The sequence below is a fragment of the Narcine bancroftii genome, chromosome 4 (assembly GCF_036971445.1).
Source record: "Narcine bancroftii isolate sNarBan1 chromosome 4, sNarBan1.hap1, whole genome shotgun sequence".
Lineage (NCBI taxonomy): Eukaryota > Metazoa > Chordata > Chondrichthyes > Torpediniformes > Narcinidae > Narcine > Narcine bancroftii.
In genome coordinates this window covers 268,766,351-268,838,439 of record NC_091472.1, presented here as the reverse complement: position 1 = coordinate 268,838,439, position 72,089 = coordinate 268,766,351, and the positions used below count along the sequence as shown (strand labels likewise).

General features: G+C 42.1%; 1 protein-coding gene across 1 annotated transcript; it reads left to right on the top strand.

Moving 5' to 3' along the window:
• Nucleotides 1-53,675: 53,675 nt before the first annotated feature.
• Nucleotides 53,676-67,565, top strand: lypd6b (LY6/PLAUR domain containing 6B). Its single transcript, XM_069930515.1, has 5 exons — nt 53,676-53,741; nt 54,395-54,538; nt 56,980-57,078; nt 61,051-61,181; nt 64,847-67,565. The coding sequence occupies exons 2-5, from the start codon at nt 54,424-54,426 to the stop codon at nt 65,015-65,017; spliced, it is 516 nt and encodes a 171-aa protein (XP_069786616.1). The 5' UTR covers nt 53,676-53,741; nt 54,395-54,423; the 3' UTR covers nt 65,018-67,565.
• Nucleotides 67,566-72,089: the final 4,524 nt, after the last annotated feature.

The following is a 72,089-nucleotide window of genomic DNA, read 5'->3' as shown; positions in this document are numbered from 1 at the left end:
TTCTTGACCATGAAGCCAACACCAGTTAGGCGTCGTTCAGCCTGAGGCTTGCCAGACCAGTAGAGTGTGTAGCCCGCGCCGTGTTCTTGGAGGCTGCCTACATCTGCAAGGTGGACTTCGCTGAGAGCGGCTATGTCGATTGTCGAGTCTGAGGAGTTCATGTGTGATGAGTGCAGACTGACGTTCAGGTCGGTGGCTGTCAGCCTTGTCTAGCTTGTTTCTGATGTTCCAGCAAGCTAGCTTGAGTTTGTGAGCATCTTTTGAGGTGGAGGACGTGGACATGTCCTCAGGCCTGCGCAAAGGAGCTTTTAGGTGGAATGCAGTGTGCACAGTACTGGCCCCACCTTTTACACTCATGGTTCGTATGCCGTGGCCAAGCAAGCTGGGACGTGGCAGCGAGGTCCTTGGGTCGTAGGTTTTATATCGGAGTGTCCTTCTCCTATGCAGGTTGCTTAACCGGGCTGAAGAGGCCTGCCTCCCCTTTTAGGTCGAACCATATCTGGAGATCTACGACCGCTGTCCACAGTTATGGAGTGGTGCGCCCTGGAATTGGCCTGCGTGTGTGTACTCCTGCCGCGGCCGAGTGCTGATGGTGCAGGCGAGCTTTCTTCTGCCCCTCCTGCTCGACCCTGGAGCCCTCGGACAGGCGGCTCGATTACTTCCACGCCTGGCTGTACCACGCAGGGTTGAGTGGGCAGGAACACACAGGACCACAACCTTTCCCACGCCTTGCAAAACACCCCAGAGGTTCCCCAGGCAAGGCCGCTCTGGTGGGGCGCAGACTTGGGGCTCACCTCTGGCCCAGCCTGTCCGTGTTTGGTGCAGGCCCGCTGACCAGCTGGGGCTCCGGGTGCAGGGTGCAAGAGCCGCAGGCAGCTCACTTCTTTGCCAGCAGCTCCTGGATTTCCTGGTTGTTTTCATCAAACCAGACCTTGTTTTTCCTGGAGGAGAAGCCCAGTACCTCTTCAGTGGATTGCAGTATGACCGAGCGCCAAGTCGTCAGTGACAAGATCTCCATCCTCAATCGATGGTCAGAACACTTCCAATCTCTTTTCAGTGCCAACTGCTCAGTCCAAGAATCAGCCCTGCTCCAGCTTCCTCAACAGCCCTTGAGTCTAGAGCTGGATGAGGTCCTTACCCGGGAAGAGACATATAAGGCAATTGAACAACTGAAAAGTGGCAAAGCAGCAGGTATGGATGAAATCCCCCCCAGAGGTCTGGAAGGCTGGCGGCAAAACTCTGCATACCAAACTGCATGAATTTTTCATGCTCTGCTGGGACCAAGGAAATTTGCCTCAGGACCTTCGTGATGCCATCATCCTGTACAAAAACAAAGGGGAGAAATCAGACTGCTCAAACTACAGGGGAATCACACTGCTCTCCATTGCAGGTAAAATCTTTGCTAGGATTCTCCATAATAGACTAATACCTAGTGTCGCCGAAAATGTCTTCCCAGAATCACAGTGTGGCCTTCGCGCAAACAGAGGAACTACTGACATGGTCTTTGCCCTCAGACAGCTCCAAGAAAAGTGCAGAGAACAAAACAAAGGACTCTACATCACCTTTGTTGACCTCACCAAAGCCTTTGACACCGTGAGCAGGAAAGGACTTTGGCAAATACTAGAGTGCCTCGGATGCCCCACATGGTTATCCAACTGCACGAAAACCAACCAGGTCGGGTCAGATACAGCAATGAGATCTCCGAACCCTTCTCCATTGACAATGGCGTGAAGCAAGGCTGCGTCCTTGCACCAACCCTCTTTACTATCTTCTTCAGCATGATGCTGAAACAAGCCATGAAAGACCTCAACAATGAAGACACTGTTTACATCCAATACCGCCGCATGGATGGCAGTCTCTTCAATCTGAGGTGCCTGCAAGCTCACACCAAGACACAAGAGCAACTTGTCCGTTAACTACTCTTTGCAGACGATGCCGCTTTAGTTGCCCATTCAGAGCCAGCTCTCCAGCGCATGACGTCCTGTTTTGCGGAAACTGCCAAAATGTTTGGCCTGGAAGTCAGCCTGAAGAAAACTGAGGTCCTCCATTAGCCTGCTCACCACCATGACTATCAGTCCTCCCAATCTCCATCGGGCACACAGAACTCAAAACGGTCAACCAGTTTACCAACCTCGGCTGCACCATTTCATCTGATGCAAGGATCGACAACGAGATAGACAACAGACTCGCCAAGGCAAATAGCACCTTTGGAAGACTACACAAAAGAGTCTGGAAAAACAACCACCTGAAGAAACACACAAATATCAGCGTGTACAGAGCCATTGTCATACCCATGCTACTGTTCGGCTCCGAATCATGGGTCCTCGTATCACCTATGGCTCCTAGAACGCTTCCATCAATGCTGTCTCCGCTCCATCCTCAACATTCATTGGAGTGACTTCATCACCAACATCGAAATACTTGAGCTGGCAGAGTCCGCAAGCATCGAATCCACGCTGCTGAAGACCCAACTGCGCTGGGTGGGTCACGTCTCCAGAATGGAGGACCATCGCCTTCCCAAGATCGTGTTATATGGCGAGCTCTCCACTGGCCACCAAGACAGAGGTGCACTAAAGAAGAGGTACAAGGACTGCTTAAAGAAATCTCTTGGTGCCTGCCACATTGACCACCGCCAGTGGGCTGATATCGCCTCCAACTGTGCATCTTGGTGCCTCACAGTTCGGCGGGCAGCAACCTCCTTTGAAGAAGACCGCAGAGCCCACCTCACTGACAAAAGACAAAGGAGGAAAAACCCAACCCCAACCAACCAATTTTCCCTTGGTACCACTGCAACCGTGCCTGCCTGTCCTGCATCAGACTTGTCAGTCACCAACGAGCCTGCAGCAGACGTGGACATACCCCTCCATAAATCTTCATCTGCGAAGCCAAGCCAAAGAAGACAAGAAAACTTCAATAACTTTTTGAATCACCAGCCTTTTCTCAAAAGACAACTCAACCATTGGAGATAAATGGGACAAAGTTTAAACTCCTTTCGGATCTTCACTGCACAATAGCTCCAGGATAAATGAAGCAGGCAACATAAACCAACCTTGAATAGCCGCATGACTCTCTGAATCAAACATGGCAAACCTACGTTTGTTGATGACATTAAACTGAGTGGAAAAGCAAATTGTGTAGAGGATATGGAGAGTCTGCAGAGAGATATTGTGGTGCGCTGTTAGTCAGAATCAGACACATACAAGGTAAAGACTGTACAACAGGTTTTAATCCACAAAGACTTCCACAGAGCCAGGCTGGCTGTGGCTGCCCCAACTCTGAGTGAGGCCTCGGGAGGTCGGCGCAGGCTTATATTCCGAAGGGTGATTGACACCCGACTGGGTGGGGCTTGATCCATTCAGGCCGACTGACTGACAGCGGCCAGGTGTTGTCCTGTCCCCTTACACTCCTGCAGGTACAGAGATTGCCCCCTGCAGTAGGCCGGCGGTACATTACTGCAGGTACAGAGGTTGCCCCCTGCAGTAGGCCGGTGGTGTACCACCACAGATATAGATATGCTAAGTGATTGAGCACAGGTCTGGCAGATGGAGTTCAATGTTCAATGAGGTTATCCACTTTGGAAGGGAAAATGGAAGATCAAATTAAACGGCAAATGTTTGCAACATGCTCTGGTGCAGAAGGGCTTGGGAGTGTTTGTGATTGAATCGCAAAAGGTTGGTTTGCAGGTGCAGCAGGCTATCAAGAAGGCAATTGGAATGTTGGCCTTCATTGCTAGAGGGATTGAATTTAGGAGCTGGGAGGATATGCTGCCACTGTACGAGGTACTGATGAGGTTGCATCTTGAGTATTCTGTGCAATTTGGTCTCCTTTACTTGAGGAAGGATTATACTGGCTTTCGAGGTGGTGCAGAGGATGTTCACCACGTTGATTCCAAAGATGATGGGGTTAGACTAGAAGGAGATATTGAGTCATCTGGGACTATGCTTGTGATAGTCAGCCCATGCTGTAACAGAACAAACAGCAGAACCAGGGAGAATCCAACCAACTTTATTATATTACGCTAGCGGGAGCAAGAGGTAAAAAAGAGTAGACAGCGTCACTTCTTCCCTGCACTGAGTATACAGCACTTTGGCACACCTTATATGGTCCTTTTTTGATGGTGCATTTTTCACAAGTTTCTTACGCAGGTTGTTTTGATGTGATTGTTCTTGTTTCTCATTAGCATCTGTCTTTCTGTTTTTTTTTCCTTAGGAATGTAAGTTAATTATGTCATACAGTTAATCACGTTAACAGTTAATCTCATTTTCAATCCTTAAGGTGATGTCTCGAGGTTTTGTTTTTAAGATCTATCAGGCACCTTTGTTTATGCAGCCTTGGTTTCGGTTTTACTGTCTAATGCTAATTCTTTATCTGCAGGTTTAATCAAATCTTTATCACACACAAAGCAGAGGAAGCTTCCCCTAGTGCTTGACATTTCTGTGTGATATTTCTGCATCCTTTTATATTAATGGTAATTGTCTCTGTGTAAGGCTAACAAATCTTTGTCTACATAAGACAGTGACTCCTTTCCTTAATGTTTGTTGTTCCTGTGTGGCTTTTTCTATATTCTTTATATTCCCTCCTTTTATCATTCCATGATAACCAATTACAGTTGCCATTTTGTTATATGCATCTTATCAGGTTACACGCACACTTGAGTATTACGATAACAACAATAATTATCAGCAAGATGCTGCCATATGCAAGATCAATCCCCAGAAGTCTCCTGACATATTAAAAGTCCACTAGCCGGAACCTCCCTTGCTTCCAAAACCATATAATTTCAGCCTTATATCCTTGACTTCATTTATTTCCTCAGTGATATGTTTGGAGAGATCTGTAATAATAGAGGATTCATCAGGGATGTAGGTGCAGCCCTCTTTCCCGATAAGGGCATGTCCCACCTTTCTTGGCTTAGATCAGGTCCAGAGCCATCCAGTTCTGTAGAACCGTGTGCTGTATGGCAATTATTTCTGTTGTTATAGCTGCTACTTGACTCTGTGTATTTGTTTGGGAAAGGGCAGTGCTGTTTTCCAACTGCTCAAGGACGGCTGCTAAATTGATAATCTCTCATGAATTTCTAGCTGTTCCATAGAGGGAGAAGGAAATCATTCAAAACCTCTTGCTCTGTGAAACAGCCTGTCGCTGTCTATCCAAACGGGGATGGTCTTGTAATTGGGGTAAGATCCTCAAATGGGGAACTCTGTAAGCCAAATAGCAACAGCCAGTCCATTGCTTATGGCCAGGTTGGTCATCCCTCGGGTTGGTGGTTTCCAGGGGGAGCCAGGTGTAGGCTCAAGTGCCACACACCCAATCAGTTCTGTTCACTCGTCGAGGTAACACGCTAACAGCTGTACTACTAGTTGTGCAGCTAGTGCTTCCCAAAAAGATCATATCATCCAGGAAGTTACAGTAACATACAGCATCCACTTTCCTATCGCAGGCACCTGCATGTACGGCCAGTGGGCACGTTTAGTTTTATAAGGCGTGTAGATACCATCCCTCAAAGCATTGACAGTGACAATTGTTCCCTGACCTCTGACAATTACAGGCCTTACTCCTTCACATGTAATTCGATAAAGCCCAAGCTGAAAGTAATTCACTTTGATTAAGCGGGGCTACTGATACTGGGATCATACTGCTACCATGTGGTAGGACCTCAGCACACACCCAACACTGCTCTCCATTTAGTATCTTAGCAAAGTGCAAACACAAGAAGAGAAGGTGTTCTTATCCCCTTTCTCTGGAGGGGGCATGGTAGTTGTTTTAGGGTGGGATCCGGGGTGTGTCAAATTCTGAGGGTCATTGTAGGTTTTATGATTTATGTTAACATTTGTGGACTCTGCATTGCGATGGTTGGGCCATCCCAAGGTGGGGGGGGGGGGGTGGGGGAGAGAGAGAGGGAGAGTAATAACAGAAGGTTCATATTGACGTTTAGTCCATTCAATCTTGCTTTGACTTTGGTGTGCCGATCCATTTACAGTCTGTGAAGTGAATCCACCTGGGGTGTCCCTTGACCTTCACTGCTGTTGGGGAGATGAGCAGGACTTAGACTGGTCCTTTTCACCTTGTGCCCAATTTCTTGTGTTCCCCTGGCGGAATGGAGTTTTTACCCTAGACGTCACGGGCCACTTTCTGCGTTTGTAAAGCTGACAAGATATCACTCAGTTTCTGTTCATACTCGATCATCCTCTCACTTAAGGCAAGAGGAACCTTCACGTTTTTCTCTTCCCCCCCCCACCACGGCGTGTGCAAGGGTCGACCGTATATTACCTATGCTGGTGTTAGTCCTGTAGCTGAGTGAGGAGTTACCTTCATTTCAAACCCGTTTCCACAGTCAATTTAACAAGCTTTGTCTTTAACGTTCCATTGGCTCATTTCACTACCCCTACTCCTGTGGGTGATGGGCACAGTGAAATTGCTGCCTCATTCCAACATGTTGGCATATTTCCTCGTTTATTTTAGTGATGAAATACAGCCCATTATCAGAAGTTATGGTAACTGGTAATCCAAATCTAGGGATTAATTCTTGCAGTGTTATCCCCACCATTGTTTCTGCTGTGGGTACAGCTTTTATTCACCGCTGAAAAGATCTATTATCACTAAACAATATATATAACATTGGACACTAAGTAACTCTTAAAGTCAATCTGTATGCTCTCAAACAGTGTTTGTAGCATGTGCGATACTCCCTTTGGGCATTGTAATGCCTTTCCGGGATTGTTTTATTTTACAGATATCACATTCTGATACCTTTTTTAGGACTGCTTGACTAAATTTTTAGTGCCACCATGTTTGCTTGCCTGAATGTGTCAATGAGTGTATATAGGTGAGGAGTAACAGCAGGAAAGTATCAGGTACACAAACTTGTCTGAGAGGTGTGAGCCAAAGACCCGTGGCACAATTGATGGCACACCCCTATCATTGCCATTCAGAAATTTGCATGGCAAAGGCGTCCCTCTGCATCTGTTTTACCTCGCCTATGTCAGACATAGCTACTCCATTTATCATCTGGTGTGGCTCCCCCGGGGAAACAAGAAGGTGCCGTTCTCTAGCAGAGTTCTTTGCTACCTCATCCACAAAGGCATTCCTGAAGGTGACGGGATTGGGACCGTTACTGTGGGTGTCACATTTAATGACAGCCAGGGACGAGGGAAGGAAGATGGCCTACAAAAGATTCGGTAGAGAAACAGAATTTTATATCGGGGTCCCTGAGGATGTCAGCTACCCCTTGTGATGCCAAAAGGCTCCAAAGTAGTGCGCTACCCCAAAGGCATACCGGGAGTCTGTGTAATTGTTCAGAGATGGACTTTGTCCATGAATGCAAGCACAAGTTAATGCAAATAGTTGGACAGAGGTGGGTGCTCAAAAGGCTGCTACCTCAATGACCTTAGAGGTACCTTGGGTGATAGCTTACCCTGACCTCTTCTGGCCAAACTCATCCATCAACAAATCAAGTTTTGGCCCTTGGTAGAGGGGGGTCCTGTAAATCTGTCCTTGCTTCTGTAAGATTTTTGATGCTGTGGAAGCAGTCATGGTCTGGCCCATCTTGTTTGGTTGTGGGATTGGTCAGGAAAGCCAACGGGTTGATTGTGGTACAATGGTGGAAAGTCAGCTGGGGTGTCTGTTCGGATATCAGCAGGGATAACTATCATTAATGCTGAATGCTGAATGTAAAACTGAACTGACTGGTGAAGAGTGGTATTGGCCGTGGCCGTCACAATGGCATGCAAGGCAAGGAGTATGTGCATACATGGCGTGAGTACCTGGGCTACCGGGTCCAGTTTCACTGAAAAATATGTCACTGGTCACCAGATATGGTAGTGAATGAGGACCGCCGTGGCACATTCTTCTTTGATTGTTTCATATAGCTGAAATGGGCGATCATGCAGTGGGTGTCCAATAGCCAGTGCTGAAGCCAGAGCTGCCTTTAATGCCAAAAAGAAAGCCTCCTGTTCGGGTGTGAAAAAAAATCAAATTATTTGGTGAGGTTAGGGGAGGTAAATGTTTGGTGCAGAGCACAATGTCGGATATCCATCGTCAGCAGAAGTTTACCAACCCCAAAAAGGCATGTATTTGTTTTGGGCTCTGTAAGCGCTTGAATCTTGCAATGGGTTTCAGGCGAGAGGACATCAGTCACCTATCCATGGCGCTCAAAGTGATTCCAATGAATTTAACCACCCACTGCCCACATGTTACCTTGCGTTGAGGGATCATGTATCCTAGTTGTGTCGTGTATTCAACAGAGCAACCGTAGCCTCTCAGTTTTCTGCATCCACCAGTTGGTCGTCAACGTATTGTACTACGGTGGATCTCCTAGAGAAAGTCAATTCTCCCAGCAATTGTTGTAATATCTGAGAAAATAAGATAGGTGAATGGACAAAGCCCTGTGGTAACATGGTCAATATATACGGCTGTCCCTCATAAGAGAATGCAAAAAGATATTGACTGTCCAGATACAGTGGGACTGTGAAGAAGGCATGTTGTAAATCTACCACTGTAAAGATGATGGGGTTCTCCGGAACCAGACTTAATATTGTGGCAGGGTTCGGGACAATCAGGTGCATGGGTGCTGCCACATCATTTGCATGCAACTCCTGCACTAAATGCCAGTCGGTCCTCCCTGATGTGGGAATGGTTTCAAAACCACTTTAACTAGAACACAATTTGTCTTTCCCACCTCGTATGGAAAGGCAGACATAATTGTTCCATAATTTCACCAGTCGAGGATACTCAATGTTGGGTGACGATTCCTTGGAGTAGCATCACCTGGGGCCACAATTTAATAGTCCCTTGCGGAAATGTCTGGGGTTCGCAAGAAGTTAAATTAGCTTGTGTCTTCAGAATCTGTGTGAGGATCCCCAGCTCCTTAGCTTTAATGCTCTCGTTTAGTTTTAGGGTCACATGGGGGGTGGACTAAGCATAATTGCCGCCATAGGTCGTCGGTACATCCATTATCAGTGCCAGTCCAGGGGGTCTTTTAACCATTCCATGGATCCGGACTTCAACCTGGCACTCCTAAAAGCAGGCAAAATGAACCTCTTCCTTCCCTGATGGATTGTAGTAGAGCATAACATAGGGGTCAGGGATGTTGTGAAAGGTGAATATCATTGGGAAGTCCACTGACCACCACTGGGGAGCCATTAATTGCAGGGCCATCATTCTGACCTTAACGTGTTCATTAATGTTGACCACTTTGTCTGTGAAAATGATTTCCAGTCCTATTCCCATTAACAAGTCTTGCCTAGCCAGGTTGCATCCCATTACCATGAGAGATGGAGAAGGGTAGGCAGTGTGTAGTGCTTCCATAATCTACATTCAAGGGGCTTGTAGAAAGGTATTCTTGGGTGAGTCCCTCTAGCCCAGAAAGGTAGACATTTTGGTTGGACACCGGGAACCCATATCATTCCACAAGGTTGAAAGAATTGCCCTAGTATCAATCAAAAATGGAATTGGGATTCTGTGTACTTTCATTTCCATGAATGGCTCACATTCTCCCTTTGCCACTCAGGGGAACATGGGGTGAGGTGGATCCTTTGCTGGTCATTGTCAGAAGGGGTTCTGAGAGGTAAAGGGTGCTAGCCTGCTTCACAGGACATTTTCATTGGTATCCCTCATAGGGCAGTCCTGACACCAGGGTCCCCTCCTTTTCTCCGCCTTACCCCCACCTTTTTATTCAGACGTCTGCCTATTTTTTACTCATATCTTGATGAAAGACTCAGGTTCAAAACTTTCTGGTCTCCTTACTCTGTTCTGGTCTCCTTACTCTGTTCTGGTCTCCTTACTTGAGGATGGATGCTCTGGTTTTGGAGAGGAAGTTCACCAGGATGATTCCAGAGACGAAGGGGTTAGCTTCTGAGGAGAGATTGAGTTGACTGGGACTGTACTTGCTGGAATTTAGGAGAAGGAGTCTTGTAGAAATGAATACAATTATGAAAGGCATAGATGAGATGGAGGTAGGTAAGATGTTTCCATTGGAGAGGAAGACTAGAACTCGGGGACATAGCCTCAAGAATCAGGGCAACATAGGAAGTAGGAACTGCTTTTCCCAAAGGGTAGTGAATCTATGTAATTGAAGCAGTGGAGACTACCTCAGTTGATATATATAAGGCAAGGTTGGATTGATTTTTACATAGTATGGGAATTAAGGGATATGGGGAAAAGGCAGGTAGGTGGAGATGAACCTATCATCACGTCGGCCACGATCTCATTGAATGGCGGAGCAGGCTCGACGGGCCGGATGGGCTACACCTGGTAAAATTTTCTTATGTTCATATGCTGGATTTCTTTTACTTCTGATGGAGGCTGTGTGACCTGTTGACTTTCTCCAGCACTTTTGTGTATTGCACTCAACCCTGCAGACTTTGGAGTGTAACTCTGTGAAGGCTAAAGGATGGCTGAGCTTTAAAGGTTGTGTCCCTGCATTAGGACTGAGAGTGGAATAGGAAGATAGGCCGTGTTTAGCAATGAGGGAGAGGAATGTGACAGAGACAAGATAATGAATGGGTGCAACTAGATGGAATCAGGTGGGAAAGGGATGGAAAAGCTGAACAGAGGATCTAAATAGAGTGGTGGGAATGGGAAGGGAACATGGGGAGTATGGAATACCTTGAATTGAAAATTCAATATTCACGGTGGCTATCTCCCTCTGTTCTGACCTGAAAACGACCTGATCCTTTCCTTGCCTCCACAGATTCTGTTTGTTCTGCCGAGTTCTTCTAATTTTGGAGCAAGATTAATCCTGCTGGAGGAAATCAGCGTATCAAGCAGGATCAGTGGGAGAAAATGAATAATCAGCATTTCAGGCCGGAACCTTTCATCGACTTGCATGGTTTTCTTGCTCCAGATTCTAGTCTCTGCACTTTCTCTAATCTCCATTCCGCTCAACAAGCCACTGCTCGCACTGTTGGCTCCACCATTTGTGTGCATATCACCGGACTTCTGTGCGGTGTTCCGTCATGGCATAAGATTTAGAGGAGGACAGAGAAAACACTTCCAAAATATTCTCTAAGCTCCTCTGGAAAAAATGCACTTTCTCACCAACATCCTCATTTGAGAAGACACTGAGAACGTTTAGTCTCCTTGGCCGATTACATGGAAACCATCCAAAACAGAATGACCTCTTCCTTTACCACTTACCAACCACCTATCCTCCTTCTACCCCGTCAGCTAGTCAACCATCCCCGAAATGTGTGTGGGAGGAACTGTGGACCCCCACATTGGCTTCATTGGTCACAACGGAGCATAGAGATCTGGGGTGGGCGCAAGTTTTTCTCAAAACAACAAATTGCCATTAGTGCATGTTGTGGTAATTGCTCATTAACAGCTCGGTCCAAGACTGAGGAGGAAAAAGAGGTAGAGGGGGAATAAAGCTTGGGGAATGAACAATTAAGTCCAGGGCCCTGGTAGCTGAAAGTATGCTCACAATTTGTGGATTGATTAAATGTGGGAATGAGTCAGAAAATAATTTGAGGATCCCAGATTGTTACTTCAGTACCAGAGGAGATTGGGTCAGGAATTCACAGAGGATAAGGGCTTTGAATTGTTACTTCAGTGTAAATCACAAATTTGAATGAGCAACCTTGGGTTTGAGGTAGAATACAGTAATTAATGCTTAGGATAATTCTGTCCTTATATATGAAAGCCTACTTCTGTTCTGTGTTTCACTCATTTTTGTGGTTTTTGAACATATTTAACTGAATAATTAAGAGTTACTGAAGGCAAATGGCTGACTACTGGTTATGGAAGAAGTTGTAAATGTAATCATACTTTGAAGTATAAGGATTCAAAGATTTCCAGGAAAATCTATTACCAGCCTGAAGTAGAGAAGCACAATCAAGGTTGTGGCTTCAAGATTTATGGAGGAACCGTTTAATGTTTCTGCAACACGATCACAATCACATAATGTATTGGGTGTCATCCAATCACAGCACTCAAGCAAGGCTAGGAAGTGTTGGCATGTGGGGCAAGGTCAAATTTCATGTAGAACAAGAAAGAAACTGACCAGAAACAGGATAAATAAGAACAAATAATTGAAATGCAATACATAAACGTGCTGAAGAAACTCAGCAGCTGATTAGTCATTCCTTGTTTTGTTGTTGTAGTGCCATCCTTCAAGACCATTTCTCTCATTTACATGCATCCACCTTGTTAAGCATCTTGGAATTATCACAATATGGAAGCAGGGCAGTCAACTCACTAAGTGGATGCTGGCTCAATGCCCTCTTCCTGATGACCACCTTCGTGTCTTGCTGTAGCAGGCTGTGCGTGGAACCAAGTGTCCCATGTGTTGTGATGGGCCTGGCCCCACTGTGTGCAATGTCCTAGTCAGCTGGATTTGCCACATTTTTCCAGACCAACTCCTTTGACCTCAAGGCCATCAGGCAGTGGTCAACACTGAGCATCCTGCAGATATACCGAGACGAGGAGTTGATGGACCGGGTGGCGTGATCCCCTGAGCAGGCCTTCCAGATCATCTGGCAGAATGCCTCACCACCAAGGCTCGCAAACAAACATCTGGACTTGGCCTGACTGGTGGTGAGAGGATCCCTCCCAGCCAGATCCTTCACATATAACTGGAGCATCACCATCATGCTGTGATGTAGAGGCAGTCGCCAACCTCTTTGCTGAATGCAGATTCACTAAGGATGCAAGGGTCCTGGTCACAGTTTATCCCCAGCAGCAGTGACAGACTACAATCTCTATCCAACGTCCTGCATATTGAATATGCACAGGACCTGAAGAAAGCTGGGAAGATCCTGCAGCCCAACATCCTGAACCAGAATTAGAATATAGAAACAAGAATTAGTCATTCCCTCCCTGGGGTCTGTTATGCTTTTCTGTTGGATGTTAAATAATCTGCACCACATTCCATCTTATCACATTTCCCCATCTTTATCCCTTGATAACTTCCCATACAAAACCTCATCAATTTCAAATGGTCCCAGGATGTGCAATGTTTTCACAGTGAAGCTTCCACATTCCTATCATCTATTGTATGAAATTGTGCTTCCTGATCTGACACCTAAATCATAGGAAATGGGTTCCCTCATTCCACATTTCTCACAGCTGAAAATAGTTTCTCTGCAGCTACCTTATTAAATTTCTATAAGATTAAGTGAAATGCATTGTTACTTAAAATGTTCCTGCATCCTGTTTGAGAGAATAAATTCAAACTAACTTTCTATTACATAAGAGGAGTAAAACAGGGGAAAAATGCATTGACAAATAATTAAGGGTGATAAACAAACTGCTGGAGAAATTCAGTAAAGCACAATGCAGGAGAAACTCAGCAGGCCACACAGCGTACTTTACATAGCAAAGATAAAGATAAATAATCAACATTTCGGGGCTGAGTCCTTCAAAGTCTGAGCAAAATGTAACCAGGCACCTGAATAAAATGGTGGGGGGAGGGGCATAGGCCCAGAGGCATGAAGTAATAGGTGGATAAGGGAGGAAGGGCACAAGAGAAAACAGAGGGGGGGGGGATAGCTCTGTGAACGGAAAGGGAAGAGGTTGGAGGGGAAGAGGATGAAGAGCTAGAGGAAAGGAGACAGAGGAATAGGAAAGAGAAGGAAGAAATTGGGAGTGGAACAGCAGAAACCAGAGGTTGATGTTAATGCCATCCAGATGGAGAGTTTCCAGACAATATTAGGATTTCTCCTCCAATTCAGCTGGTTGAGTGGTGACTGTCAAGTCAGGGTTGAAGAGCCTGGTAGCCTACTCTGCTCCTATTTTCTTGATTTATTTTGTTTTACCATCCCTCCAGAGATTCTTGAACCCTATTTCTTTATCTCTTCCTGGTCTATAACTGTTCAAAATCTCTGGGCTGCTCTTGTACATCCCTGGTTTTTTTTTCGGCCTAATCGTTGGGTATTTCTATGTCAACATAAATACTCTTTAAATACAGGTTGGTGTTGTTGGAAGGCAGAAGTGACTGAAGATGCATCCTTGGGGAGATTTTTCACCTCCGGAGTCTCCCTTGCAGTTATCTCTTGCAACTTAGAAGGATGTGGAAGAAAGAAAACAGAGTAATGGAGAAGTTCTTGGAATGTGGAAGTTGATTGGGGGCAACTTTGAGTTTTGAGGTTTGCTGAACATTAAATTTCACATTCAGGTGACCTTTTGAGATGGGTGACTTCTCCCCTTTGCGGAGGGTTACCTCTGCTTAAGTGAAGAGATTGTTGACATCTCTGCCTCCAATCTCGGACTTCTTCTTGTGTCACCTTGTCTTGCTGAAAGGAAGAGTGAGAGTTTATGGGTGGCTATTGAAGAATTAAAGGGATGTGATGTAGGAATGCATATGAGGAAGGAGTGGAATTTCTTTATGGTAAGGGAGAAAAGAGTTTATAAAGAGAGGTGTGGCAGGGTGGAATGGAGGATCTGATTGACACCTGTTGGGAGCAGTTGGGAAAGGTTTGTCAAGGTCAAGGGAACAACCTTTTAACAAACTTCAGTGTCACCATTCCTATTTTGTTAGAGAAGCAAAAACCAAAGCTGAGAATGCATCCAGTTCAAGGGATCAACCCTCTTGAAACAGGCATTGTAGGGTGTGATAGATATGTATATAGATCTATGCATCTATATATAAATAAACTATGTTATAGAGAATATTTATTCAGCAAAAGATTGAAAGGAATAAAAATGGTCTCAGTTTTCGGGGCAACACAGTTACCATAATGGTTTGCCCAATGCTGTTACAACGCCAGTGACTGGGACTGGGTTTCAAATCTGGTGTTGTTTATAAGGAGTTTGTATGTTCTCCCTGTATCTGTATGGGTTTCGTCTGGGTACTCTGACTTCCTCCTACCGTTTTTTTAAAATGTGCCAGTCATCACTTTATTATGAAAGAGGTGCCTTTTGGCATATAAATAAAATTATAATCTGATAATCATTCTTGAAAATGCAAGAGAATATAAATCCATTGAGATGACATGGATTGAGATTAAAGGGGGATAAGTTTAGGGGAAACGTGAGGGGAAATTTCTTCACTCAGAGGATGGTGGGAGTGTGGAATGAGCTTCTGGCCGGTGGAAGATACGGGTTCAATTTTAATATTTCAGGAAAAGATGGATAGGAATATGGACGAGAGAAGTGTGGAGAGTTATGGGCTGGGTGCGAGTCAATGAGACTAGGTGGGAGAAGGTGTACAGCATGGACTAGAAGGGCTGACCCTGCCTGTTTCAGTGCTGTAATTGTTAAATGGTTATATATCTTTCTGATAACCACTGTATAATATCCATCAGAAAAAAAATTATGGAACGTTCACTATAAATTTAAGACCATTCAGGCAAAATTTTGTCTGAATATATAAAGCTCTGCAATTTTTTGTCTTTTACGTTACATTGAAATAGATGAGGGACATGGGTTGTTTACAGTTCCTTTCATCATATTCAATGGTGCAAAACAAAACTGATATTGTAGCACTCAGAGGGTCAGTAAACCTATAGAAATAATGTACAAGCCCTCCATCAATCTTTCACTGGGTTTTCAGGTTTGCCAGTAGTCTCTATTTCCCTGAAAAAGAGTGCTGATTCAGAGACAAGTCTAACTCAAGGTTAACAGGGAGAAATGAACATTGTGCCAACATGTAAAAGAAAATGAACTCTTTGCTGCTTGCTCATTTGACCTGCACCAATTTGGAAGCAATAATACTGCCTCAAGTTTGATGTTCTAGGGCCTGATGGGATACATCACAGGTTATTAATTTACATGGATGTAAAAGTAGGAGATTGGGTTGGTAAAGTTGCAGATGATACTAAGATGGTGTACAGGGGTATCAAAGAATACAACAGGAAATAAATTACAGATATGGACAGAGAAATGGTATATGGAGTTTAAACCAGATCAGAGAAAGAGATTTTGCACTTTGGCAGGTCAAATGTAAGGGGAACATTTATAGTTAACAGCAGGACTCTTAAAATATTGATGTGCAGAGGGAGCTGGGGATTCAGGCCCATACCTTCTTGAAAATGGCCATGTAAGTAGGTAGCTTGGGAAAGAAGGTATATGATATGCTTGGATACATTGGGTGGGCATTGAGTATAAAAATAAGGAGGTAATGGTGCGCTGTAGAAAACTTTGTTTAGGTTGCACAGGTGTGAAATTCTGATAGCTCTATTACAGGAAGGATGCAGGGGCTTTGGAAAGGGCACAGAGGTTTGGTAGAATATTGTGTGGAATAGAGGCTAGGGGCCATGAGGAGAGATTGGACTGACATGGGCTTTTTTTCTGTAGTTTTTGTGGGTGAGGAGAGATCTGACAGTAGTTTAAAAAAATATGAGAGCTCTGTATAGGGTAGACTAGTGGTTCTCAACCATATTTTTCCACTCACATGCCACCAAAGAGCACCCATGGCACAGATGCCATAGGTAGTCCATGATTAGTAAGGGATGGCTTAAGGTGGTATATGAGTGGGAAAAAGAAGGCTAAGGCTACTGGGGTGGGCAGTCAGAATCGTTTTCCTAGTATAAAAATGTTACAAACTAGAGGGTATGCATTTTAGGTGGGGGGGGGGCAGGGTGTGTGTGTGTGTGGGTGGTTTTATACAGAAAGTGGTGGGGGTCTGTAATTTCAAGTATTCTAATTTAATAATTGGATGAGATTTTTTTCACATGAGATATGGCTGCTGTTGACAAGATCAGAATTTATTACCTTTGAGAAACTTGTAGGCAAATTGCCTTCTATGGTAAAAAGTTCGGGGGGGGGAGGGAAATTGCTGGAGGAACTCAGAGGGTCCAGCAATGCCAGTGGAGGCAAAGGAATGTTGACATTTTGGTTTGGGAGTCTGTCGCGATGAATCAAACAGTAGCAAATTGCTAGCACAGATGAGTCATGTCAAATGGTCTCCTCCTATAGCTAAGAAACTGAAATAGTGTAAGGAAGAATTTGTACAATAGTTTCCCGAGACTCTGGAGCAATTTCACGTAATTTCAAGACTAGTTTATTGTCATCTGATAGCAGAAGTGCAACTCAATGAAAGTGTTGATCGGTCCTCAGTGCAAAACGTGCAGACCCACAACTAAACATAACACACATGCAGGTAAATAATACATGTGTAGGGGAAGTATTCATGTATACAAATAATTAAATATAATTTTGTAAATATGAGAGGCTCGGGTGGTTAGTCAAGTTTATTGTCATCTGATTATAAAAGTAAACCCAACAAAACACTGTTCTCTGGTTCTCGGTGCAAAACACACAGACATCTTTTTGGCTTGGCTTCGCGGATGAAGATTTATGGAGGGGTAATGTCCACGTCAGCTACAGGCTCGTTTGTGGCTGACAAGTCCGATGCGGGACACAGTTGCAGCGGTTGCAAGGGAAAATTGGTGGGTTGGGTGTAGGGTTTTTCCTCCTTTGTCTTTTGTCAGTGAGGTGGGCTCTGCGGTCTTCTTCAAAGGAGGTTGCTGCCCGCCGAACTGTGAGGCGCCAAGATGCACGGTTTGAGGCGATATCAGCCCACTGGCGGTGGTCAATGTGGCAGGCACCAAGAGATTTCTTTAGGCAGCTTGTACCTCTTCTTTGGTGCTCCTCTGTCACGGTGGCCAGTGGAGAGCTCGCCATATAACACGATCTTGGGAAGGCGATGGTCCTCCATTCTGGAGACGTGACCTACCCAGCACAGTTGGATCTTCAGCAGCGTGGATTCGATACTGTCGGCCTCTGCCATCTCGAGTACTCCGATGTTAGGGTTGAAGTCGCTCCAATGAATGTTGAGGATGGAGCGGAGACAATGCTGGTGGAAGCGTTCTAGGAGCCGTAGGTGATGCCGGTAGAGGACCCATGATTCGGAGCCGAACAGAAGTGTGGGTATGACAACAGTTCTGTATACACTAATCTTTGTGAGGTTTTTCAGTTGGTTGTTTTTCCAGACTCTTTTGCGTAGTCTTCCAAAGGCGCTATTTGCCTTGGCGAGTCTGTTGTCTATCTCGTTGTCGATCCTTGCATCCGATGAAATGGTGCAGCCGAGATAGGTAAACTGGTTGACCGTTTTGAGTTTTGTGTGCTCGATGGAGATGTGGGGGGGCTGGTAGTCATGGTGGGGAACTGGCTGATGGAGGACCTCAGCTGGCTGATGGAGGACACAGACATACAACCAGAAATAACACATATATAGACAAACCATGCATCTGCAGGACAAGTATTCATAGACACAAATAAATAAATATTGTTTCTTAAATATGAGAATCTCTGATGGTGAGCATTTCCTTTGGTTCAGTATTCTCATTGCCCTTGGCAAGAAACTATTGGTGCTAGTTGTGATACTTCCGTATCTCTTTCCTGATAGGAGCAGCTGAAAGATGCTGGGTGTGGGATGGAAGGGCTCCTCAATGATTTTGCGTGCCCTCTTCAGACAATGATCCTGGTAGATCACGTCGATGGGGTGGAGGGAAAATCCATTGATCCTCTCTGTTACTCTTATAGTCTGTGGATTAACCAAAGATGGATTTCTTTGCAGCAACCATACCACCCCGTGATGTAGCTGGCCTGGGCACTCTCGATGAAGCTCCTGTAGAAGTTTGACATAATGGTGTCAGATATCCTTTCCTGCTTACCTCTTTCAGGAAATGCAGTCACTGTTCCTCCTTCCTGACAAGTGAGGAGATACTGTATGTCCACAATAAGTCACTAGTTAAGTGACTCCAAGGAAGTTGGTGCTCTCCACTACAGAGTTTTTGATGTGTGGTCCTGAAGTCCACAATCATCTCCTTCATCTTGTCCATGTTGAGACTTAGGTTGTTATTTTTGCAAGTAGAGATCTTGGAGCCAATTGTGATTTTTGTACTAATTTTCCAGGTTTGAGCTGAACCAACTGTTGCAATACTCCTTGTGGAACTTCGAGATGTATATGTAGACTATGATGTTAAATCTCTTCAAAATAACCTCACTGAAACAAAGATGCCTGACTTTGGACTCATCCATACTGAATCCTGATTAGATGTGTTTAAGGTATACAGAGGCCTACTGATCCCAGTCTAGACATTTTAAATATTTGATATCATAAATGTCCCCTTATAGATCAGCTCTGGCATGTAACTGACCCAATATGCTTCACTGATGCAATTATGAAATTAAATTTGGCTTCAAGCCACAAAACTAGAGATGTTTGACTAAGTTGATTTAGGTTGTATGTTCTCAGGAACACTTGAAAGAATGAGAGGTCTGGGGACGGAATTTCCAACATTGGGAAGCATGAATACCCATGGATGTGTCAATGAGTCTGAGCATTTCCACAAGGCCAAAATGAAAGCTATGTGGAGATCTTAAAAATATTGAGAGGTACCGACGGTTGGAGACAGAAAGGATTATCCATTCATTTGCCTACCATTGATTGGGTAGGAACTTTCTGCACAACAGATTTGAATAGAATATGTTTGGGTGACACGGCTAGTGCAGCAGTCAGCACAAGGTTATTGCAACACCAGTGCCCCGGGTTTGAAACTGGAACTGTCATTAAGGAGTTTGTACATTCTCTCTGAGACCTGTGTGGGTTTTCTCCAGTTTCCTCTCACACTCCACAACAGAATGGGTTGGTAGGTTAATTGGGTACCACAGGTTTTATGGGCTGGAAGGGCTTTCTACTGTGCTGTATGATTTAAATTTAAAAGAAAAGAAACAAGTATTGTGGATTAGTAAATAATTGTAATGGTTGTATCAAGTGCCAGGGTGGCCTAAATTTTACTGCAAAGAAGGGTTGAACATTAGGAATTTGGCTTTAATAAGGATCCATGGAAGCATTCATTCTTGAAACAAACAGAATGATTTTTCAATGTCGCTTGAATAATTAAAAATTTTGCATTCTCAGGAATGTTAAAATTCCCTCAAAATCATTAATTGAATAGAAAACATTTTCTAGATTTAAATTTAGACACACAAAACGGCAACAGGCCTTGTCAGCCCATGAGCCCGTGGCACCCAATTACACCCAATTAACTGGTATGTTTGATAGTGGGAGGCAACCCACACAAATACAGGGACAACATACAGCGCTGTCCTTACAGACAGCGCTGGATTACAACCCTGGTCACTGGTGCTGTAACAGCATTGTGCTAACCTCTTCCTGCAAGCAAGTTCTAGAATGAAGATTTCACTGGCAGTTGTTCATCACAGGATTACTTTGAATATATTTGAAAGTAAAGTTCTGATATTTCAGGGAAAAGATCCAAAATTCATATCAAATAATCAAAAGATTTCCGAGGAATTCAGCAAACAAAGCCATCTCAATAGCAGAAGCACTTTGAGAGATTCCAGAGACGTTTGAACCTGTGTTTGCTGGTATTTATCCAATCTTTGTTTTTTCTACGCTTCAGTATGGATTAACTCACAAAAGCAGTGTGTGACAAAGGATGACAGCTTGTTTCTTCCCTCTTCTGTTGTTGGCATGAGATTGTCATATTCCCATAGGCTTCCAAACCTTCTGGCAAAGACAAACATTGTTAACCCTTCATTGACCCTGTGCAAGAGGGAGGGAAAAAGAGTAGTAGAGCAATAGTTATAGGGAATAGTTATAGGCGCCTGCAAGCTCACACCAAGACACAAGAGAAACTTGTCCGTGAACTACTCTTTGCAGATGATGCCGCTTTAGTTGCCCATTCAGAGCCAGCTCTTCAGCGCTTGACGTCCTGCTTTGCGGAAACTGCCAAAATGTTTGGCCTGGAAGTCAGCCTGAAGAAAACTGAGGTCCTCCATCAGCCAGCTCCCCACCATGACTACCAGCCCCCCCACATCTCCATCGGGCACACAAAACTCAAAACGGTCAACCAGTTTACCTATCTCGGCTGCACCATTTCATCAGATGCAAGGATCGACAATGAGATAGACAACAGACTCGCCAAGGCAAATAGCGCCTTTGGAAGACTACACAAAAGAGTCTGGAAAAACAACCAACTGAAAAACCTCACAAAGATAAGCGTATACAGAGCCGTTGTCATACCCACACTCCTGTTCGGCTCCGAATCATGGGTCCTCTACCGGCACCACCTACGGCTCCTAGAACGCTTCCACCAGCGTTGTCTCCGCTCCATCCTCAACATCCATTGGAGCGCTCACACCCCTAACGTCGAGGTACTCGAGATGGCAGAGGTCGACAGCATCGAGTCCACGCTGCTGAAGATCCAGCTGCGCTGGATGGGTCACGTCTCCAGAATGGAGGACCATCGCCTTCCCAAGATCGTATTATATGGCGAGCTCTCCACTGGCCACCGTGACAGAGGTGCACCAAAGAAAAGGTACAAGGACTGCCTAAAGAAATCTCTTGGTGCCTGCCACATTGACCACCGCCAGTGGGCTGATAACGCCTCAAACCGTGCATCTTGGCGCCTCACAGTTTGGCGGGAAGCAGCCTCCTTTGAAGAAGACCGCAGAGCCCACCTCACTGACAAAAGGCAAAGGAGGAAAAACCCAACACCCAACCCCAACCAACCAATTTTCCCTTGCAACCGCTGCAATCGTGTCTGCCTGTCCCGCATCGGACTGGTCAGCCACAAACGAGCCTGCAGCTGACGTGGACTTTTTACCCCCTCCATAAATCTTCGTCCGCGAAGCCAAGCCAAAGAAGATAGGGGATTCTATAGTAAGGAGAACTGACAGGGACTCCTGGATGGTGTGTTGCCTCCCAGGTGCAAGGGTTAGGGATGTCTCAGAGCAGCTGTAGGATATTCTGAAAGGGGAGGGTGAACAGCCAGCTGTTGTGGTCCACATTGGTACCAACGATATAGGAAAAAGTGGGATGAGGTCCAACAAACTGAATTTAGGGAGATAGGAGATAAATTCAGAAGAAGGATTATTACTGGTGCCACGAGCTAGCCAGAGTAGAAATAGCAGGATAGTTAGAACAAATATGTGGTTTGAACTGTGGTGCAGGAGGGAGGGTCTCAGTTTCTTGAGGCATTGAAACTGGTTCTGGGGCAGATGGGACTAGTACAAACCGGACGGTCTACATCTGGAAAGGGCGGGGATCAATGCCCCAGGGAGATTGTTTGCTTGTGCTGTTGGGGAAGGTTTAAACTAATGGAGAAGGGGGATGGGAACCTGCAAAGAAAGAACAAGGAAGATGGTACATAGACCAAAAATAGTTAGGAAAGAAAAAAAGAAAAATAGAAGGCAGAAAAGTCAAAAGCAAAGGATGCAGAGGTCACAAGATTCTAAAATCTTGAGCATAAAGGAACTTTGTCTGAATGCCCGTAGTGTTAGAAACCAGGTGCAAATCAGTACCCAGGCATATGATTTAGTGGCCATCACAGAAACGTGGTTACAAGATGGGCGTTAAATATTCAAGGCTATGAGGTAGAACAAAAAGATAGACAGGATGGTAAAGAAGGTGGGGTGGCGGTCTTAATCAAGGATGAGATCAGGGTAATAACGAGATATGATGCAAGATCTAAGGAACAGAATGTTGAGTCCATCTGGGTAACGATTAAGAATTGTAAAGGGAAAAAAAAATCAATGGTGGGATTTGTCTATCACCCACCAAATAACAACAGCACAGTGGCACAGGCAATTAACCGAGAGATAACTGAGGAATGTAAGAATGGAACGACGGTTGTTGTGGGGGACTTTAACTTTCACATAGATTGGGGAAATCAAGTTGGTCGAGGTAGTCTGGAGCATAGAATGGATTCGTAATCTTTCTTGAGCAGCATGTTAAGGAACCAACAAGGAAGAATGCTTTTTAGATCCAGTATTGTGCAATGGGATAGGTAAAATTAACAATAGTAGTTAGGGACTCTCTTGGAAAAAGCGATCAGAGTATGATTGAATTTCTCATACAGATGGAGTATGCAATAATTAGATCTAAAACTAGTGTATTAAGCTTGAATAGGGAAGACGACAATAGGATGAGGGAGGAATTGATCAATGTGGACTTGGAGCACAGGCTAGTTGGCGGAACAGTTGAGGAACAGTGGAAGACTTTCAGAGATTTTTCCACAGTGCTCAACAAAAATATATTCCTGTTTTTAAAAAAAATAAGGACAGTAGGAGAGAGAAGAGTCAGCCTTGGTTAACTAAGGAAATAAAGGAAAGTATAAAATTAAAAGCTCATGAGTAGTGGGAAACTGAAGGATTGGGAAAGCTTTAAAAGGCAACAAAGGAGAACTGAACAGGAGAGAAGGAAATGGAGGTAAATTAGCACAAAATATAAAAACAGATAGTAAAAAAAATCTATAAATATATGAAATAGAAGGGGGTGGCTAGAGTTAACGTAGGTCCCTTGGAAAATGAGAAAAGGAGATTGATATTGAGTAATGAGGAAATGGCTGAGGCATTGAACAAATATTTTGTGTCAGTCTTCACGAAAGACACGACCAGCATGCCAAAGAGTGGTGATAGGGATGCAAAGGGAGGTGAGGGCCTCATTAAAATAATTGTTACAGAAGAGATGGTGATGAGAAAACTAATGGGACTGAAGATGGACAAATCCCCTGGTACTGATGGGATCCATCCAGGGTACTGAAGGAAATGGTGGGAGTTATAGTTGATGCGTTGGTCGTCATTTACCAAAATTCTCTTGATTCTGGGCAGGTCCTAGCAGATTGGAAGACAGCAAATATCCTCCCACTTTTTAAAAAGGGATGTAAGCAGAAGATGGGTAACTATTGGCCGGTTAGCTTAATGTCTGTAGATGGGAAAATATTTGAAGCTGTCATAAAGGATGAAATAGCAATACATTTATAATGAAGGGATTCTATCACGCAGACACAGCATGGATTCAGAAAGGGCAGGTCTTGTTTGAAAAACTTGCTGCAGTTATTTGAGGATATAATTGGTGTGGAGCACATCAACAATAATCACATCAACATGATAGAGTGATTAAACTGCTTTAATTACTAAAATGCTAAGCATTACTGATACACTACTTGGCCAGGTTCAAGGTGAAGGGTCAAGTCTGGGCACACCAGCCTTTATTGGGAAATCTGGCGAGGAGCCAAGGGAGGAGTTAGGGAAGATCAGGGAGGTTCAGACTGGCCAGCCCATACATCTAAGCAAATGTCTTTCACCATAATGGGTATGGTAGATAGAGGGTAACAGGTTGATGTTGTACATTTGGATTTCCAGAAGGCGTTTGATAAGGTGCCACACAAGGTACTTATCAATAAGATACAGATGAATGGAAATGGTTTAAGTATATTGGCATGGGTTGAGGATTGGTTAACTGACAGAAGGCAGTGAGTTGGGATAAATGGGTGTTTTTCTGATTAGCAGACAGTGGTAAGTGGGGTGTTGCAGTGGTTGATGCTGGGCCTTCAGCTGGTCACCATTTACACTGATGATGTGGAAGAGGGAACAGAGTGTAGTGTAGACAAGTTTGTGGATGATACTAAATTGAGTGAAAAAGCAAATTGTGCAGAGGACATGGAGAGGCTGCAGAAGGATATAGTTAAGTTAGATGAGTGGACAATGGTCTGGCAGATGGTGTACGTTAGTAAAGGTGAGATCATCCATTTTGGTAAGAAAAATAGAAGAGCAGATTATTATTAAATGGTGAAAGACTGCAGCATGCTGTAATGCAGAAGGACTTGGGAGTGCTTGTGCATGAATCGCAAAATGTTAGGTTGCAGGTACAACAGGTTGCTAAGAAGGCAAATGGAATGTTGGCCTTCGTTAGAGGAATTGAATTCAAGAGTAGGTAGGTCACGCTGCAACTTTACAAGGTACTGGTGGGCCGCACCTGGAGTACTGTGTGCAGTCCTGTTCTCCATAATTGAGGAAGGATATATTAGCCTTGGACATAGTCCAGAGGAGGTTCACCAAGTTGATCCTGGAGATGAGGGGGTTGACCTACGAGGAAAGACTAAATTGTCTGGGATTGGACTCGCTTGAATTCAGAAGAATGAGTGAAAGATATAAAATTATGAAAGGGGTAGATCAGATAGAGACAGGAAAATTGTTTTCACTGGTAGATGAGACCAGAACTAGGGTACACAGTCTCAAGGTTCAAGGGAATAGATTTAAGACAGAGATGTGGAAAAACTGTTTTTCCCACAGAGTAGTGAATCTTTGGAATTCTCTACCCAGGAAAGTGGTTGAGGCTACTTCATTAAACATATTTACAGTTCAGATAGATTTTTACATAAAAAAGGATTTAAGGGATATGGGTGGAGTTGAGTCAATGATCAGGTCAGCCATGATCTTATTGAATGGCAGTCGGTCTAGGCTCAATGGGCCAGATGGTCTACTCCTGCTCCTGTTTCTTATGTTCTTATGAACTAAGGAAAAACACAAAAGTGCTGTAGGAACTCAGCACATCTCGGAGTGTCCATGTGAGGTAAAGATAGATATGCAATATTTGGGGCCTCAGCCCATCTTCAGCGTATGAGCAAAACGTAGGCCTGAATAAAAAGACTGGGGGAAAAGGGAAGAAAGGGCAGGGGGAGAAGCACAGGCCAACTCGTTATATCTCTTTATCTCCTATGAATGCTGTGGGTCCTCCTGAATTCTCCCAGCATTTTTGTGTTTTGCCACAATCACAGTATCCACAGACTTCATTGTTTCACTTCAATGAACTGAAGTCTGTTACCATCATGTACTATTACAATCAGTCCACATTGTTGCTACATTAATCAATCACTTGAAACATATTTTCAATTACATTTTATTGCATGTCCTGCTTATGCCACAGGATTAAATTGCATAATGTAGAACCACCTTTTCTTGTTTGCTTGCTGGAACTCAGACCAAATATTTCACTCCGAAGTTTCAGAGTTCTTAAGCATATTTAAAATGCTCTTGTTAACATGGATTTCCAGGGTGAAAAACGCAAGTCTACAGATGCTGTGATTGTAATAAAAAACAGTGAAATGCTGGAGAAACTCAGCTGGTCTTGTCAGCATCTAGAGGAGACAAAAAATATATTGCTAACATTTTGGGCCTGAGCCCTTCAAGGAATATGCAGAAGGATTTCCAAACAATCTAATTAGCCTGCACAGAATTCGTGCACAGAGTTCCCCTGTTGAAATAGGAGGTGGGGAAAACCAATTTCAACACGTTCATTTCTTTGTGTTTAGAAATTCAATAGATCTTCAAAGATTACGCACTTTCAAATGAGTCAGTAGTCAGTGATGCAGCAGTTAGTCCTGCTGGCATACAGCTCCAGGGACCTGAGTTCATTCCTGGCCTTGGATGCTGTCTTTATGGAGTTTGTATGATCTTCATTTACTGCATCTGATTGCCATCCATTATATACCTCATCTGATTTTCAATTTTGACTTTCTCTCCCCTCCCCCCACTGTTTAAATCAACTAAGGAGAAAGTTGGTCAGGGTTTTTTTTAATGCAAGTTTTAGCGTTATTTTCCATCCCTTTTAATAGTGCATTCCCCAGTTTTTAATTAATCAACTTCTGTTATTAAATAGAAGCCTGTTTTTAGACCAAAATGCCTCTGCACAAATTACCAAAGACAATAAAAAATAAAGGGTTGCTAGCATTAAGTGGTCTGTATGATATCAGTCAGAACACGTTAATTAAAACATTGGAATTGATCGGCAGATTAGACAGCAGTTCGGAAGCAAGAAACCAAATTAACATTATTGTTGGAACTTCTCTAAGTCTGTTTATCAATCCACAGCAGCTATCTGACCCGCTGAGAATTTCTGGCATTTTCCATTTTCAGTTCATATTTACAGCATCTGCAATTGTTTTTTCACCCTTCATGTTATTTACTTTAACCACTTGATAATCTTGGGAGCAAAGAACTGTGAGTGAGCTATATACAGTAATTCTGTCGAGAAATCACTTTCTACGTACTATTAAATAACAAACGAAACATCAAAGGGCCAAGACAGTTTTAAAAAAATGTTGCCCATTCTCAGAGGGAAGGCAAAGATACCGTAAGCACTGACCTAGTGGAACAATGCTGAGAATGACTTTGGCCAATCTGTGACCCACATATCCCATCCCTTTTATTAACAATGAACTACGACACAAATCCATGCCTCTGTATGATATCCTTTTGCTAGAAAATTAAGAAAAAAAATGAAGGAGAAGCTCATTATTAAATGAAAAAAGTTAACTAGCCAAGAAATTTGTCTCTCTTTTTAGTGGAGCAATGTCATATGAAATAATGTTGTATGCCAACATTAGGAGCACCATATTATAGAGTCAGAGTCACATAGCATGGAACAGGCCCTTTGTTCCACTAATCCATGCTGACCAATTTGGCAGTTCTGGGCTAGTCCCATTTCCCTACATTTGATCCATATCTTTCCAGTTCTTTCCTATCTATATATCTGCTTCTTTGCCTTTCTCTGCCAGCTCTCTGATGAAAATGACACTCTTCAACCTCTCCCCTCTTCAACCTCTCCCCTCTTCAACCTCTCCCCTCTTCAACCTCCAACCTCTCCCCTCTTCAACCTCTCCCCTCTAGTTTGAGCAATTGAATGGTACAATTTCAAACAAATGAGAAGAATTCCACCCTCCATCCCCGCCCTTCCCCCCCACCACCACCAATCCATGCATCATACACACAGAATGAACAATGCAATCACTTTAGAGGCACTTACCACCTTGTTACTGTTTTCTTTCTGGTGCCTGTGAAAATTAAATTGTGCTGCACGACTACACAAGAGTCTGATTATGGCTTTTGACTGGTGCAAATGGTATGTTGCCCATAATATTTTATGGAAATTGGATAAGCAAAAATTAATCTATGTTCATTTTTACATGTCAATAGTGCATAATGTGGAAGTTTTCTGAAGCATTAGTGCAGATTTATTGTGAAGCTCCACACAGAGAATTTGGACCAGATACTTTGTGGCTTGATGACAGCGTCATTTCGCTGTCGGCTGCATGGATAATATTCTTATTGGACGAGATTGGGTCAAAAGATAATGAAATTATGCACTATTTTTTAAACAAAAAGTTCAATGAGGAATGCATCTGAAAGTAGTGAAATCTTTCTTTCTTTGGCTTGGCTTTGCGGATGAAGATTTATGGAGGGGTAATGTCCACATCAGCTGCAGGCTCGTTTGTGGCTGACAAGTCCGATGCGGGACAGTGAAATCTTTAAATAGAAAGTAATTACAGCAACTAACAAATGCTCCAACCATCTCACTTTCAAAACTGTGATATTGTTTTCATGTGTTTAAGTTCATTTTCTGTAATCTTTACTTGGTAGAAATGTAGCAGCTGGCAGTCCACGGTGCAGTTTCAAGTCATCTGTATGGTGACTACTGCACCCACGGATTCCTCCATCTGTGACATGATGTCTGCTACTGATCTTGGGGTCTCCGTACAACTGTGATCGTGAGGTCCACTTGGCATTGCTCTATGCTAAAAGAGGATTGACTCCAGAACACACTACATTTCCCCACTCCCCTCCATTTGATCTCACCTCCACGGCAGCCAGAGACTACTTCTTAAAATTTAGAGTCACAGACAAATCCAGCATGGAAACAGTCCTTTCAGTCCAATTTGTCCTTGGTGATGGGGCTAGTCCCATTTGCCTGTGTTCAGACCATATCCCTCCAAATCTTTCCTGTCCGTGAACCAATCTAAATGCATTTTAAACTTTACATTTGTTCCTGCTTCCATCACTTCCTCTTGCAGCTCATTCCACCCAGCCATCACTCTCTGTGTGAAGAAAGCACTTCTCTGGTCACTTTTCTCTCTGTTTCCTCTCACCTTCAATCTCTGCCTTCTAGTTTTAGATTGACCTACTCTGGGAGAAAGACTGACGATTCCCCTTATTTATGCCTTTCATGATTCTATAAATCACTACATGGTCACCCTTTATTTAGCATGTTATGCACTGGAGACAAAAGTCCCTGCCAATTCGAGCAGTTCATCAAAAATGGATGCAAAATTTCTAGGCTATTATCTTTTCAAATCTGCTCTCAATCCATTAAGAGTTCAAGGATGAATCAACATCAAAAATTAGACAGTAATCTGAATCACGTCATGAAGTTTGTCTGCAATGTAAGCCTGTTCTTTCTGATCCTTACAAACTTGTAAAGTGTAGCACTTAACAATATCAGTTAACACTCTAAATCTTAAAAGCTTTTTTTTTCTCCCACATGTTCTAAGAATTTTTAAATCTTATGTGAGCTCCTAAATTTGGTTTTACAAGAAACCTCTGGTGAAATATTCATTCCCTTTGAGAAAGCCGCTCAATTTCAAAGGCTTCCATTCCTTTTACATGAGCAGGAAATGGCTACGAGCATTCAAACCTCATCTCTCAATTAAATGTTTGAATGACCAGTCATTACCCACATTTAAACAAGGAGAACCAGGAATTGTCACATTAAAGCAACTCTTTTGTTGCAACATGATCATTTTCTCACAGAATAAACTTTTCTCCCATTTTACATTTGTGAATTTCAACCTGCCAATTTATAAGCTGAAGTAAAACATGGAATTCTGCCAGTGGAATATGGTTGAAGTGTTTTTGCTCATAAATTGATGAAGGGCTCAAGCCCCAAACATTGGTTATGTATTTTTAACCAATGGCGAGCTCTCCACTGGCCACCGTGACAGAGGTGCACCAAAGAAAAGGTACAAGGACTGCCTAAAGAAATCTCTTGGTGCCTGCCACATTGACCACCGCCAGTGGGCTGATCTCGCCTCAAACTGTGCATCTTGGCGCCTCACAGTTTGGCGGGCAGCAACCTCCTTTGAAGAAGACCGCAGAGCCCACCTCACTGACAAAAGGCAAAGGAGGAAAAACCCAACCCCAACCAACCAATTTTCCCCTGCAACCGCTGCAACCGTGTCTGCCTGTCCCGCATCGGACTTGTCAGCCACAAACGAGCCTGCAGCTGACGTGGACATTTACCCCCTCCATAAATCTTCGTCCGCGAAGCCAAGCCAAAGAAAGAATATAAAGTGGACTCTTTGACCTGCTGAATTTCTTCAGCATTTACTGCTTATAAGCTAGTTACGCTTTGATCATCAGTCTGATGTCACTTTTCAATTCGTTCTTGGGATGTGAGGTTCATTAAGGCAGAGGTTCAAAGCCAAATTCTGGCTGCCAGTGAGAACATGATACTTGGCTTTCTTTAAATGCTGCTTTCCATATGGTACAGGTGTTTAATAATGGTTGTGAGAATGATGTTATTGTCATACACATTGTACAATATACATACGCTCAAAATTCTTAACTGATGCAGGCCAACAGGTACAATTATTCCACAACATACATCCAAGTTCTGTTCTGACCGACTGGTCGTATCTCGAAATGGACATATGCTAGCATGGCACGAAGAAGTTGTAAATCAAGCCATTTTCAATTTCAAATCGAGTGTCTTCCTCGGCTTCTTGCCAAATCTATCAGCAGGGGATGGGATTTTCCTCTTGTTCGCCATCTTCTTTGGCGAGCTTACTGCGCTTACAGAATAGCAACTGAGAGATGATCTCCATTGAATGCACATAGTCATTATTTTTTTGGTTGTATGAACAGATGATCGTAAGTCACATAGGTCGTATGTTGGGGAGAGGCTGTACTTATAAAGTAAAAACATAATAGTAAACTAACTAAATTAAATTAAAAGAGACCATAAATACAAAAGATAGATAATAATCACGGTAAATAATGCTATGAGGCAGGCTTTCATCCTGCTGAATGGGTATGTGATATGTCAGGGAACCATTGAGATGTTGAGTACTTGTACATTGATTAAAAATAACTCAAAACAATTAATGCATTTCTTTTTAAAATCTCATTTGATTGATTTTTGTTCACTCCTGGTTAAGCTCAAATCTCAAAATCGCGTTAGTAGTGTCATAAAAAAACATCAATATTAACCAAGATAATCTGACCATTTGTGTATTCTTAGCGATGCACGAAATTGCAGGGGAAACTCAGTAGGTCCATAGGAGGCAAAGATAGATAACCAACATTTCGGGGCTGAGCTCCTTGTCAAGGTGTGAGCAAAAAACAGGCAGGCGTTTGAGTTAAAAGGTGGATGGAAGAGGGAAGAAGGGGCAGGGGGAGGAACACAGGAAAGCAGCCAAGAGGCCAGAGGAGCACATGAATAGGAGAGAAAATATGTGAATTGATAGGGGGATGGACATTGCTCTGTGAATGCAGAGTTGGAGGGAAAGAGGGAGAGAGTGTCAGAAGGTGGGGACCTGGAGGAAAGGATACTTAGGGATAGGAAATGAAATGAGGAGGTAAGGGTAGGGGGTCCAATGGAAACTGGAGATGCCATCCGGTTGGAGGGTGCCCAGATGGAATATGAGGTGTTGTTCCTCTAAATCACACATGTCAAACTCTGGCCCGCGGGCCAAATTTGGCCCGCGATATAATTATATTTAGCCCGCAAGATCATATTAAATATATATTAGAGTTGGCCCGCTGGCCGCCGCGCCAGTATAGCGCATGCACACTGAAGGTGAAAATGAAGACGCCGGAGGTGTGGAGGGATCTCAGAGTCCCGAATCCCAGGGATCGGAGCACCGCACTCAGCCCGCCCGGCTCCCGGACACACAGACGCGGCTGGAGTTGGGGACCATCCTCGCTGGGTCTGCGCTTCAGCGGCGACGCCGGACCGAACGTCTCATTGGCGATGCCTTCCCCCTCGCTCCGTGCGCGGCGGACCCTGCCTCCCGCTCCTTTTGTTGGAGACAAGCCCGGCGCCGTGAAATTGCAGTTTAATCTCTCTTCAACCATGGGAGGGGGGTGGGAGCAACGCGCTCTTCTCAGCCAATTCCTCCACTGCCCCGGACGCCGGTGTTTCAATGGGGGGTTCGGGTGCCTTCGTAAGGCGACCAACCTGTTGGTCCAAGACAAGGGGACAGCGTACAAACTCCACACAGACAGCACCTGAACTCGGGTGAACGTGGAGCTGCGACCCCACATTCCACATCAGGACTGTGTGTAAGATTGGGAGCAGTGAGACGGAAGCTTATTTTGTTCCTGTGATTTAAGCCTTTCTTGGGGTGGGGAGGGGGTCCTTCTCTGACCACTTGCCTAACAATTAACCTAATCAGATGTGGAGTTACCACAATACAACAGTTCTCAACCTTTTTCTTTCCACTCGCGTCCCTGTGCCATTGGTGCTCTGTTATTAGTAAGGGATTGCTTAAGGTGGTCTGTGGGTGGGAAGAAAAAGTTTGAAGACCACTGCTTTAATCATCCCTCATTGACTCGTCATGTGCTCGGTTTCAGAGTGCTAAAGGAAATGGGCCAATGACAATTTTTCTCAAGCAAAATATTTCAGTAACAATTGGGTCTAGAGCAGTGATTCTCACCCTTTCCTTCCCACTCGCATCCCACCTTAAGCAATCCCTTACTAATTACAGAGTTCCGATGGCATAGGGCACACATGTCAAACTCTGGACCGTGGGCCAAATTTGGCCCATCGATATAATTTGGCCCGCAAGATAATTTCAAAAATGTATTAGAGGTGGCCCGATGGCCGCCGCGCCAGTATAGCGCATGCACAGTAATACAACAAATCCCAAAATGCATTGGCATCAGCCCGCTAATCGCCCCCACCTCCTCTGTTTACGTTGCAGGGTCTCACCGTGGACTCTGGTTTTGGGGCCTGGCCGGTGTCAGGGGAAGCCAAGGCCGCTTCCCAGCGCTCGGAACCGGAGGCCTCGGGCCTGACCTCACCAGGACCGTTGCCCACTCCCCCTCCCTGCCGCAGGCCGATCCGCGACTCACGGTGACGGGGCCGCTGATCCGCCGAGATGCCACCCTGCAGCGAGAGCCGATGCCCCCGCACTGTCGTTGTCCAACCCGATCGCCCGCAAACCCCGCCCTCTCGCACACAGGCCTGAGTAAGTATTATGAACTTCAATCTCAGGGTAAAACGATCTTCCAATAGTTTCATGTCACAGTGATAAATATATTCCTGGTTAAAAATGGTCCTGCACCTGGATACAAGCTCATTAGGCATAAAACTTGAAAAGTGTGTAAATCAAAGGATAGCTGTACCAATGGAAAAAGGGCATGGCAAATAACCCTGCTAGAGTTCATGCCCACAATCAGTCACCCAATTGATTGTTTCAGGAATCATGTTATTCTCCCACTTTCTCAATAGCCCTCAGATTTTACTATTCGACAGCACACTAGCAACATTTGACAAATCCTCTATAGAGAAATATTATTTATTGAATATTTTATTTCTCATTTGTTAATGCTTCTGGAAAGAGTTTATCCAAAACTATTAAACATTTATTTTAATAAGAAAAAGTTTAACATTACATATGTTGAAAGAAAAGAAAACATGCAGATGTTGTTGAAAATTTTCAATAAATATTTTGTTCGGCCCTCGACTTAGTCCAAGTTTTTAATTTTGGCCCTCCGTGAATTTGAGTTTGACACCCCTGATATAGACCATTATCTCTACTTAATTCAGATTATAAAATGATAGCAAAACTATTAGCAAACTGATTGGCCGACAGTGTACCAAAAATAGTAAAACAAGATCAAACTGGATTTATTAAGAAAAGACAAACAGCAGACAATGTCTGTAAGTTCATTAATTTAATCCATGCAGTGCAAGGAAATAAGATACCAACAGTGGCTGTTGCTTTAGACACAGAAAAAGCCTTTGACAGGGTAGAATGGAATTATTTATTCAAAGTATTACAGAGGTTCAACCTTCCAGAAAAATATATTAATTGGATTAAAGCATTATATAAGGGACATTGGCGAAGGTGACAGTAAATGGATATGTATTGAACCAATTTAAATTAAGTCGGTCAACTAGGCAGGGATAATTCAAAAGCCAGAGGTGTAGCTATATTAATAAATAAAAATGTACCCATCAAAATAGAGGAGGAAATAATAGATCCAGCAGTGAGGTATGTAATGATAAAGTGTCAGATATATTCAGAATTCTGGAATTTGGTCAATATATGAAGAGGATCAAAAGTTTATACAAGATATTTTTTTGAAGATTGTAGCTACGCAGAGGAATATATTGATAGGAGGGGATTTTAACCTTAATTTGGACCCAAAGGTGGATAAAACTGGACAAAAGACTAGCAAAAAGAACAAAGTAGCCAAATTTATGGTTAAATCAATGCAGGAAATGCAACTTTTGGATATATGGAGGAGGCAACACCCAAAGGAGAAGGAATACTCATATTATTCAAGTAGACATAAAACATACTCAAGAATTGACTTGTTCCTGTTGTCAGCCCATATCCAAGGGAAAGTTAGGAAAATGGAATACAAAGCTAGATTGTTATCTGATCATTCACCCCTGTTATTAGCAATAGAGCTGGAGGACATCCCACCAAGAACATACAGATGGAGATTAAACTCCACGCTACTTAAAAGAGAGGAATTTAGAGAATTTATTGAACACCAAATTAAAATGTACTTGAAATAAATATGGAATCAGTGAAAGACAAATTTATATTATGGGATGCAATGAAAGCCTTCATTAGAGGGCAGATAATAAGTTATGTAACTAAGATGAAAAAGGACTACAATCGGGAAATAGAACAGTTGGGAAGGGAAATAGTAAGTACAGAAAAGGAACTAGCAACAAGGGAAGATGCAACAAAAAGAAGAGAATTGGCGGACAAAAAAAATAAAAAATGAAACATTACAAAAATATAAGGTGGAGAAGAACTTAATGAAAATAAAGCAGAAGTATTACGAGCTAGGAGAAAAAATGCACAAAATATTAGCCTGGTAACTGAAAACAGAACAAGCTAAAAGAACCATATTGGCATCAAGGAAAAAGGACAAACAAATTACATATAACCCAACAAAGGTCAATGAAAACTTTAAGGAATTCTATGAACAATTATACTGAACTGAGAACGAAGGGAAAGAAGACAAAATAGATGAGTTTTTAGCTAAAATTGAACTACCCAAATTGCAAGAAGAGGAGCAAAACAAATTGATAAAATCATTTGAAATGGAGGAAATACAGGATATATTAAAAAAAGCCACCAAACAATAAAACGCCTGGAGAGGATGGACTCCCAATAGAATTCTATAAAACATTTAAGGAGTTATTAATTACTCCTCTCCTGGAAGTAATGAACCAGATAGAAGAAACACAAAACATGCTAGATTCATGTAAAACAGCAATAATTACAGTAATACCAAAGATGGGGAAAGATCCACTAACACCAGCATCATATAGACCACACATGTCAAACTCTGGCCCGCGGGCCAAATATAATTATATTTGACCCGCAAGATCATATCAAAAATGTATTAGAGGTGGCCCGCTGGCCGCCGCGCCAGTATAGTGCATGCACAGTAACCGCTGTGTCCCAGGGTGAGAGAGAGAGAGAAAAATCCTGGTCCTTGAAAAGTAGTGGTGGGTGGTTTTATAAACACGCTATCGTGTCCCCCCGCCCACCCCCCAACTGCAGCGCGGCCTGGCCGGTGTCAGGGGAAGCCAAGGCCGCTTCCCAGCGCCCAGAACCCCAGTGGCACAGCGTTTCTTGGAGCTGCAGATGGAGTCGGGATGCCGGAGGTAAGATTGGGGCTCCCCGCCGGGCGATGGGGGCGCCGGCCGCCCTGTGCATTCCCACCGGACCAGCGGCGGGTGCCCGGAATACACGTGGAGAGCGAGGCTGGTCGGGCAGGTACGGTGGAACCCCCTGCCAATCTCGGGAGTGGCGTGGGCTGGATCGGGATTAGCCGCGCTCACCTGCTCCTCCACTGCTGACCAGGATCCCAGTGCGGTCCTGAGCGCAGAGACTGCCCTGGAAAAGTCCTGGGACACCGGCACGGAAAGAAAAGGGGGTCCGGGAGAAACTCCGCAGGTCAAGGGAGGTCCGGGAGAAACTCAGCAGGTCAAGGGAGGTCCGGGAGAAACTCAGCAGGTCAAGGGGGGTCCGGGAGAAACTCAGCAGGTCAAGGGGGGTCGGTAGAAACTCAGCAGGTCAAGGGGGGTTCGGGAGAAACTCAGCAGGTCAAGGGGGGTCCGGCAGAAACTCAGGGGGTGCCTGACCTCACCAGGACCGTTGTCCACTCCCCCTCCCTGCCGCAGGCCGACCCGCGACTCATGGTGACGGGGCCACTGATCCGCCGAGATGCCACCCTGCAGCGAGAGCCGATGCCCCCGCACTGTCGTTGTCCAACCCGATCGCCCGCAAACCCCGCCCTCCCGCACACAGGCCTGAGTAAGAATTATGAACTTTAATCTCAGAATAAAACGATCTTCCAATAGTTTCATGTCACAGTGATAAATACATTCCTGGTTAAAAATGGTCCTGCACCTGGATACAAGCTCATTAGGCATAAAACTTGAAAAGTGTGTAAATCAAAGGATAGCTGTACCAATGGAAAAAGGGCATGGCAAATAACCCTGCTAGAGTTCATGCCCACAATCAGTCACCCATTTGATTGTTTCAGGAATCCTGTTATTCTCCCACATTCTCAATTGCCCTCAGATTTTACTATTCGACAGCACACTAGCAACATTTGACAAATCCTCTATAGAGAAATATTATTTATTGAATATTTTATTTCTCATTTGTTAATACTTCTGGAAAGAGTTTATCCAAAACTATTAAACATTTATTTTAATAAGAAAAAGTTTAACATTACATATGTTGAAAGAAAAGAAAACATGCAGATGTTGTTGAAAATTTTCAATAAATATTTAGTTCAGTCCTCGACTTAGTCAAGTTTTTAATTTTGGCCCTCCGTGTATTTGAGTTTGACACCCCTGCTCTAAATTGTGGGTGGTCTCAGTTTGGGAGTGCATGAGACCATGGACAGACATGTCAGCAAGAGAAAGGGGTGGGGAATTGAAATAGGTTGCCATTGAGAGATCCCTGCTATTACAGCAGACAGAGCAAGGATGCTCAATGAAGTGATCTCCCAGTCTGAGTCCAGTCTCTCTAACATAAAGAAGGCTACAATGGGGAGCACTAGAGACTGTAGATGACTACATCTTGCCAGCTTTTTGCTCATACCTTGACGCAGACCTCAGGCCCAAAGTGTTAGCTGTATATCTTTGTCTCCTGTCGATCCTGCAGGACTTGCTGTGTTTGTCCTGCACTTTTGAGTACTAACTACAATCACAGCATCTGCACACTTGGTTTTTCGGTGTATTCTAACATATTTATGTTTTAATTATGCTGCAATATTGACAATTTTCATATTTACAAATTGAAGAATTTAGCTGCAAATGTCATGTATTCTTTTTTAATTTTGCAAAATGGTTTGCATGTTATCTTTGGCGTTATCTCAACGTTGTGATTTCACCATATCAAGAGAATGGGGAGATTGACCTTTATGATTACAATATGTTTTCCCACATCCAAAAAGCTTGGGACTGGATGGTTTTTGGTTATTGTTTTTTTTTGGTTAATAGAACAATGGCTTTAAGAGGCTAACTCAGTAACATCAGAGTCATTGCATCAGCAGTTAAACAACAATAAAAAACAATGGCAGGCTTCTCAAGCATTGACTAATGTTTAATACATATCAAAAAACAATTTGATCTCTGCTTAAAAAGTAAGAGCCCCACATGGGCAAGTCAGGTGATCATTTTTTTTCAACTTGTGACGTGATGTTAGCGCTGCAAAAAAAGTTGGTTAATTGATAATTTTGCTTAACGGAATTTCGGATAAAGAAAAACGTACCGTATTATGTTGCAAAACTAAGCTATTATCCTCCTCAAAGTTAGTAGTGAAATCGATTAAACCATCTTTTTAAGTCAATTTACATTAAGGTTTAGGATTTAGTTGATGGGCCCAGTTGCACGGGTTGTCTTTGAAATAGTAGTTGTTCAGCTTTCTCTTCTGAAATTATTCTCAAAGCTATGTCGATCTCTATATGTCCCAGACTTATGTAATGGCAGGTACCATTGTGAAGATCATTTTGATGTGGGATTATTTTTTTATTTGAAAAGGAGTTCTCAACCTGTGGAAAGGGAAGGTATGTATTTGTTTAAAGAAAAATCTTTTTTTTTAGTTTAACAGTTAAATGATTTGTGTGATATTATATTTTAATGTATGATTTTTTTTTCATATATTGACCATTGGGGCACCATTGTTGGGTAGAAAAAAAGTCTTCCTTGGCAAACAAAATGTAGCATAATGTGACAATCAGAATCAGGATTTATTGTCATGAACAAGTCATGAAATTTGGTGTTTTGCACCAGCATCATATGGCAAACATTCATATTATAAATCATCTTACAACAATAAATGTTTTTTAAAAAAATTAAAAATAATAGTGCACAAAAAGTAAGGCAGTGTCTTTGGTGCATTGATTATTCAGGAATCTGATGGCAGCAGGGAAGAAGCAATCCTTGTGCCGTTGAGTGCTCGTCTTTAGGCTTCTGTACCTTTTTTCCGATGGTAGCAGAGTGAAGAGGTGGTGGGGTCTTTGAGGATAGAGGCTTCTTTTTAAGACACCGCCTCATGTAGATGTCCTTGATGGAGTGAAGTCTGGTGCCTGTGATGTCGCAGGCTGAGTTAACAACCCTCTGGAGCTTATTCTTGTTCTGAGATTTGGCGCCTCCATTCTAGGCAGTGATGCAATCAGCCAGAATTCTCTCCTGTAGTCGTTTGAGATTTTCGATGACATAAGAAATCTCCTCAAACACCTCACAAAGTATAGCCATAGGTGAGCCTTCTTTGTGATTGCATCAACATGATGGCTTCAGGACAGATCCTCGGAGATGTTGACACCCAGGAATTTGAAGTTCTTCACCCTCTCCACTACTGATCCCTTGATGAGGGCTGGGCCATGTTCCCCTGACTTCCACCTGAAGTCCACAATCATCTCCTTGGTTTTGCTAACATTGAGCGCAAGGTTGTTAGTGTGACACCACTCAAAGAGCCGATCTATCTCCTTACTGTACACTACCTCAATGCCGTTTGTGATTCTGCCAACAATTGTGGTGTCATCAGCAAATTTGTAGACAGTATTGGAATTGTGCCTGGCCACAGTTATGGGTGTATAATGAGTAGAGCAGTGGGCTAAACACGCATCCTTGGGGTGTGCCTGTGTTGATAATCAATGAGGTGGAGATGTTGTTTCCAATTCATACTGACTGTGGGCTTCCGATGAGAAAGTAAAGGTTCCAGTTGCAGAGGGGGGTACAGAGGCCCAGAGTTTGTAGCTTCTTGATCAACACTAAGGGAATAATGGTAATGAAGGCCGAGCTGCAGTTGATGAAGAGCATCCGTTTATATGAATGGCTGCTTTTGAGGTGATCCAGAGCTGAGCGGAGAGACAGCGATATTGTATCTGCTGTGGAGCGATTATGATAATGGGCGAATTGCAGTGGGTCTACATCTTTGGTTAGGTGCATGTTAATTCTAGCCAAGACCAGCCTCTCAGAGCATTTCATCACAATAGAAGTTAGTGCTTGTGAGCAGTAGTCATTGAGGCAGCTCACTCTACTCTTCTTGGGCACCAGGATGATTGATGCCCTTTTGAAGCAGGTGGGAACCTCTGACTGCAGCAATGAGAGGTTCAAAATGTTTGTGAACGCTCTGGCTAGTTGGTTGGCGTAAATTTTCAGTTCCTGCCAGGTACAGCATCAGGGCCTGATGCCTTGCAAGGGTTCACCGTCTTGAATGATGTTCTGACATCATCGTCAGAGACAGATATCACAGGATCCTCAGCCTTTTCAGGGATTCTAGTAGGCACTGTTTGGTTCTTCTTATTAAAGTGGGCATAGAAGGTGTTCAGCTCATCGGGTAATGAGGAATCGCAGCCACCTATGGTTTTCACCCTCTCTTTGTAGGCTGTAATGGGTTGCACTCCCTGCCATACCTGGCGTTTATCTGTCTTTACCTCCAGTTTTCTCTGAAATACACACTTAGCTTTAGAGGTGGCCTTCTGCAGGTCATACCTGGTCTTCTTATAGAGATCTATATCCTAGACTTTAAACACCCTTTTTCTTGCCCTCAGCAGGTTGCAAATCCTCTGATCATCCAGGGCTTCTGCTTGGGGGAACACCCGGTATGTGCGCTTGGGTACACCCTTATCCACGCAGGTCTTGATTAAGTTGGTGACACCTGTTGCATATTCATTCAAGTCTATTGATGAGCTCTTGAATAAATTCCAGTCCACCGATCAAAGCAGTCCTGCAGACACTCTTCTGTCTCCCTCGACCATACTTTTGCCCACTTCATTATTGGTGCTGTGGTCCTCAGTCTCTGCTTGTACACCAGGAGTAGAAGTACAGCCAGGAGATCAGACTTGCCGAAGTGAGGTCGTGGTAAGGCTCGGTAGGCGCTCTTCATGGTGGTGTAGCAGTGGTTGAGTGTGTTGGCTCCCCTGGTCTCACATGTGACATGTTGAGGTAGTTTGTCAGAGACTTCTTCAGACAGGCCCTGATTGAAGTCCCCTATGATGATTGGGAAGGCATCAGGATGTGCTGCCTCATGGCTGTTAATCACAGTGCTCAGTCCCTTCAGTGCTAGCCTGACGTTAGCCTGGGGGTGAATATACACTGTGACCAGGATGATGGCGGTACAATATACAAGCTGCCAGTAAATCTGCTAAATGGACCTTAGAATTTTAATCATTAATTTACCAGCCAATTGAAGTCATCAATGCTATTTACTGTGAGATTGGGAAGTAATAGGGATTGCTCAGAGACTGATGTACTTTGCTGGAAGAATTCCTATTCCAAATCTTGTACTATGATGTTTATTTGGTGATTCTTATAAGTACTTTGTGAAATGGTTTCCTGTAATGTTTGAGTTGTATTCCGATCACTTGGCTAATGTGTTATAGTGTTCGCATCATGTTGTCAATGGAGTTTATTTCTGCATTGGTAAATAATACAGCTAAAATGAAGATTAGTGGAAACTGTTAAAATCTCTGAAAGAGTCATTCATAAAACCACACTGAATTATATGGCATAGACACAGGTCATCCAGTACATGATCACCCAAATCTCCTCCTATCTTTCCTCATCTAAATCCATTTGTGTGGTCTTTAATTCCTTCCTCCCATGCTTGTCCCATTTTATAGAATTGTAGAGTCATACAGCGCAGAAATAGACCCTTAGTTGTCCATACTGACCATCCATACTAATCCCATTTGCTAGTGGTTAGCATGTAGCCTTCTACATGTTGGCGATTCAAGTGCTCATCAAGATTATTTCCAAAAAAAAATGGGAGAGTATCTGCCTCCACTGCTATTGAGCCAGTTTATTCTGGATTCCAAGCAACCTCTGGATGAACAAAATATTTCAGAGGTCCTCTAAACCTCTAACTGCTTGTCCTAAACTTATGCCCTCTAGTTTTTGATATCTCTGCTCTCTACCCTACCCATGGTCCTTATGTGTTGGTCTGGCTCTATTAGAGCCTGCTCCACACCAAAGGAAACAACCCCAGACTAACCATTCTCTCCTCATGGGTGATATGCTCCACCCCAAGCAACATTTTACGTCTCCTGAGCACCCTCTCCTCAGTAATCACATCCTTCCTGTAGTCTGATAACCAAATCTGTTTGCAGTGTTTCAGCTGTGGTCTAACCAATGTCTCCTCTTCAATGCATTTACACTATTCACTTCAACCATTTCCTGCAGAACTAAGTTTTAATTCCCTTTAGCAGATGATTCCACAATTCTCACTTGCTGAATGTGAAGTCCAGCATCAAAGTTTTTGAGATTCACTAGCATCAGATCCAGGCATAAGATTAGGGTTAGGGGTTCAAGTTAGGGCTTCCTTTCAATGGAAATTCTGTCTGGAGATGAGAAGAAAAATGTCTTTTTTTAAAATTTGTTTAATTCTAAAACATTGCTTTATTTTTGTGATGTATTTAAAAGATCGACATAATTTTAAGTTTGTGGGCTAGTGACAGATGCATCTTGATGGAGTCATTCGATGCTCTCTCCTGGATGAGCAGAGAGTGGATTCATCCATCCAGAGAAATGACATTTGTTTTAAATTGACCTTCTTGATGAAGGCTGAGGTATAGAGGACAAAATTTACCAGAAAGAGAGTAACAGGAGGAATGAGTACCGTTTTGTTCCACTGTTTGAGGAATGTTTGATGGCTCCTGGACTGTTCTCCTTGGAGTTCAGAAGAATGAGAGAGGATGTCATAGGAATGTTGAAAGGCCTGGAGAAAGTTATTTCCCATGATAGGGAAGTTGAAGACCAGAGGGCGCAACTTCAGGAGTGAAGGACGCTCGTTTAAAACACAGATGCAGAGGAATTTCTTTAGCCAGAGATTGGTGAACCTCTGGAATTTGCTATCACGGGCGGCTGTGGAGGCCAGGTCATTGGGTGTATTTAAGGTAGGGATGGATAGTATCTGAAATGTCAGTGTATAATAGGTTATGGGGAGAAGGAAGGATAATGGGGCTGAGTGGGAGAATGGATAAGCTCATGATGAGTGAGAGAGCAGACTCGACTGGCTGCATAGCCTACTTCTGCTCCCATATCTTATGGTTGTATGTACAAAGGTGTTGGTGGATTCAGTATACATCTGATTTCTAACACTTGCCCCATTTTGACCTCAGACCTTATCTGAATGATTCCAGTGGGTTGGAGATGATAATTTGCTCTTCAAAATCAAATTGCCCATGTATTACAGACTAACTCGGACCAACTATGTGAGCATATCTAGCAGCAGAGGTACTCATACATGCTCAGATTCAGACTTCACTATCCTCTGCAGCTTCCAAACCAGGCAGTGAGGCAGTTGCACAGGATACTCTTGGTACAGTCTCTGTAGTATGTAGTGAGGATGGGGGTGGAGGGGGGGGGGATGAGAGATGAACTTTCCTCAGCCTTTGCGGGAAGTAGAGGTGCTGCTGGGCTTTCTTGGCAATGGAGCTGGTGTTAAGGGACTAGATGAGATTCTCCACCAAATGCACTCCAAGGAACTTGATACTCTTGATGACCTCAATGGTAGAGCCATCAATGGTCAGTGGAGCGAGATTCCTCTGGGCCTTCCTGAAGTTGACAACCATGTCTTATGATTTTTTTTAACATTCAGATACAGGTTGATATCAAAAACGAAAGAGATGATGAGTTATCATAATCTCAAGAATACTGCTAGAATGCACACTAGAGCAATCTCCGAAACATTTTTTTCAAAAGGGAAATTTTTGAATGGGAGGAAGTGTATGCTGTGAGAAAACAAATGGTGGAGTAAGATTGTATTTCAAAGAACCAGCACGAGAAAAGTGACTGAATGGCCTATTTATTTGCTGTGATGCATGTTTCTAATATATGCACAGTTTGTGCAGTGTAATGCTGTTACAGTGCCAGCGACTGGACAGGAGTTCAAATCCCGCACTGTCTGTCAGGCAGGGCTTCCCAAACTTTTTGGCTCACAGAACTCTTTTGGGGGAGCAGTTGGAAACCGCAGAATCCCAATTGTCAATCACAGTTTAAAAGACCTGGTATATACATAGGGTTGGCATCATGAGGGGCATTTGCAGGCCATGCCCCCAAATGAGTTATTGTTTCCCCTCCCCCACCCTCCCACTCACAGCACTAACATCTGGAGGTCCGGGATGTATTACCAGTTCGAGACCAAAGGTCCCCCATGCCCTGAACCCCAAGTTGTTGCTTGCTGTTCTACCCCGGGTTCATCAAATGACCATTTCTCCCCACGGATGTTGTCTGACCTGCAGACTTCCTGCAATTTTTTGTCTGCCCAAGATTCCAGCACACTAATCTATGGGCTCTGCGCTGGATCCAAGTTGTTGCGATTGCTCAAGTCATACCCTCTACCTCCGCTTTCAGCTGCTCCCTCATCTTGTTGAAGCAGGTTAGTTCCAGCAGCACGGTTTGCATCGTCAATGAGAAATGGAGCACACCACAAAAGTGGGGGGGGGAACAGAGCTCAAGAACTCTTGCCGTGCTGATCACATGTGAGTGCTGTGGATTAGACAGGAAGGAGCTTCCGGATCTCAACCCTCCTCCAGTGAACCGGGATCTTGCGGAGAAAACAAGGCGCTCATTGTAAATCTGGTTGATTCAAAGGAGAGTGGTTTTTTAAAAAAATTCATAACACCACCCTTCACACTCTGCAAACCTTGGTGTAAGTAAGGAGGGTGGTGGAGAAATGATTTGCAACCCTGATACTACTTCTCCCTTCTAGCGAACTGCGGCAATGTGAGTTGCACTGGCAGGGAAACAGCAGGTGAGCAATCCCCAGTTGCAACATGAGATGCAGGGAAGGACCTTTGCCCAAGCACCCCTCCACAAATCACGGGAGCTTATAACCATTCAAAAAGACTGATCACCTCATTGTTGGACAGGCATAATCCAGCAAAATAAATCAATTAAAAATGAATAACCAGTATGGGATTACAAATAAAACAGTGAGTCTTCTCTAGTGAAGCATTTTCTTTAATCACTGCAGACCTCAATGTCTCACTTCCGAACAAAAAGTCGGCCTGACACAGCGGAGACCATGAACCATTCCAGAGGCTAATTGAACCTTGAAAGAGCAAGGAGTGTAGTGTCTGAACTGGTTACTTCACTCAGCACTTGGAGAGCTGTACTTCCTGTCTCATGTAATGTCAAGAATACATCACAACACGCACCCTCTCCCCACCGCTGTCAGACCCTTTGATGGACAGGCTGAGCCCGGGTGCTGGAGCATCAGCAGAGGTTCGCTCCCCACAGTTGCCATCTTATCTCCCCCTCCCCACCCCCCCCCCCCCCCGGAAACAAATGGAATTAAAGACAGAAGTAAAAAGTAATTAAAAGAAAAACAGATAGATCCCTGTCATTTCTTCTGAGGAGCCCCTAGGCCTTTCTATGGAACTCTAATGTTCTGCATAACCCAGTTTGGGAAATGCTGTAAGGGGTTTGTACATTCTCCCTGTGGCTGTGTGGGTTTCCTCTGGGTGCTCCGGTTTCCTCCCACTGTTCAAAAATGTTCCAGAGGTTGTAGGGCAATTGGGCGTATTTGGGCTGCATGGGCTCGTGGACAGAAAGGGCCTGTTACTGTACTGTATGTCTAAAATTCAGAAAATTATCCCTCAAAAAATTTACTGAAGGAGGGTGAATATGTTTAACGAATGACTCATGTCATCAAGTGTTGACTTCAGGAGACCCAATAGATCTTCTCTCCCCAATCAGAAGGGACTACATCTGGGAGTTGCTGCAGAGACATACTCATGGCTTCTTTGATTCCATTAATGCATTTCTTTTCCACCTTTCCCTTTTTCTGCCCATATTGCAAAGCTTGATCTTTGGTTGAATGATGCTGTCAATTTTGTTTAACAAAAGATACTGTGGTGCGCTGTCGGTCAGAAGGAAACACACAAAACCAAAAGACTGTACAACAGGCTTTATTTGACATAAACTTTCACAGAGCCAGCTGTGAGGAGAGCTGCTGTAAACTCTGAGAGTGTCTTCAAAGGGCCGGCTCAGGCTTGTATCCCAGAGGGTGATTGACACCTGACCGGGTGGGGTTTGGTCTATTCAGGTCAGCTGATTGACAGCTGGCCACGTGTGATCTTGTCCCCATGCTCTTCTGCAGGTACGGAGGTTGCCCCTTGCAGTAGGCCAGTGGTGTACCACCACAGATAACAATTTAAGGCAGTGATTGACAGGTATTTGATTAGTCAGGCCATCAAGGGTTACAGGAAGAAGGCCGGGAAGTGGGGCTGAGAGGAGGATGGATCAGGATCGGCTCATGATAGAATAGCGGCACAGACTCAATGGGCCAATTGGCCTACTTCTGATCTTGTGATAATTCAGTGAGAGAAGGAGACTTGGGACAAGAGATCACTGGCTGGGATAAAAAAGTCTGGAGGCCAAGGGGTACGATGTCTGGTTTGGTTATCGTCGGGGAAGGAGGTGAACCCATTCAGATTCAAAGACTTGTGGTGGTTTAGCGAGGGGTGGGGGGGGGGGTGGTGTCAGTCAATACTATGGTCAAAGGGGGATTAGAATGGGAATGGATAAAGAAATACCTTAAAGGGGACCAACATGGGCCAATTTCCAAGTGATAACTCTGAAACCTGCTCAGGGATGTCTCCCTTAAGTCGCTCAGAAGCAGGCTTAACAGAAAGTGCTTGAATAGCCCACCGATGCCACAGCCCATACCAATATGATCAAAAATATCAGATGGGTTGTTTCTACTATGCAGGCTCATGTTCCATTGTCCACAATTTGTCAAAGGCACAGGGCAAACGAATGTAAAAACTGCAGCCTTCACAATCTATGCCCGGATATCCATCCACATTTTAAATGTTCATATGGCACACAAAAATTCTGCAGGGTGTGATCTAGATGCAGATCTTTGATGTCATTTAAACAACCTCAACAAGTTCCATAGAGTAATGACCCTATGGCTAAAGAAACTTTTCCATATTTTTGTTTGAAATTGACCCTCTTTTATCCTGAAATTGTACCCTCCTGTCCTAGACTTCCCTACCATGGGGAACATCCCAGGTGAAGTAAGGGTGAAACTTTTTCTCAAATATTATTAAACAGCTCAAGATAATTAACAGAATTGAAAGTGCAGTTAACTCACCTTTAATACCCACACTCCTGTTCGGCTCCGAATCATGGGTCCTCTACCGGCATCACCTACGGCTCCTAGAACGCTTCCACCAGCGTTGTCTCCGCTCCATCCTCAACATCCATTGGAGCGCTTTCATCCCTAATGTCGAAGTACTCGAGATGGCAGAGGTTGACAGCATCGAGTCCACGCTGCTGAAGATCCAGCTGCGCTGGGTGGGTCACGTCTCCAGAATGGAGGACCATCGCCTTCCCAAGATCGTGTTATATGGCGAGCCCTCCACTGGCCACCGTGACAGAGGTGCACCAAAGAAGAGGTACAAGGACTGCCTAAAGAAATCTCTTGGTGCCTGCCACATTGACCACCGCCAGTGGGCTGATATCACCTCAAACCGTGCATCTTGGCGCCTCACAGTTTGGCGGGCAGCAACCTCCTTTGAAGAAGACCGCAGAGCCCACCTCACTGACAAAAGGCAAAGGAGGAAAAACCCAACACCCAACCCCAACCAACCAATTTTCCCCTGCAGCCGCTGCAACCGTGTCTGCCTGTCCGGCATCGGACTTGTCAGCCACAAACGAGCCTGCAGCTGACGTGGACTTTTACCCCCTCTATAAATCTTCGTCCGCGAAGCCAAGCCAAAGAAGAAGAATACTCAAATGTGCTCAAGCCAGAAGGGTTTAGCTTATTACTTTCAATATGTAAATTCTACTTAAATTGAACAAGAACAATGAATATCCATTGTGTGAAACTGAGTTGTACAACCAGCTGTGATGTGTTTGAAAAGATGCCAGTATTCAACAGCCAGCAGCATCAGTGAAGCTGGCTGCAGCTTATCAGGGTGTCTAAACATGTTTTTAATGTCAATTGTTTAGGTTTGGTGGCCTTTCCCCTGCTACACAGCTGTCACTGTGGCAGCCAGGCACACACATACCAACCTGTAGTAAGTGACTTTCAGTCTAAGTGAGGTTATATTATGTTGACAGCAGTTGCCTGCTGCATTGTTCTAGCATTGTGTTAGTGACTACATTGAAGTGGGGGAGGAGAGGAAGACTGAAATATTCAACCAGAATCTTTCATTATTGGGTGCTGTATATCTTCTTGCCTTGCAACCTCATTTAAAATGAACACGTATCTTGCTTTTACCACAAATTATTTTCACTTGATAATTTTATCATCCATTAGTTTGATCATTGGGAGATCAAGATGCATAGGGTGAGTACATTTAAATTCCTGGGTCACTATCTCAGAGGATCTTCCCTGGACTCAACACGTGCATATTATTGTGAAGAAAACATGTCAGTCTCTCTGCCTCCTCAGGAGTTTTCGGAGGTTTGATATGACTTTGGAAACTTAGGCAAACCTCTACAGATGGGTAGTGGAAAGTGTGCTGACCAGCTGTATCACAGCCTGCTGTGGGGACACCAACATCTCTGACCGGAAATCCCAGCAAAAGGTAGTGGACACAGCCCAGTTCATTAAAGGCAAAAATCTTCCCGTCGAGAACATCTATATGGAACGCTACCAATGGAGAGCAGCAGCAATCATCAAGAATCCACACCACCCAAGGGAAAAACCAGACTGGACGAGATTAGAATTAGATAAAATAGGGGAAAAGATACCTGAACACATATTATATAAATGGGATGAAAAATTGGTACAACATAGAACTTCTCCAGTATTACATCATCTCCTCAATATTTGGAAGAAGATTCATGTAGAAAGAAATAAAACAAATTACCAATTACCAAAACTAATATTGACGCAAAATAAGGTACTCCCTTTTACAATAGATAACCTTTCCTTTAGAGAATGGGAAAAAAAAGGGATTAAAAGAATAGAAAATTGTTTTTCAGGAAGTAGATTCTTATCCTTTGAACAAATGAGAGATAAGTACAATATAACTGGAGATACAGCGCTGGCATATTACCAACTGAGATCCTACTTGAAGGATAAATTAGGAAGCAATTTGAGTTTGCCAGAGGGAAGTAACCTTGAATATGTGATTACAGATACAATGTTAATCAAAAGATTTATAACAAATATGTATATTAAACTGCAAGAAAAGGAGAATGAGGAAACAAATGGTAAAACTAAACAAAAATGGGAACAAGATTTAAATATAAAGATAAAAAAGGAAACATGGGAGAATTTATGTTCTGGAACGATGAGAAATACAATAAATACGAGGCTACGTATGATACAATATAATTGGTTACACAGACTATACATTACACCTCAAAAGTGAAATAAATGGGACCCTACAGTATCTGATAGATGTTTTCGATGTAAAAAAGAAATGGGAACAACAATTCATGCAATCTGGACATGTGAGAGAGTAGAAAAATTTTGGGAAGATCTAAACCAAATATTAAATAAAATAACAGAAAACAATATACCAAAGAATCCAGAGATCTTTCTCCTAAGTAACATAAAAAACAAAGAATTTGGAATTGATTTGGAGGATGCACAAAAAAGATTTGTTAAGATAGCCCTAGCCGTAGCAAAAAAATGTATTATGTCAACCTGGAAATTGGAAGATAATTTGAAAATACAACAATGGTATATAGAAATGAATAAATGTATTCCATTAGAAAAAATAACATATAGTTTAAGAAATAATATTGAAATATTCAAACAAATATGGGAGCCTTACATTAAATACAATAGCGAAAACCTACCGGGGACAAACATTACCTAAGTTGATGGAAGGAGAAGGAAAGAAAAGAATGGACTCAGTAGAATTTCTGGTGTATTTTTGTTGAATGACAACATTGTCTGACTGGTTTAATGCAACCTAGATTGTATACCTAAAATGGATGAGGGTGGGGGGGTGGCTTGGGAGGAGGGGGGGGGAGAAAAAGTCACTGTATATGTGTGAAAAAGAAAAAGTGTATATCATGGCTAATGTGATTTATGGTGTGAAAAATAAAAAATAAATAAATAAATAAATAAATAAACAAAAAAGAATCCACACCACCCAGGACATGCTCAGTTTTTGCTGCTGCCATCAGGAAAAAGGTTTGGATGCCACAAGACTCATACCACAAGGTTCAGGAACATTTGCTGCAGTTTCCTGGCATTTTTGCTGTTCACACTTGACCACTCCTAAATGGGACACTGAATGTTTTCACACTTGCAAGAAATCATCCCTAGTGCCAGGTCTGTTCTACCTTCAACTGGTGATGTCATGATGTGTCGAGTGATGGTGGACCTGCCATAAATCCTGGTCAATGTACTATGATCTTATATTTGAACAAAATTAATTATGCCTAATTATATAATAATTAAGCTTTATGTACAGCACTGTATGAGGCCTTCAGCCCCTGTTGTTGTTAGTGCCAACCTATATAAACCTTTATAAGGGACTGTGAAAAAGTGCTAGTAATAAATAGCAATAATTGACAATTTTTAAACAGGGTGGGAAAGTTTTTAGCAGTATAGCACAGAATTTATAGTGTGGGAAAGTTGGTAGCACTATCGCATACAATTTATACAGCGTGGGAAGTTGGTAGTTGGTAGTATTATGACGTATAATTTATAAATACCATGGGGGAAAAGGCGATAGCGGACCTGTCCTCCCAGAATTCCATGTACAGAGAAAGGGCTGTATGCCCGGTTGCATGCACGGAGCATTCATGGAGGGGTTTCTCTGCTGCACAGCATTTTGGGAAGTTGGGTCCACCATTGCTTTTTCCCCACTATCTTTATAAATTGTGTGCTATAGTGCTACCAACTTACTCACGCTGTTTTAAAATTGTCCAGTATTGCTATTAATTTCCTCTCTCTCTCTCTCTCTCTCTCTCTCTCTCACCCTCAGGCTGTGACTTTCCCCTGACAAAATTTATACATTTTCTTCCTTCACGTCCTGCGCTCATGCAAAAACTTGGGTCATTTCAATCCCACAACGCAATTACCCGTTTCACACTTGCCTGACTGCAACGCTGGCATCTGCAGACACGGGATTGTACTAGGGGGTCGAGCCCATCAATCCCTGGAGTGAGATGACATCATCAAACACCGGTGTTGAGCTGATTTTGCTTTCAAACTTGACAATTTAAAGGCTGATTGGCAGTTATTTCTTGGGATCACTTGCAAGTGTGAAAGGGGCTTATATTTGCACATTACTAATCACAGAAAATTTATTTTCTTTTGTTTTGTACAGTCAGTTTGTTTACTTTTCTCTCCTCTATGCATATCTTTTTTTCTTGAGTACAGTTTACAGTTGCTCATAATTAGAAATCCTGCCTGACTGCAGGAAAAAGAATCTCACGGTTGTATGTAATTTCATGTATGCACTCTGACAATAAATTTGAACATTGAACTTTCATCAGTTGAATCACAAGTATGTAGGTAGACTGAAAATGTTGAAAAATAAAGAAAATCCAATGTATATGAGGGATTTCCATGAGGCTGTGCTAGGTTTATGAGTCCTATTTGCCTAAAATGCCCCAAGTCAGTGAAAAATACTGAAACATATAAGTGACAAGTTGTGGTGAATGTAAATTGTGCTTTAGAAATCTTGTGGCAATTCTAAAAAGCTAGAAGTTAGCCCAGTCTGAAAACTTGCCCACACCCCAACCAGGTTACTTACTGTCAAAATTGAGCAAGGACACTAAAAAGGCCCTTTTAAAATATTAAAAATGATTTTACTTACTCAGAGGAGAATTTGGGAAACTAAATTAGATTTTTTTTAAACATTTTAAACTCAGATAGTTGTCCTACTCCTAAATATAGAGTGACCAGTAAACTATTACATTCTCTGTTGTTTATTAAGTTTGAGCTGAGACAAAAGTGTCGGAGAGTAACTTGAACCATTTCCCTATTCTGTTGGCACAATTTGCACTGGATTGCCAAGTCTCTCTTCTCCATCTACTTTGCTGTAGTGTAGAGATTCCATTGTCTTTTGTACTACTCTGAGGTGTTTTACTGCCTGTCCTTTCAGCTCTTGAAGTAAAATGAGATGATTTATGCATCACTGTGCTTTCTGTAATATGCTTGAAAATTGGCTTATGACATATGGTCAAGTGAAATATGTTTCTTTCACTTGAAAAGTGAATAGAACAATCAATTAATCCAACCTGCAGAATACATTTTCAGTCCAGAAGCTTTCTCAGTTACTTATGATTGCAAAACAATTTAGTTGCGGTCTGCTTCATCTTTCCCATTTAGAATCATCCTGGTTAATCTTCCTTGCACATCTGTGGAAAATAGATCTTCTGATTCCAAGATGTGGTCAAAGCTTTCATGACGAAGTGCAATCTCCCCACTGTCTCCTGAGGTACTCTGACCCACGGAACCATACAGTCTTTGGGTGACACAGCCATTTCCTCACAGCGCTAGGTTCAATTCTGACCTCTGGTGCCATCTGTGGGAGCTTGCATGACTTCCCTCAGACTACATGGATTTCTTCCAAGTGCTGTGGTTTCCTTCCACATGCCAAACATGTGGGTGGGTAGGTTATTTGGCCCAGAAATTGCTGTTGGTTCAATTTAGTGGTAGAACTTAAGAGGAGTTCATGAGAGTAAACAAGATAGGATTAATGCGGGATTAGACTTCATGGGTGAGTGATGGCACAAACTCAGTGAAGGGCTTATTTCCATCTCTCTCCCTCTATGGCCCACCAGGTCTGTGGCGATCATCTATACCATCCAATTTACTCAGGGAAGGGCTTATTTTTCTCTCCCTCCCTCCCACCAGGTCTGTGGCAATCATCCATACCATCCAATTTACCAGCACTTAGTCTGCAGCAATTAAAGTGCTCATCCAGATACTTACATGATGTGTGAACACCTGCTCTCTCAGGCAGTGGTTTATATATTCCTATCATTCTTTCAATGAAAATACACTTCGTTGGGTATGATGTCACTCCTCCATTTTATTTTTATATAATTGTGCAAGTACATACTCAGATTCCTTTGAAAACTCCTCATCCTACATCTGTCCTCTAGTTATTGATATTTCTGTCTTGGGAGAACTTCCCTACCATCTATGCTGTCCATGTCTCTCATAATTTTGTGCACATCAATCTGGTCCCCCTTTAATGTCATTCACTCCAACCAAGCCTCGACTCTCCATCTTTCCGTATAATTGAAGAGTGCCTTCCCAGGTAGCATGTTTGTGAACCTTCTCTGTGCCTTCCCCAATGTCCTTCTCATGATGGGTTACCAGAAGAGCCCTCTCAATTCCAACTATGGTTTGACCAATATTTTATAAAGGATCAGAATTTATTGTCATGAACAAGACATGAAATTTGGTGTTTTGCGGCAGCATCATGGCGCAAACACTCATATTATAACCATCTTACAGAATTACGATGCATAAAAATGATAAAAATAGTGCTGCATGAAAATTAAGGCAGTGCCTTTGGTATATTGATTGTTCAGGAATCTGATAGCAGTGGGGAAAAGCTGTCCTTGTGCCATTGAGAGCTCGTACGTTTCACCAATGGTAGCAGAGTGAAGAGGGCGTGGCCTATAAGGATAGAGGCTGCTTTTTTTAAGACGCCACCTCATGTTGATGACCTTGAGGTCTGGTGCCTGTGATGTCGCAAGTCAAGTTAACAACACTCTGGAGTTTATTCTGGTCCTGGGAGTTTGTGCCTCCAAACCAGACCATGATGCAACCAGCCAGAATGCTGTAGAAGTTTATGAGAGTCTTCAGAGACAGACAGAATCTCCTCTGACAACTCACAAAGTATAGCAACTGGCGAGCCTTCTTTGTGATTGCATCAATATGGAGGCTCCAGGACAGATTCTCTGAGATGTTGACACCCAGGAATTTGAAGTTCTTGACCCTCTCCACTACTGATGAAGACTGGGTCGTGTTTCCCTGACTTCCTTGTTGTCCTTACATCATTCACCATCTGGTCCCCCTTTAATGTTTGCTAGGTCTTTGATGAAGGGCTCAAGCCCGAAATGTTAGTTATGTATATTTTTATTTGCTATATAATGTACACTGTTTGACCTGCTGAGTTTCCCCAGTATTGTGCTTTTACTTACTGTGGGACCTTCCATTTAGATCCTATGCTTTGGTCAATGTAAGATAGCTATGATGCTATCTGCTGCCATAGGTCATTGTATTGGGAAGAGTTGTGGCTGTCAGGAGGACAGACCAGCTACCAATCAAGGTTTGATTCTGCCCCACCCATTAGTGCAAACCTTGCTGTTGGTTCCCTGTAAATTACCTGGACTGGAGTCTCCAGCCAACTTGTTTCTTCACCTTTGGCCATTGGCTGTTGTAATTAGATTAACTCTCCTGGCACCGAGCTATTGTCTCCTTCTAATGACCTGGGCTGGACCTGCTAGCACTATAAAGGTACCATGTGTTCTTTGTTCTCTCTCTTTGCCAGCTTGGGACCACCCTGCTTCACTCCAGGCCTAGAAACGGGGAAGGGCGCAGGAGAAACTGTTGGTAAGATGTGCACTATTAAAAGGGTTGGGAGTGTTTAATTGGTGTCCCTTGTAGCATAGAGCCATTCCTAAACAGAGTCTAGGGGTGGTGGGTCGTCATAGTGATTCTTCCCTGATCACTGCATGTACCATTTCATTGTATGTGTGTGTTTATTTTGTTCCCTCACTATTTTCCCCACGTTCGTTATTAATTGTCCACTGTTACTTTCCCATGGCTGCTGTAAGCTGTGTGTGTGCTGCATCTGTTACTATTTCCTACACTTGCCTTCTGTAAATAAAATCCTTCCCCATCAAAACTGTGTCCAAAGTCCTTGCCTTTGAGACCTACCAAACCTGTTTCCTCACTCACAACAGTCGTACACAAAAGTGCTGGAGAAACTCAGCAGGTCATGTAGCAGCCATTGAAAGCCACATTCTTCTTCAGACACACTTTCAGGTGTGGTATCCTCTCTTGCTGCTGTAGTTAGTTGGATTTGGCAAATGCAGCTTGCTTCATGTGTTCAGTGAGATGAGTTTACAAGGTTCATACTGCTCCACATACGAATTAACATTTAAAAAAAAATGTTTTTGAACACTGACTATGTTGTTTACGATAATTAACTTTTCCATTAATTTTTAATTTTCCATTAAAATTCTGCATTCTTGCCCTTTTAGGTTGATCTAGTGCTGACCATTGCCTGACTATGCCTGTAACTCACCATCTTCCAGCAGTTGTTCTCTTTCAGCTCCTCGTCCTTCAAGTAGATTGTGGGTTCAACAGAAGTGTGAACTTTCATAATGTAATGCCACCAATATCTCGTAAGTAAATATAATGACCACACATAGATATTGGCCTTGTTGTTATAATGACCTTCCCTGTATGTTGTAAATCATTGCAGTGACTGGCAATAATTCTCTTTTCACATTGCAATTGTCAAAGTGGTTGAAATGATGGAATCAACATGCTCACAAAGCATTATTTTCACAAAGCATTTTAGCTGATAGGAGAGCAGGAAAGCACAAAACCGCCATTGACCTTTTGGTATCAATAAAAGTAGAATACCACATCCTGACGAGGGTTTCCACTTTGGAACCAAATCAAAACATTACCTCTTTCTCTGAATTTCCACTCAAACTATGAACCTGGGCAACTGAGGAAAATATTATGATGTATATTTTTAAAAATGCTAGAGAAAATTCTTTGCTCTGGTAATTTAATAATGTTTGATCAGTGTCGTTTTAAGCCTGCCTGCTTTTTGCTTGTACCCTGAAGGGCTCCGGCACGAACCTCACACTATGAGATCCTAGTGTGTTTCTTCAACATTTCCATTTATTTTTTACAACAAAGAATCAAGAATCAAATTGTAGATGCTGAAAATCAAAAATAAAAACACAAAGAATTTAGCAGAGGTGGGCATCATGTATGGGAGTCTGAATTACCATTTTGGGTTGAAGACCTTCCATCAGAACTTGAAAAGAGAGTAATTAATGATAAGTCACAATTTAAAAACTGCCGATGCTGGCAATCTGGATATTTCTTTCCCTAATCTGACAAAAGAGCTTGGAACCCGAAACATTAATTGCTATGCTGTCTGACCTGCTGAGTGCATTTTAGCATCTTTATTTTATGATGCTACGTGTTCAGTTCCTGCAAGAACCTGACAAGTATCCATTCATTTTTGTCTATCAAAACTGAATGCAGCCAAAAAGTAAATTGAGTTGGCTTCCTATTGGAAATATCACTGCTCATAGCTTTAGTGATGGTTCAGGCCTTTGTTGTACATTAGGCTGCAGGTACACCACAGCTGTGTTATATGGCGAGCTCTCCACTGGCCACCGTGACAGTGGTGCACCAAAGAAAAGGTACAAGGACTGCCTAAAGAAATCTCTTGGTGCCTGCCACATTGACCACCGCCAGTGGGCTGATATCGCCTCAAACCGTGCATCTTGGCGCCTCACAGTTTGGCGGGCAGCAACCTCCTTTGAAGAAGACCGCAGAGTCCACCTCACTGACAAAAGGCAAAGGAGGAAAAACCCAACACCCAACCCCAACCAACCAATTTTCCCCTGCAGCCGCTGCAACCGTGTCTGCCTGTCCCGCATCGGACTTGTCAGCCACAAACGAGCCTGCAGCTGATGTAGACTTTTACCCCCTCCATAAATCTTCGTCCGTGAAGCCAAGCCAAAGATACCACAGCTATGACAATGCAAAAGGAACTTCCTCTGCCCTATGCTGAGGCTACGATGTGCCAGGCAGTGAAATTGCTTCTTCCTGTCAGCTGTTGATTTGATGAACAGTATCCTGTAATTGAGTAAATCATTCCAAAAAATTTTATATTTATTTCAAATTATACCTTTATGTATATATGTAATTACTATGTGCTGTGTATTGCATGTGTATGCGTGTTCACCATGGTCCAGAGAAACACTGTTTCAACTGGTTGTGAATCAGAATCTATTGTCGTCAGCATGTCACAAAATTTGTTGTTTTGCGACAGCATCAACAGTGCAAACATTTCTATAAAATTATAGTTAGAATAAATAAATAATCTCAAAAATAAGGGAAAGTGGGGTTGTGTCAGAAATCTGATAGCAGAGGGGTAACAGCTGCCCTTTTGCCACTAGGTGCTCATCCTCAGGCTCCTGTACCTCCTTCCCGATGGTAGCAATGTGTTGAGGGTATGACCTGGGTGGTGGAGGTTCTTGAGAATCGAAGTTGCTTTATTTTAAGACACCACCTCTTGTAGATGAAGTCTATATATACAGATAGATGATACTGAACTTGAAAGCATATCTCTCCCCATTTATCTTGCATCCATAATGTTGGCAAAGTATTGTCTCGAATGAGGTGTCAGGTTACTGCTAGAAAGCATTGCTTCAGGCAGGGAGGTGGATAGTTTTATACTCTCTCCACTTCTTACACAGGGCTCTGTTCTCCAGAAGTCCTCAATCGTATTCCAAATATTGCTCTGTTTTGAGCAGCTATGGACCAGAGATTCCCAGAAATCACTGCAAATATCAGTGTGATGTAATTATTTACAGGTGATCCCAATGCAAAGGGGAATTGCCTAAGAATGGGAGAACTGAATTTTCAGGGATTTGGGAAGAGGAGGAATTAAAGTTGAATAACAGCCAATATGGGCTCAGGGGGCCCAATGATGTCCTTCCTCACTGTAACATTTAGTGCTCTGGCTATGTTGTTGTTTTAACAGAATGATTGCCTGATCATCCTTCCCTGAGCCTTTTCTTTCTATTTGTAGCAACTCCATTTTCAAACAGCTTCAAGTGCTTCACTTGCAACAACGCTTTGAACAATTATGAGTGCAACAGATGGGCTGAAGATAAATGGTGCCCTCAGCGTGAGTACCCTACAGCCAAAGGCATGTGGTGGCTCTCTTCAGCATGCTCTTTGTGCAAAATGTGCTGCTTCAGGTGGGATTGATTGTCCAGAGGCTTCAATGTCGCTCATCGTCTATTGGAATAAAACACGAAAGTCTGCAGACACTGTGATTGAAGTAAAAACACAATGCTGGAGAAACTTAGCAGGTCAAAGAGCAAAGACAAAGATACATAACCAACGTTTCAGGCTCAAACCCGAAACGTTGGTTACGTATCTTTATCTTTGCTATATAAAGTACATTGTTTGACCTGTCGAGTTTCTCCAGCTTTATGTTTATAATCTTTCAGCAGGTTCATGGTCATGTAGCTGAATCTCCACATCAGCGGACATAATGCAAGGGATGACGAGATCCAATTGCATTGAATTTACACTGTAGGAACTGACCTTCAATATACATTGAGTCTGGAATAAAACAGCATGAAACGGGCCATTCAGCCCATTGGGTCTCTGCTGACCATCAAGAACAGTAATTTTATCCTCCCCATTTTCCCTTCAATTCTTCCCAAATTCTGCCACTTTCTCACAAGGGAGTAATTTAAGAATGGCAAATTAACCTAACAAACAATCTGCACATCTTTGGGATGTGGAAGGCAATTGGAGCACCAGGAGGAAACCAGCTTGGTCACAGGGCAAAGGTGCAATCTCCACACAGATAGTAGTGGTGGTTGGGATCAAACCCAGAGGCTGTATGCTGGAAGGCAGTAGATCCTCTAATTTTTGCACCACCGTTGTTCCAATTCTTTTAAAAGTTTTGACTCCTGGTGGAATCAATACAATTTAGAATTACCTTTCTTTGCCCTTGGTGAATAGGTATAGACATTCTTGTCAGATCAAGGTAGATGCTAGTGATGCTCAGGCATCCTTTGAGATAAATTGAAGAAATTTCTTGATATTAAAGTAATTGAAGGATATGGGGTGCAGAAAAATGACCCTGGGATAAAAGATCAGCCATAGTCTTATTGAAGGATGGAGAAGCCACGTCAAGCCAAATAGCCTACTCCTGCTTCTATTTCTTCATATTCCTCAGCATAGAATGAGACCATTTAACTCAGTGACTGAGCTGGGACTTCATGCATAATGAATTACTGATGTGATGACAGTCTACAATATGGCTTTTGTTTCTTGAAGCACATCTCTTTGAAATTATTTCTTATGCGTCCCCAAACTATCCAATTAGTTTAATCTCCTTTAAGCATATCAGTAATGTTAAATCTATTAAAAAAAATTTTTAATCCCCTATCGAGAAACAGCTGCGAGAGCAAAATCTGTAGTTGTTTTATTGTAGTAGATAAATTTTCTGGAAAAAAGATGGTCTTGCATGCAAATTTATAGCGAGTACTCACAAGCAAATGTTGCAATAAGATACTACTTGAAGTAGAACATAGAACAATACAGCATAGTACAGGCCCTTTGACCCTCGATGTTGCGCTGGCCCCATATATTCCTTCCAAAAAAAAAAGAACTAAACCCTCTCTACCCTATAACTCTCAATTTTTCTTTCATCCACATATCTGTCTAAGAGTCTCTTAAATGCTTCCAATGTTTCAGATTCAACCACCATCTCTGGCAAGGCATTCCAGGCACCCACAACTCTCTATGGGGGGGGGGGGGGGGGAACCTACCCCTGATGTCTCCCCTAAACTTCCCTCCCTTAATTTTGTACACATGATCTCTGGTATTTGCTGATCCTGCCCTGGGAAACAGGTGCTGGCTGTCCACCCTATACATATCTTTCATAATCTTGTAGGCCTCTATCAAGTCTCCTCTCATCCTTCTATGCTCCAAAGAGAAAAGCCCTACCTCTGCTATCCTTGCCTCATAAGACTTGTTTTCCAATCCAGGCAATATCCTGGTAAATCTCCTCTGCACCGTCTCCAGAGCTTCCATATCTTTCCTATGATGAGGTGACCAGAACTGAACACAATTCTGTAAATGTGGTCTTACCAAAGATTTGTAGAGTTGCAACATGACCTCTCCACTCTTGAACTCAATCCCTCTATTAATGAGCCCAGTACCCCATAGGCCTTCTTAACTATCCTATCAACCTGTGTGCTGACCTTGAGGGATATATGGATTTGCACCCCAAGATCCCTCTGTTGAACCACACTCTTAAGTAACCAACCATTAACCCTGGACTCATCCTTCTGTTTTATCCTTCCAAAATGCATCATTTCAGATTTATCAGGTTTAAACTCCATCTGTCACTTTTCTGCCCAACTCTGCATCCTGCCTATATCCTCTTGAATCCTAAGACAACCTTCAGCTCCATCCACAACTCCTCTAACCTTCGTGTCATCTGCAAATTTATTGACCCATCCTTCCGCCTCTTCATCCAGGTCATTTATAAAAATCACCAAGAACAGGAGTCCAAGAATAGATCCTTGAGACACTCCAGTAGTCACGGACCTCCAGACAGAATACTTTCCTTCCTATACTATTCTCTGCTTTCTTCCTCCAAGCCAATTTTTTTATCCACACAGCCAAGGTTTCACTGATCCCTCATGGGGACCTCATGGGGGATCATGTCAAATGCCTTGCAAAAATTCATGTAGAGCACATCTATTGTCCTGCCCTCATCAATTTCTCATAGATCCTATCTTTAAGAATCCTCTCCATTAGTTAGCCCACCGCTGACGTAAGACTCATCAGACTATAATTCCCATGATTCTCACTATTACCCTTTTTTATTTGACATTCTCAATTCTTCTGGCACCTCCCCTGTGACCAATGAGGATTCAAAGATCACTTCTCACAGCAGCCTGGGGAATATTGCATCCAGCCCCAGGGACATCAAACTTGATGTTTTTTCGAAGATCGAACATTTTCTCTTCCTTAATCTCTACAATGTCCAGCACATAGGCCTGTTCAATTTCAACCTCACCATAATCAAGGTCCTTTTCTCTTGTGAATACTGTGGCAAAGTTTTCATTTAGGACCTCCCCAACCTCCTCTGCCTTCAGACACATGTTGCCTCCTTTTTTCTTTATCGGCCCCACCTTCATTCTCGACATCCTTCTATTCTTCACATACACATAGAATGCCTTGAGGTTCTACATACCAAGGCCTTCTCATGCCCCCCCCCCCCCTTCAAGCTCTCCTAAGTCCTTTCTTAAGCTCCTTTCTGGCTATCATATACTTCTCATGAGCCATTCCTATTTCCTGCTTCCTATATCCAATGTAGGCTTCCTTCTTCCTCTTGACTAGTTGCCTGACCTGTTTCATCAGCCATGGTTCCCTTTTCCTACCATCCTTTCCTTGTCCCAGTGGAACAAGCCTATGATGAACCTGACACATGGTCCCTAAACTTCCTCCATTTTAATTCTGTGCTTTCACCCTTGCACATGTGTTTTCAATTTACTCTTCCTAGTTCCTGCCTCAAACCCTTCATAATTAGCCTTTCCCCAGTTAAGCAGTATCCCATTTTGACTCTTTTATCCTTTATGAAAGCTATGTTGAAGTTAAGGGAGTTGTGGTCACTCTCGAAAATGGAATTCTACCTAAAGGTTTCATCTCACGACTGTGCGATTGTAAGGGCCTCATGCTCCTCTCTTGTAATTGATCATTACATTTCAAAATGCTTCCATTAAGATTGTCAATAGTCAAAGAACATTTTTTATATAAAATAAAGACGGTATGTAGAAAAATATAAAAAATTTCATGACCAGAGTGTGAAGGTTTGTGACTTAGCAACATTGTAGTAGCCTTGCGTCAGTTATAAAGGTGGTAATTGTCATTCCACTTGTATTTTAGGTTCCCATTTATTTGTACAAATGGACCAAACTTCAAAATTGCGAGCAGCTAAATGCCTTATTTTATGCTCAACATAATGTTCATATAGAAAGAAAGGATTTCAGAAAATAAAACTATTGGCAACCTGGTTTCACACTGGTTTGCAAAAGTCTGACAACATTGCTATCTTTTTATGACACAGACACAAAGTATTGCCTTACGGTGCACAGATTTACAAGTCATGGCAGGAGTGAATCAGTTTCAAAGAGATGTGTTACAAAGGAGGAATGCCATTCTGTGGGATGCCATCATATCAGGAAATTTGGTAATACGGTAAGTCCTGGGATAGCCAGCTTGTATTGAATGGTCTCAGTTTGTTCTATGGGATATAACCACGTAAGTAACCAAGTATGTCATGCATTAACTAAAGAAATATTTGCATTTATATAGTACCCATTCTTTTTTAATTTTTTAAAATTTTTCACACTATGAACCATACTAACCAAAATACACACAAACATTTCCCTCTTGAATATACACAGTGTCATTTTCTCCCCTTTTTCCCCCCTCCCTTCCCTCCCTCCTTCACCCCCCCCACCACCCAGTCAACGTTCAACCTATATGATACATTAAACCCATTAAACAATGTCATCACACAATGAAAATAAACAAGAAATTTGTGTCTTATACTTTTACATACTGGGTCAGTTCATTTTGTCTTTTTCTCCTTCTGTCATTTTAGGTGGTGGAGGTCTGCGGTAGGACTTCTCTGTTGTGTTCCATGTATGGTTCCCAAATTTGTTCGAATACTGTGATGTTATTTCTTAAATTATATGTTATTTTTTCCAATGGAATACATTTATTCATTTCTATGTACCATTGCTGTATTCTCAGGCTACCTTCTGATTTCCAGGTTGACATAATGCATTTTTTTGCTACAGCTATCATAATAAATGTTTTTTGTGCTCCATCCAAATCGAGTCCAAGTTCTTTACTTCTTAAGTTACTTAGAAGAAAGATCTCTGGATTTTTTGGAATGTTGCTTTTTGTGATTTTATTTAATACCTGGTTTAGATCTTCCCAAAACTTTTCCACTTTCTCACATGCCCAAATTGCATGTACTGTTGTTCCTGTTTCCTTCTTACAACGAAAACATCTGACTGATACTGTTGGGTCCCATTTATTTAACTTTTGGGGCATGGTGTATAGCCTGTGTAACGAATTATATTGTATCATCCGTAACCTCGTGTTTATTGTATTTCTCATAGTTCCGGAGCATAGCTTTTCCCATGTTTCATTCTTTATCTTTAGATCTTGTTCCCATTTTTGTTTGGGTTTACAGCTTGTTTCCTCATTCTCTTTCTCTTGCAGTTTGATAAAGGGGGGAAACTGAGGATAGCGCTAGATAAATTAACAGAATGGTACAAACAAGGGGGCTTACAGCTACCAAACTTTAAGAATTATTATAGAGCAGCCCAATTAAGATACCTATCAGATTTTTATCAAACAAGGGAAAAATCAGATTGGACCAGATTAGAGCTAGATAAAATAGGGGAGAAGGTACCTGAACATATACTATATAAGTGGGATGAAAAGCTGGTGCAACATAGGAATTCACCAGTACTGCACCATCTCCACAACATTTGGAAGATTCACGTAGAAAGGAATAAAACAAATTATCAACTACCAAAATTAATATTGACGCAAAATCAACTAATCTCTTTCACAATAGATAACCTTTCCTTTAGAGAATGGGAGAGCTAAGGGATCAAAAGAATAGAAAATTGTTTTTCGGGAAATAAATTATTATCTTTTGAACAAATAAAGGACAAATATGGTATAACTCACGGTACAATGTTTGCATACCACCAGCTGAAAACCTACTTGAAGGACAAATTGGGAAGCAGACTGAGGTTACCAGAAGGAAGCAATTTTGAATATGTGATTACAGACACAATGATAATTAAAAGATATAGTACCCATTCTTGACATCACTTTAGACCTAGTAAAATATTTTTGAATTGTCACGCAGGAATATAGCCTACAAGTTGGCTAATATTTTTGTGACAATTTAGAAAGACAGCATTCTAATAATCTGTCTTAGAGGTCCTGTAGGAAAAAATATTGGATTTCTCCCCAGCCTTTATTGAATATTGCCATGGAATTTTTTTTTTGAACCAACAAGAAAACAAACGAGCGTTGATTTTAATATCTCCTGTCACAGACACTTTTTACATTTAAAAACCCACATTATTGCCGTATACACAACCTGTCTCTGGAAGCCAGCTTGCTTGTTCTCATAGAGCAGAAGAAATGCCAGGTCAGAGAATCCTTTTACAAAGCAAGCCGGCTTCCTGGAGCAAAAGAGGTGGGACGTCACATTCCTTTCCCATTTGGACCCAGCAACATGACTCCCCCTTTTACACTTACCCTCCCTTCGCCTCTGATACTATTTCGCTTGGCGAATAAAAGATGGGTTTGAAATGACTACCCCAATCCACTCTTGTTCCATTTATATAGAGGTGGGCAAGTTGTTTTTAAAGGCGGATTATACTCTGTTTAAAGTATCAGTGTAAAAGGGTAACAGTACCTCATTCCTTCAACACTAGACAGACATCGTAGATTTTGTGTTGAAGTCTCTGAATATAAAGAATAGGCCTGCCAGTGATCCCTAATGAATAAATGTAACGAGAAATTCTTATCACCGAAACATAGAGAGAAAACTCATTATCTTTAAAAAGGGTCCAAAATGCTCCTGGAAGTTGTCATCCTGTTAAATGGACACTTAAGCACGAGATGTGCTCTTAATCCCATCACTTTAAAACATACTTAACTGTAACAAATCCTACCTGTAATTTAATACAATTAATGCTCTGGACCCAATGGAGAATGCTTTCATGTGGCTAGAGTGATATTTTTCTCTATATTCTAATTGTAGTCTCAAATTTAGAATAAATTAATAGATTCTTGATTAGGAAGGGTGTCATAGGTTATGGACAGGAGAATGGAGTTGAGAGGAAAAATGCACTATCCATGATTTGAATGTAGTAGACTCAATGGGCCAAATGGCCTAATTTTGCTCCTTCTTTTTAATGGCCTAGATATGATCTGGGTCACTCTTTTGCTCATATGTATTTTATCATAAAGAATCAAATGTAAATGGTGATTTTATCTTCTCTATCTAAAAACATGAATGCTTGAAAACGGAACAAATTTTATTTGGGTGTAAGGAAAAATACTTTCTTCTTTGTCTTGATACAGAAATAAATCTTTTTTTGTGTTATTATACTACTTTCTATTTGCACAAGCTGTATCTGACTATGATTGTCAACAAAGTGATGTGCTTTTTGCTATTTACCTACACTGGTAATTTACAAACCAGTTTGAATTAGATGTATTTCACTATTCGGAGGGTCAGAGACATGATCGCCCACATCAAATGGCAAGGCACCTGAACATACTCCACTAAGACTATACAGATAATGAATTTCATCCCATCTTTGCATGATTTAAGAAATAAAGAATTTGCTCTTATCCTGTTTCTTCTAATTTCCTTTATAATGTGGTGAGCCAAATTATCAATTGCTTGTTCAGCTTTCTCTCCATTCTTTCCTTCCTTTAACCAGTGCAAAAGGATAAGATACCAAAGGACAATCATTGTCTGCATCTGGCAACAACCATATTTACAAAACATTCTCCAACTTATCATACTTGCTTTTCTTAATCAGATATTCCCAGAAATGTGCATAAAATTCCACAACCTGTTTTGAATAGATGCAATTAAAACAAGATCAGTTGGGTTTGGAGCATTTTCTCAATAGAGCCTAATTGTGTTGACATTTGTGTGTGGTGCCTTGGCAATTTGTAGGGAAATTAAGAGTCAGTAAAAGTGGGGACAAGCAGAGGTGCTAGCGAGAGTGAAGCAGAAATGCATAGTTCTATGTCTGCACTGGAGAGGAGGGTGACTTTAATCAGGATGTACTTTGTTTTTGTTTCAGGAGTGCATTTCCTGTTGTGAAGGGATGATCTGCAACATTGAAGTGCCAACGGATCACACAAATGCAGTGTTTATGGCTAAGCAGAAGCATAGGTTACCTGTATCTGCCAGCATCAGGGTGCAAAACATAATCTGGATCTCCGCACTTCTTCCAGTTCTTCTGATGGTATGATGCTACAGCAAGTCAAGTCCAACTCAATTCTTTAAATACATCAGCCGCATTGTCTGATACCAGTTACAGATGAAAAATAAGTATCATATTCATGATATTCTCAGGGATTTGCGCCTGGGAGCTGATGGAGCTTGATACCATTTTGTGTACTCCATATCACACAAGGTCTGGATGGGAGAAACTACTGTCATGATGGACCTCTGACATAGGATCTGTGACTCCTGATCATCAAACAAGGAAGGTCCGAGAAAATTTAGGGAATGGGAGAAATAGAGATTCCTTTATTGTATATGACATCTCTTTTTCTGGCCTTGCTGAAAATGATGCTATATATGCACAGTGAACCTTATGGTGATATTGCTTTCTGACAGCCAGTGAATACAGTTATAATTCATGAAGATAGGTCTGCAACCTATTTGGCCACAGATCATTGGAGCTACAGAATTCTTTTTAGGTATTTGCATATGTATCTTCAGTTCAAGTTACTGGAGAGGAAACTTCATTCTTTCCCCACCCCAAACTGAACCCAATAATCCAAGGTAAATGTTAGTTTCATTTAATATAGCCCAGGAGGAAATCAACCAACTCAGGAAAGACCAAACATTGAATATGGGCGACCCATGGTCTGATTTGACAGGTAACTCCCAAATGAGTTCAAAAGTACAGAAATAGACATGTTAATTAGAGACAGAAAATTTGTTCAATTTGCTCAAAACTGATCACAATATAGTTCCTTAACCACCTACCACCAACAATCTCCCACAAATAAGATCCCCTTTCTTACATTCATTTACAACTGATGCAGAAAAGCCATTTCTGTGGCAATAACTTGTTGGATTTTAGTTTCCGAAGTAAATTTATTTCAGCAACTTAAAAAATCTAAAAACAATAGCCTTCATAACCAATTATAGTTAGATTTTATAAATAATGTTATGTCCAAGGTAGATTTAGTGTAGTTAACCAATGAAAGAGCAATGGCTAGAGTTGGCCAAAGGCTACAATTGAAATTCTAGAAAACTGAAGTCATGCTGTGTACCTGGTGATAGAAACAGAGAAAGAAAAACACTCTCAGATTTTGTACATTAAATTGGATTTGTACTGAGTGAAATAGTTTCTTGTGGAAATTGTGAACCCATTGAATTCATGAAACAAAAGGAATGGTTCATGACTCTGAGGAAAGTATATTGAGCTCTACTCCTGCATTAGGTACTTCTATGAGACCTTTGACATTCACTAGATCACACTTGTGTCACTTCCAACAATACACACCCACTCCCTCCGAAGCAACAATCAAAATAATCTCTTCAAGTGCAAACACCTGCAAATTGGAGGAACAACTTCTCATCTGTCTGGGCATGGATGGCATTAACATTGACTTCTCATGTCTCTATTAAACCCCACAAACCTTTTCTTCTCCCTGTGGCTTTTCCTCCAGCTCTCCCTCTCTCTTCCTTCTGTCTCCTTTCACAGAGCCAAAATCAATTCTCACCTTTCCTCTAATGCAATTAACAACTTTTGACAGTTGGTCTGGACTCCTCCCTCTGCCATTCTTCAGACGCCTTCCTGTTTGAAGAAGGGCTCAGGTCCAAAATGCCAGTAATATATGTCAACCTCCTATAGACGCTGCAAGTCCGGTTGAGTTCCTCTGGCACTTCTGTGCATTTTTACTCAAATACTAGTGTGGCCTTGGATCCAGAGGTAAGAGTAAAAACTGGTATGATTGAAGGAAAATAATCTTGTCTGTGCCTGATTAAAGCATGGAGATTTTCTCTTTTAGTTATGAATGTTCCATCTTAGTGGAGATATTGTTGAATAAGAATATTGTGATACAACCATCAATCATTGCAATGAGAAAACTATTTGGAATAAAAGCTTTATTATGGATTTACAACCAACCTTGTACATTGAGCCCTGAATTCTAATTACATGGGAAGGCTATGGAGAGAGAAAAAAAATCATTCCTAAGGGATGAACTCTCCAGCCCTTCACTTTCAGAGTGCTTAGTTTATACACATGCTTCATGAAGATGTTCCTTGACCTACTGAGTTTTAAACACTTTGTGTTTTTATTTCAGATTTCCAACATCAACAATTTTTTTCAATTTTAGTTTTTCCTTCTGTAATTTGCAGTTGTGCTCCTCAACACTCGCTACCTATCCCAAGATATGGTATCATTTGCAAATTTACGATGTATCTTTGATTCAGAATAATTAAAATATTTAAACAGATGTGAACTCCACATCGATCCTTGTGTAATACACAACCCACCTCTTGTTAAGAATTGCCCTTCACTTCGACCCTCTGCTTTCTGTATTAAAGTTTGCTGGTAATCCATTTTGAATAGATTGCCAATGGATTTCATAGGATGGTTCCTGCATGATGAATTGTAACATATGTATCATGTTGTACAAGTTGGCACCTTTCCCTGTTGATCCAGACCCTCATCACACAGGTTTGGTTAGTATTAAACAAGGTAACCTTGATTAGAGGGAGGGGTAGATCAGATTTAGTTTTTAGGGTGTTTTATCTTGCTTTTTATTAATTTTTATTTGGCTTAACTTGGTAAATATGGGTTTAACATGGTTATCATAGATTAATTCAATTACTTGTTTCTTATGTGGATCAAAGAACTGTCTATTAGAGTTCCATCCATTTTTTTCTTGTATGTATATGAGATGACTTGTTATGTGTTTTCCTTAAAAAATTGTATCTATATTTATATATTATACAATAAAAATATTTTAAAAAAGAAAAAGAAACTCTAGAAAGTTGAACTTCCATCTGTCAGATGCGGCAGAACACCAGGTTTGTTTTAAATTTCTCTAAATTCCAAGTATGAAGCAATTTTTTAAAAATGGTGTTTCGAAGGTGGGAGGACCTTCTCCAGCCGGTCATTGGTGCAGAGCAGACACTATGGCTTGAGCAGTGGGATGTGAATCAAGCTGACATTTGAGGTGCTCCTCAAATTTTTTGTTCATTTGATGATTATTTTTGGAACCAGAGATAACAGTTAGCACGATCCCTTTACAGCATCAGTGATTGGGATTTGAATTCTGTGCGGGCTGTAAGGATTTTAAAGATTCTCCCCTGCCTGCGTGGGCTTTTCCTGGGGGCTCCAGTTTCCTCCCACCGTTCAAAATGTACCAGGGCTGTAGGTTAGAAGTAAAATATGAGAATCTACAGACATTGTGGTTGAAGTTAAAAACACAAAGCTGGAGAAACTCAATAGGTCAAGCAGGGTCCTTTACACAACCAGTGTTTTGGGCTTGGGCCCTTTATCAAGATATGTAGTTAATTAGGTGTAAATTGGGCAACTTGGATTTGTGGGTCGAAATGACCTTTTACTGTGCTGAGTGTCTAAATTTTTAAAAAAATTAATTCCACCAGAAATCTGTAGGTAAAATATTGGACATTGTTTTGTTCTGTGTTCAAATAGAGGACAATCCTCACTGAACTACAAGGAATGTCTTTGAATACATTTAAAGTAACGGTAGCTTTTATGGCCTCTTTGTAGTTGATAGTTCATTCTTAAAATTGAATATTGAGTAAAATACTGCAGGTAGTAGCCACAATGAACTCTGGGAAGAAAATCCCTTCTTTATTCATATATATAGCTGACTCTTTAATGGGTTCTTTTAGAATTGAATCTATCTAATAAATGTTAGATAGCAGTTCTCTAACATCATGTTACATGTGAATATAGGCATTAGGAAGAGTATCTGTATTTCCATTAACATTCCTCCTAAGTTGCTAGTCTCCAATGTATATTTAGAGTTGATATAAATTGAAATGATGTCCTGAAACTTATTGTGTAAATGAAGTAATGAAGGTTGACATAAATGCATTGAAATATCTTGCATGAATGATCAATTTTCATTTTCAGTGCCATGAAACTGCACTCTGGCAGATAATCCAAAACAAACAGGTACAGTGATATGATCAAATGTGATTGTATTAAATCATAATATTAGCTGACAGTAAGTGGTGATCGGGTTCAAAAGTTTTAGTTTCTATTATGGCAGCCAAAACTCTTTGAAACCCAATCTCTAATTATCATTTTTATTAAAAAAATATACAATTTTATTTGTTATTATGTAAGTAGTTGGGAGCATCATCCAAATTTACTGCAGTTCAGCTTTCCTTGAATACTTGCCATTTCTTGAAGTACAGTGATTCGTAAATCAATGACCTAAATTGAAATCATTGTAATTGATACCTAAACTTGTTGTGTGGCATTCAATTGCTGAACTATTCTATTTTAACTAATGGACTTGTAAAAGGTCCGAAAAAATTATGTCCATTTGCATTAATCAAAAATTATGTTTGTCTTTCCAAAGGAAAAGGTAAGTTGCTCAGGAATTTCAGGCATAGACATGTACAGTATGAATAGTATCAATAATGGATAGTTTTTAAGGCCTTTGAAAATCCACAAGAGATTAAATTGTTTTATCTGTATGCTTGTGTTATGCAAATAATCTCTTAATTTCAAAAATGCATTCAATAAAACATATTCACCAAGAAATTGGCCATTGGTGGTCACGCAGAGTATAGTTGTGGAAACATTGAGCACTGCTACTGAAATGTGATTCCATTGATGTCAAAGGTACTGAATTTTTGAATCAAAGTGCAATACATGGCATCATTATATGGCATGTTGAGCTCTACTGACCATGTTTTTTTTCTCTCTGGACAATGCTGCTCAATGGAAGCTCATCGAACAGTACCTCATTTTCTGACCTGAGGTATTATAAATATCAGATGCTGAGCATGTACTGCATGTTCTGATTTTATTTCCAATTTCCCCCATCCACACTGTTTTAAAAAAAAGAATACATAAAGCTCATTGGTTCTAATTAAAAAAAAATTTAGACCTAAAATATGGTAACAGGCCATTTTGGACCACGAATCCATGCCACCCAGTTTATACCCCATTAACCTACATCCCTGACACATTTTTGAATGGTGGGAGGAAACCGATGCAGACACAGGGAGAAAGTACAAACTCCTTCCAGTTTGGGATTCAAACCCCAGTTCAGTCCTGATACTGGTGCTGAAAAGGCACTGCGTTAACCACTACCCTAACTGTGCCGCCTGTTGTTTGCAGAATTAACCTGTCAAGACCCCACCACACATTTGTTGACCAACATTATAAAGTATTGGCTATGGCTGTGAAAGATAGTCATGGGTCAAACTCTCTAGCTGAAGGAGAGTTTGGTAAACTCAGTCTTACCTGTAATAAAGTTATTGCATAAATTAGGTTAACAGAGAAGTCAAGACACAGAATGATTTATTATGATCCAGATTGGCGCTGTAAGAGATTCAACTGGTGAATTTGATAAATACTTGAAGAAAAAAATTGACAGGACCTTGTGTGTGATTCAATTAGTTGCATTCTTCTGCATCTTTTGGGATTGGATTCCAATGCCCCGCAATAGAATGAAGCATAAAAAAAATCTGTCCTGAAGCTATTTCGCCACAGATCACATGGTCTTTATACCTTTGAGGCACAAAATAGGGCAGCATAGAAGGTGGCTACCTTGCACAGTGTGGCTGTGTTGATTACACTGGTCAATTAAAACTTTGCTTCTTGAACAGTTTTGGGTGAATTTTATGGAAAAATCTCCGCAACATTTTCCTAGCATATACTGTTGTTTTAAAAGATATAACCTATTTTTGTGATTTCCTGTCTTATTTTAAGTCTACAAACATACAAAACCATGAAATGCAACATGTCATTGAAAATTCATTTTCTGCATTCGGACTTGAACTTCTTCCCTGCTGATCCTGGTGCCGTCAGTGACGAATGTGGTGCAAGGTTTCACCTGGACATTGCAATCGTGGAAAAGCAGTATCAGGGAAACTGGAATCCATCAATGCTGGCTGACAATACTACACGGGAGGAATCAGAAGCTGAGTACAAATGAAAATCAGCGGCAAAACATTTTTAGGTCAGTTGAAATAACGCAACGTGCCAGCATCATTATGCAATTAAACATGCTAAATTCAATTAAAGTTAATTTAATGTTTCTCCAACTTCCTACATGATAGGAAGTGATCTTTGTGTTCTGCCTGAAGTTGTCAGATTGGAAACCCCAATATTTTTTCAGGAAGCAAACCTTTTGAATAACAAAATTGTTGTCCAATGTTATTTGACACCTCTCACAACCAAGATACTTCACTACAATCTTGAAACTGAGCCAATAGTACAGCGAATTCACACATAGCAAGTTCTCTCACAAAGCAAAGTCAATTTAACTAGATTTTTAAAATGATCTTTGGTATAGAATAAGTTTTAACCAGCACACAAGAAATGATTCATTTTCTCTTCCTCAAAACAAATCATGGGATCGTACATTATTCAAGAGAGCAAATAAAGGCCTCAGACAAATTCTTAACCAAAAAAACTGCACCTCCAGTGACTTGGCCTCAAGATTCTGACATCAAGTGTGGTCTGTGTGGAGTTTGCATCATCCTTCCCCCATGAACTTAGAGTGTTTTAGTTGCCTCCCATATCCCAAAGGTTGATAAACAGATCATGGGATTGTACATTAGTGCATACATCCAATCCTGGAAGTTGTGGAAGCATTGAGTTCTATTCTGCCCTTGCAAAAAGTCTGGCCTGCTTCCTACAGTGAGACAAGCTGGTTCTTCCTGGTGACACAAACACTTTGGAAAGGCAATGATGGAGGAGGAAACGTTACATCCATTCTTATGAAATGTTTTGGGCATAGCCTTATAACGAACACTCTGTTACCAGCAGAGTCACATCTTCTCAAAGCTTCCTTGAAAATACGTCAGATTATCACTGATTCTATTTCCTTGCATTTCCCATAACATAAATGATTTAGTCCATTTAAACTGCACAAACCCAGTGACCCCAGTTCCTCACTTGTATCTGGAGAACATGTTCTCTCTTACTTGTTCACCAACACCCCACCCCTGCCAAATTCTGCGATAGCCACCAACTTGGGTCACTTTTGAGTGACCAATTAATCTATCAACCAGCACATCTTTGGAATATGGGTAGTAACTATACACACTGAGCTCATGGGGAGAATGTGCAAACACCACAC

Excerpts from the sequence above, each read along its gene's own strand:
- lypd6b (XM_069930515.1), top strand. The coding sequence starts at position 54,424 with ATGCCTGTAACTCACCATCTTCCAGCAGTTGTTCTCTTTCAGCTCCTC. Across the intron at positions 57,079-61,050 it reads AGATAAATGGTGCCCTCAGC|ACACAAAGTATTGCCTTACG; the intron begins GTGAGTACCCTA and ends TTTATGACACAG. Across the intron at positions 61,182-64,846 it reads TCAGGAAATTTGGTAATACG|GAGTGCATTTCCTGTTGTGA; the intron begins GTAAGTCCTGGG and ends TTTTTGTTTCAG.